The following is a 72,089-nucleotide window of genomic DNA, read 5'->3' on the forward strand; positions in this document are numbered from 1 at the left end:
AAGTTTTTCTACTCCAGCACTTAAATGTGTCAATTAAATGACTGACAGTGATATCTAAAGCAATGTCATTTGAATGCTTTGTCTATAGGCTCATAAGATGACTGCTGATGACTGCTAGCAGTCATCTTATGAGTATAATACAACTGCTTTATTTTTTTTAAAGATACAAGTTCCGATCATCTTGATTGAAAGAGGTATGTTTTCATTTACAATAATAACTCTTTTTTTTTTAATAATAACTCTTTTTTTTTAATAATAGCTCTTTTTTTTAATAATAACTCTTTTTTTTTTTTTTTTTTTCGCTGCAGCTGTCATAGAAAAAGTAATGTATGCAACAGCTCATAATTGGTTCTTAAAATTCTCGGGTCTTTTTTTACAAAACTCGACTACGTCTCGTTTTGTAACTTCGACCCTTGAATTTTAAGAACCCTTATTATATCACTGTTGCATAAACTACTATTGTAGTATCGCTTGCAGACGTAACTTTATTTGACGTTCATAAGCGCATTGTAATTATGCCTACTTGAATAAACTATTTTTTATCTTTATCTTTTATCACATTTATTTCGCAATTTTTAAGTTTCTGGGGTAAGTACATAGACAGCAGGTTTATTATTAACGTTTGGATCTCACGGGAAGCAAGATCGATTGATATCTTCAAAAAAAATCATGCAAGTATTAGCTAATTCTAAATTACGAATAGGTATTTCTGTCAGTTTCATGTATACCCGACTATTGTTGTGTGTGTTCCACGCTGCTGGACATCGCAAAAAATTGTCAAAGTTCCTTTTTAGGGTCGTACCTCAGAAGAAAAACGGAACCCTTATAGGATCACTCGTGCGTCTGTCTGTCTGTCCGACCATTCCCCCCCCCCCCCTTATCTCCGAATCTACTGGGTCTAAAACTATGAAAAAAAAAACCACAAAATAGTTCTTTACTGATGACAGGAAAACCTATTAGAGTGCAGTCAAGCGTGAGTCGGACTTAATTACTTAGTTTTTGATCCGACCCCTACGAGTTTTTTAAAGACATTTTATTCACGTTCCACATAAAAAATACTTTATAAAAAATTGGGTAATGTACGGAACCCTTGGAACGCGAGCCCAACTCGCACTTGACCGGTTTTTAAACGTTAGGACGCATTTTTTACGCCGATATCGGTCCTTCAAAAGCTGAAAATTTATGGGAGCCTTTCGTAATGGGAAAAAATATTAAGCATCTGACTGAGTCACTGTACTCAGACTTTTAAGAGCTCATAAATTATAATTTGAACCAAACAAATCTAAACGAAAATAAAACAAAACGTATTATGACCAGTGTTGTGAACAACGCTTATTTTTAGGCTTAAAGACTCGAGCCCTCAAGGCTCGTAAGTCTTCAAGACTCGACTATATTTGAGAATTGTATTTATTTATTTTACGCGTATGGATGTAAGAAATCGGTCTTGCCGCCTTTGAGGCGTTAAGCCTCGAGAGTCTTAAGGGTTCGAGTCTATAAAGCCTCGAAATGAGCGTTATTCACAACACTAATTATGACGACCGATCTGGCCTAGTGGGTAGTGGCACTAGTGCCCTGCCTGTGAAGCCGATGGTCCTGGGTTCAAATCCCGGTAAGGGCATTTATTTGTGTGATGAGTATTTGTATATATATCGCTGTCTGAGCTGGGTAGGTACCCCAATACAAGCCTTCTTGATCTTACCGGGAGACTTCGTTAATTTGTGTAAGAATGTCTCTATAATACATATTAATATGTACTTATATTTATAATATGAATATTATCTCCTTTATTATTAACGAGCTACCCGCCCCGGCTTCGCACGGGTGAACAAATTAAAATTATACACTTAAACCTTCCTCAAGAATCACTCTAATGATATGTGAAACCCGCATGACAATCCGTTCAGTCGTTTTTGAGTTTATTTATTTATTTATTTATTTATTTAAACCTTTGGGAAACAAACAGGCAAAAACAACACACATAGTAAATCAGATAACACATTCACAAGCCACACAGTTTCCACTAATGAATAATAACAGTTATGCTATTTATCTCGAACATACAGATAGACAGACGCGACGGGGGACTTTGTTTTATAATATGTATAGATATAGATACACAAACGCCAAAGTTTGTTAAAATGATCAACAATATGTCAACATATGTGACATTTTCAACTAAAAGGTACCACATTGACGGTTATCAATAGGGTCGATTTAAAATTGAAGTTATATGGAAAGAGCGCCGTATTAACAAGCGACAATAAGTACCCTTTTGGTTGAAACTGGCACATATTTTTGTCTCACCATGTGAAAGGGAACAAAATACTTCTAAGAAGCTAATAAATTATAATTTTACGACTCACAACAAAACAAGTTTGCGGCCTACCGCGAACCACGTTCGACGTGTTACCTCCCTGTCACACTTACGTACGAATTTACAATGTGCGACAGAGAGGCAACACGTCGAACGTGGTTCGCGGTAGGCGCTCTGACCCCGATTTGTATCGCTACAGGATTCAGAAACCTAGAATACTAGAGCCTCTGACGTCTAAATATTATGATATGGCATAAGATTTGCACCTGCCAAATGCTATACTGAGCCACAGGGCGGACACGCCATACATCAAAAATGATTTGCGTTTATGTGTGTGCGCGACACGTCTGTACACGCGTCATTGAGTTTCTGACGGAATCCTGACATGCTCTCAGTAGAGCGACTTACGCACACATTCAATTCATGTCGTTGTCGCGGGCGAGGTAATCCGAATCGGGGCGGGGCGGTGCGTGTCCGTTCTGTATGATAATACTATTACTTATTCTGTGACTGAGCTAATACATAATTAAGTATTTCACGATTCAAAACAAAACAAGTTTGAACCAAATTTGAATCGCTACAGAATTTATAAACGATTGAAATACCTATCGCGTATGGTAAAATAAGTACCTACTTAGCTAAAGCCCTATAGCTAGGGTTGCAATACGTCCCTTCCCGTATATACGGGACTGTCACCGTATTTAAGTACCCCATTGTCCCGAATAATTATGCCAACCCTACCTAATATGGTATGTAGTGTAGTAGTGACGTTTATATTATGTATTAGAAAGGCCGTGCCAGGATAAGCTAAGTAATTCTGCCCCCACCGAGTTTTGGCTTGTAATTTTTATGGGTGGTGTGGTTTTACATTAGTAATTCAAGTAGTTTTATAAAAAACACCCTGTATGGCTTAGACCAGCGGTCGGCAACCTTTTAGCAGCCAAGGGCCACATAGTAGTTAACGAAGTTGACGCGGGCCGCACTTTGTTAATACCTATTTATGACTAGACTAGACATTGTCGTTTGTCAATATTACATACAAAATAGCTAGGGAGGCTCTCGGGCCGCAAGTGACAGGTTCACGGGCCGCATGCGGCCCGCAGGCCGCGGGTTGCCGACCGCTGGCTTAGACGAACTCTAGTCAACAACCACTGTTTTCTTTTTCCAGGAAAGCTCTACCATGGTCACGGCGGAAGACGACGATGACAGCGACAATGATTGTCTATACATAGACGAGACTCCAACTGCCAACCAAGGCTCCACAAGCCACCCACAAGATACTGCCAACCAAGGTTCCACAAGGCAGCCACAAGATACTGCCAACACCAGTACTAGCAACGAATTGCCAAATACAGAAGTTCCAATCGACTACTTACCCCTTATGAGGAATGTGGAGATTTTAAAAAACATTCCATATTTTCCAGATGTTTCGAAAAAGCGAACATCAAAACAAGCAACCGCTATAATTGCTTGCAGAGACTTCTCTAGAAAACCTTTTGGTACAATTGAAATGTTAAATTCTGCTTTGTACCATCATCTGACTACAGACAATACAATGCCTCCTAATCAGCATACGGGTACCCCAAATGGTTTAGCAGCTGGCAATCAGAATCTCAAGCATTTATTAGACGCACCAAGCCGACCACCGACTAATCCTTATGCACCTTTACCAAGAGTGCATCCCCAAACCGAAACTTTCATGACACCCCAAGCCCAAAATGATCCTAGAACTACTCATATGAATGAGTACGTCCAAAATATTCCTACCACTCAACCTAATATGAATGTATATGTCCAAAATTACCATATAACTCCACCAAATACGAATGTGTACGTCCAAATTGATCCAAGAAACCAACCAAACACGAATGTGTATGCCCAAAATGGCCATCAAATGTATGGAAACCAGATGCCCTCACCGAACCTACCAAATCAGACGAGTGTGATCGTCCCTCACCCAGGAAATTCTGCAGGAGGAACCGTGACCTACGGACAAACAACTGACCAGAGACCAGCCAACATACCAATAACAATAAATGGTTATCCAGTCCAGAATGGTTCAGCTCCAGCGAACCAAGAAGCGCAAATAAATGTCTACAAACACGATAGGCGCATGGAATGCTATGGACAAACAACGATGAATTATCAAGGAACTATCAAAACTTGTGCGTTGACATGTCCTTGCAGAAGATTGAGAGTAAAGTCACATTCCCCGTTAAACCCGGTGCCTGACAGATGTGCAGTGGCTTCGAATCCTGGATATGAGTATATGAATCCTTCATTAACTCCGCAGCAGCAATCGATAAATCCAACTTTCAACCCTCATGTCACTAGCCAGGCAGTAACATCTTTGAATCCTGATCTAGAATGGCATTCCTCGTTAAGTCCGCGGCATCAAACAATGAATCAAGTGACCAGTAGAGGAGCTCTAGCTAACCCTCAACATCAAGCAATGAATTCTTTAAATTCTAAACCACACCTGTCTTCAATGCATCAACATCGAATGAATCTTTCTATGACTTCTCACCATCAATCAATGACTTCCCAAATGATTATTCAACCCACTACGAGCAGGGGAGGAGACCCAATCAACATGTCGCCATTAACTCTTCAACATCAAACAATGAATCCTTTGGATCCTCAGCCTCATAATGCTAGTCCATCTCCATGCTACTCCTGTGCTATGCTAGGCAAGCCATGTGTCACAAACCCAGCGCCGTCGTACCTTAACGTTCAACCTGCAGTTCCGATGCAAAATTCTCAAACAGGCACTTGTAATGGCTATAGGCAGAACTATAACAGAAACGGTTCTATGCCACAAAATCCTGGGTATAATAGTGACCAGATCAGCAAGGCGGCCTATTTAGCTGCATTGAGGTCCGAGGAATATTTACAGAATGCAACTAGGGATATACTGTGCCCACCTGTACCTGTAAACAAGAAGCCAAGAGCCCCTCCGAAACAAAGAGCTAAATCCGTAAAAAAAACAAAGAACGTTAACGCTAATTTAGCAGCAAGCCCGATCTGTAATGTACCAGTTAACAACGGTGCCTCTACCTCTACCCTGCCCTGCTGCACCCCTACTCAATCATATCCTTTACCGAACTGGGCGGCTTTCGGAATTGAAAACACTGCGCCTCGAAAACCAACCCCAAAGGCTAAAACAGCAAAAGTATCAAATGTAAAAACTCAAGATAACAATATTGAGATACCACAAATTGAGTTAACAACGGACGTTACCCAGAAATCAAATACGGACATGACTCCGAAAATAATGCCAGCTCCGTTAAGTATAGAAACTTATAACCATACAGTTAATGAAAGAATTTACACGACACAAACTAATGTAACAACGACAGCGTATAATATGAATGCAATCAACCTAATACAAGATCCTTCCAACGTAGAAGGACAATCAAAACCTATGACTATGAATATTAATAACAATGGAACTCCAACTCATTTAATTGAAGCCTCTACTCAACAGGATACATCCAGCAATGGTATCAATCACTCGCAAATAAACACAGAGCTACCATGGATAGATATAAAAAGCGACGGGGCTACGATTCCGCTGATCATGGATCAGCAAGACGTGAGCATGGAAAACAATGAATTACAAACAACAACGAAGACGGTTACAAAAAATGTGCAGGGTGAATCCTTTCTAGAACAAGCAAGTGACAACATAGACATTGAGACTGCAATGGCTTTGTTACATGCGGATATTGATGAAGCTCCTACTAATTCCACACAAAATTCTACTAATGCTTATGAACTTGTGTCTACGACTTCTGTCACAACGGAATCAACATCACATAATATAGAGAGCAATGATATTATAATGAGAACTGACATATCTAATTCTGAAGTACATACTAACCGAGAATTCAATATCAACCAAATAATAGAAAACACAGTAACAGTTTCAATTGTGGAGAAAATTATCACTACTCAGAACATTTCGTTCAAAACAGAAACCCTCTTAGACATCTTAAACAAGGTGCATAGCAAAGAGGAAGCTAAAATAGGGGAAAATATGGAACAAACAAGAACAGAAGATGCAAACAAAATTAAAACCACACATACAGCTGTAGACGATGGCTCCACAAAAGGTATTGAGGAGGATGATGACCAAACCAAGGATGTGCCTGATAGTAAAGACGATGACAGATTTCAAACTGCACGACAAAAATTAGCACGGTGGTCTGCGATAGAGCAGGATAACAAAAATAAACGTGCTGACTATAATACTCAAACAGTAACTGATAATATATACCGTATCGAAGTAATACCTGGCCCTCATGGAGAATATATAGCACAGGTTAAAATACCATCATCTGATGGTTCTTCGGTTCAACAGGAAGAATTCAATACCAAATGCCCTATCGGCAAAACGACACAAATTAACAGTGCGGATACTAGCGAATACAATATACTGCCTAAATTAGAAACAAAAATAGAAAACCACCAAGATATAAACGAAGTTGCCGAGTTACAAGAAATTGAAAATATAAATAATGAGGAATCAAGGCCGGCCATAGATGAGTTGATATTTTTCAAATTTCAGATAAATTTCTTTAGACTTGTGCAAGAACGGCTAAGCGAAAACAATCAGGAAGTATATGCCCAAAAGCTTCATAATGCCATTCATGCCCTTATCATTTTAAGCGACTGTGAGGATGCAACGGCCGATGTGAAGTATGAGTGTCATGAATGCCATAATGTTACTATTTATTCACCCCACCAACTTTATTATAATGGAAAAAAATATGTAAAGTGCCTTATTAATAGTGCATATAATTGTCAACTTTGTCTTACATTCAAAATAAAATACATTGAAGTTTTAATAAAATACATCAAGCTAGAGGCATCAGGCGCTAATCTAAATACTTCTAGGAAACAAATCGCTGAAGATACGGAAAGTAACGATCAGAAACCTGACACAACAACAGATTTAATTAACGAGCGCCAAACGCATTCTAAACCGGCACTTCTCAATCATGAAAGCGATAGCACTAACAAAAAGAAGGATTATAATGTTAAAGAACAACAGGGTGTACTAACAGCTGATGCGCCATCAAGTTCTAAACAGGTTGAAATAAAGAACCAAAAGATGCATGATAATAAAAATACACCAGACAGCCAAAACCAAACTAACTTTGTAGTGAAATTGCCACGACACATGATAAAAGAATCAATTTTGGAGGCGCTTATACAATGTAAAAGTTCAAAGTCCAATGATAACAAATCAGATGGAGGTAAGAATTTGAACATTGTTTTACATGATATCTATGGTAAAGGCAATAACAATTTAAACAATCTTGAAGGAAAACCAGCCAAAGAAACGGTAAAAACTGTAAATACTACCGCAACAGTTCATAGTAACAGAATTATAAATACTCCTCTAGCCAACGACAACAACAAGGAAAATCACTATTCAATGAGACCAACTATTGATATGAATAAACAAAAAACTACGAATACGAATAACTGTTCCACTAACATCCAGGATAACAATAATCAAGAACGGTGCGCCAACAAAACAAAAAGCAGTAGCGCCGAAAACGCGTCCAGTTCGAACTCTGGCCAACAAAATATAAATTCAAATCCTTCATCAAATAATAATGACTCAAACCTAGAAAATCACTCTAAAAAGAAGAAAAGCATTAGTGACGACACAATCCCAGAACTACATAAAATAAATGCAACTGTTGTGTCAAAAATCATGGACGATAGTGACAAAGCCCATAAAAGACAATCCAAAAAGCGGAAAAGCCTTAGTGCTGAAATTGCACCCACAACAACTCCAGGCACAAACAATACGTCAGATAACATCGACGATCACAACAAAAACCAAGACCAGCACTCAAAGAGAAGGAAAAGTATTTGCAGTAAAACTGCAACGATTACAAGCCGAGGTGCACACAATTCTAAGTCTACATCGAAAAACAATGATGATAATGATAAGAACCACGAGAGACCCTCCAAAAAACGGAAAAGTACTAGTGGTGAAGTTGCACCCAGTAAAAATCAAAATAGAAACAGTAATGTGTCAGAAAACAACGACAAGGACAACGAAGGGCACTCAAAGAGGAGAAAAACTATCAGTGCTGAATCTGAAACCAGAGCAAACCAAAATGACTGCCACAACAACTGTAAGAACAGAGAAAGGGATTGTGAAGCAAGGAAGAATACATGTGACCAGTTAACTACCCCAAAAGACAAAGACACTGCAACCAAAAACAACGAAGAACACGAAACAAGGCAACCAAATGCAAGCAAAAATATTAGTGATGAAACTGCCACCAGTAAAAAAACAATTACACCATCTACTACCGACAGTAGCAATAGCAACAAAGAACCATGCAGCCCAGACATAAATCACGCTGCAAATAAGAAAAAGGACAATAACGAAGTAAGGAAAAGCATTGATTCTGAAACTACTGCTAAGAAAGATACAGGACGACTCAATGTTCAAGATAATGCGTCAAATAAGAACAAAGATAACGAGAACAACATAACTAGGACTTGTGAAGCAACGAAAAGTACAAGTACAGACATTTTAAGCAAGAAACAGACTACGACAGGGAGTAACGCTACAAGTACAGAAACTGCAACCAATAATCATATTGAAAACCAAAAATTACCACCTATCATACTAAAAATCTTTAGAGATCGTGTAGAGAGTATAATAAGGAATAAGAATAATGGTGAAAAACGGCATAACAGTGTTAATGATGAAAAAGCGTCTGACAAAAGTGCCAAAACACTAAACGCCAATGAAAAAGATGAGTTACCCAGAGTGGAGATTCCTGGTAAAAAGGAGAATAAAGACAAACATGAGAGAAAAATTATAAAGGCACCTTACAAATACAAATACATCTGCACTCATTGTTCCGTCCCATATAGTTATTTTCCACCTTTCGAAAAACATTTAGGTAGCAATCACAAAATAGTAAAAATAGAACCGAAAGACTATACTAAAATGATCACATGTCCATTTTGTCCTGATGAGATGATAGAAAAGGCTTTCAAAAAGCATGTAAAAGATCGCCATTCGGACAAGCATTCACGAGCAATTAATTAGTATAGGTACTAATAAAACAACTTGTAACAAGTATTTAGTAAATATGTCCCTTCTCACCCGCTTATTCATAAAACGTTACAAGCCTCAATTTATTTTACAGTACATATGATGCTACTTTCCCGAACGAATGTGGAAATGAGCACATTCCGAGCGTATGTCGAAAGTTTAAAGGGTAAAGCTTTGGATTCCTCCGAAAACGGTGCCGTCATATGACGGCCGTCATATAGCGGCCGCAAAAAACGGCCGTCTTTACGGTGACGACATGTGGAAAGTACCACGGCATCATAACACACCGTCAGCCACCAAGGTCAAAGCGGCAAATTTGAAAAATGTAGGCGCGAAGGGATATAGTCCCATAGAAAATTTGAATTTCGGGCCTTTTTCTACTGACAAGATTTCCTTGACCATCTATAATTTACTTGGAGGATGAAATATCATCAGAAGAGGAAAATAATCGTAGTACGGAATCATTTATTCAAATCTCGTGTCATTTATTCAAAATGGCGTCACCGCTATCTAATAAAACGGTCACGAAACTATCGACACCGTAATGACGGCCGTCTTCTTCTTTTTTACGCTACGTTGACAATCAACGCCGTCTAGGAAACCGCGCCATCTTGTTTACATAGACAACGTTCTAGTGACGTCATTCAACGCTATATAGCGGCCGTCATATTACGGCACCGTTTTCGGAGGAATCCAGTGGCGTAACTAGGGGGGTGCTGGGGGGGGCACGTGCCCCGGGCGCCGTCCAAGGGGGGGCGCCAAAATGGGCCAAATACCTCCCATAGAAAATGGACCAGCCAAAATGTAGGAAACAGTCATATTTTTTTTTCGCGACTTAGGGGTTGGTCTCAAAGTAAAAATTGGTCAGTGATTATACTGACCAAAACCTCCCTGGCAACGGAAATGCAGTTATTTTTTAGCCACCCTGTATACAGGGTGGTCCAAACCTTGACGTGAAAAAATTTTTTTTAGAATCCTAGCTCGTCGTTGGTTATCAGAATATACCCCATGTATGTTAGCCGATTTTTAGTAGTTTTCGAGTTTAACTTTGAACTTTTGTTAAGAAATTCCGGGGTGAAGCTTTGCGTTGCTTTTATGCCTTCTAATAATTGTTCGTGGTATTTGCACTGATAACATGAAATAGCGATGGGGAAGTGACCCCATAAAATAATAGTAGAAATAACAAAAGAGGATTTTTGTAATGAATTACTAATTTGGAAGCTTTCCACCTCAGTTCCTTTGGCCGGCGACTCTGACAAATTATGACTATTAAGTATCAGTTAATAAATAATTGCTGCACCCCGGAATTTCTCAACAAAAGTTAAAAGTAATAACAATAAAAATCATAATTCCGAAAACTACGAAAAGTCGGCTAACATACATATTCTGATAGCCCACAGCATGAGGAATCTAAAAAAAAATTTTGGACGGCAAGGTTTGGACCAACCTGTATAACACATGCCGTGCCAACGTCTCGTTCTGTGATACTAGAATGCCGTGAAAAACCTGTGTCAGGTATTGAGGTATCCAGAGTTTCGGTGTGGGATCGGGAGAATTTAGTCCAATTCAATCCCACCAAAGCTCAATTTTGCGCGTTTACCGCTAAGAAAACCTCATTTTTCAAGGCACAACCCATCCCATGTCAGGGAGTATTGGGAGCCTCGGTGTTGACATCTCCATCAGTGAGATCCAATAATTTCGTAGCCGCCTTGCTGGGTAGGCTGCGCTCGTATCCAAAAAACTCGGTGTGCTCAATAAAGGGAGGCGATACTTTACTCTGGGGCAGACAGATCCATAGACGTATCCACGGTGGGGCAAGGTGGGGCAGTTGTCCCACCCTGGTCTCTGACCATAAGCTAAGAATCTCTGTTTCAACCGTACTCTGTTACAACGTCCCCAGCCTCCCCTACTTCTGCCCCACCCCTTAAAAAATGCTGCGTACGACCATGGACAGATCCCATATAAAGAGTACTGCTGTCACCTTTGGGCAGGAGCACCTAGATGCCACCTTGGTCCCTTCAAATCAGTCCAAAGGCGCGCTATGAATAGTCTACGATCCCAAACTTACAAGCGATCATAAAGTAAGTATGTAGTCTGTGAAGCGATATTGAATCTTCAAGTCTAAGGAGATCTCCAAAAAGAAGTGTATAAGTTTTAAAATGGTCGGCAACGCACATTACCCGCCCCTGGAGTGTAGACGTCCATAGGATGCGGTGACCGCTTACCATCAGGTGAGTCGTAAGCTTGTTAGCCACCGATGGACTAAATAAACACTTATTTGTCTAAATCAAAAGTAAACTTTAATAAGTAAAAAGTAACCAAATTTGGTGCCTGCCCCGGGCGCCATATCCTCTAGCTACGCCACTGGAGGAATCCAAAGCTTAAAACTGTAAAACGTTGTACAATACACGTGCGAATAGGTAATTCGCAACTTGTGTCGTAATTTAACGCCACTCGTTGCGAACTTCCTACTTTTCGCACTTGTATCGGAATGTACTATCATCTCTCTCTTATGTCATAATTAATTACAGATAAAGACACGCGAACAATAGCTAATTGAGGCTTGGAGCGCGTTTATGAATAACACCATTAGAGTATAATACCTAAAGTTTTCGCTTTTCAAAAAAAAAACATACATTATTATTAGCAGTGATCGTTAATTTTCCAGCAATTTTGGAGCAGCATAGTTGGTTAAAAGCATCTGTATGCCCTACTCTAGGTGGAATAGATAATTAGGATTAATAACAGTAATATTAACCTTAACCAATCCTCTCCCTAGAAAAAAAATTAACAAAATCCTTTATTTTTACTATACGGCACCAAAATTGCTGGAAAATTAACGATCACTACCTACCTATACCTACCTATTCATAGTGTGTATTCTTTCGATATGGTCACATACCTACCTCGTAAAATCTTAAGTTTTCTATGTTACTAGTTTTATGGTGCGTGTGTTGCCTGTTTTTTTTAATAGTATTTTACTGTTTTTAAGGCTAATTTTAACGTAATTATAGCAGGTACAATTATTGGGTTATAATAAAAACTCGTTGAGTTTTTAACCGGTTCTTCTCACTATAAGGTAACCGTACTAGTGTTCGACATGCTAATGCCCAATAGATGTCACCTCTACTGACAATGACTTAAGTTTCAAGATGACATTTACTGGGACCGCGTCGAGCACCAGTACGTTTACCTTAGTCTATTTCATAAAGATCTCCAAAGAATATTAACAAAAAAGTCAGTCACACCATTCGGCCAATAAGATAAATTTTGTATCTATGGAATTATATCATTGGTCGAATGACCGAGTCCCATTGGTTTTGTGTAAGGTCAATGTGGATAAGACCGTCTATCTGGTAAGACCGTATACAAGCTCTTTCGTCGCTTCTAACAAGCGAAGTACGTATATGAATCCGAGAGTTCTTGTCTTATGGGGCACGGCACACTGCGTCCGATTCGCACGTCACTCCGAAGTTAGAGCGAGGCAACGCTATGCGCGAATTATAGCGACATCCCGCTCGCACGTCGGAGCGACGTGCAAATCGGAAGTGCCCGTACCCTACGACAGTTTTCCTAACCAATTTTTTTATGCCGATCTTCACCACGTTGACCTTCCGTTCCTTTTTTAATTTTGGAATAGACTATGGAAATACATATGTTAAGTTATTAAGAGGTTAATACATTTATCCGGTCGCTGTTATTGACATATATATCTCAGGACTTGGCCTTACGTGCACTTAAAATGGAACTAGTTCAGCGGTGTCACTCACGAATTCGAGCCAATCGTGTAGTCTAACGCAACTAGTTACGACCAATCGCGGCCGCGTGCGCGTGATGCGAACTCATCAACCAATCGCGTTGCAGCGTTTTCACACCGCTGTACTGGCCCCATTCATGCTCCATTCTTATTGCCTGTAAGGCTAGTTCTGAGATATATATGTCAATGGTCGCTGGACACTTTCTGTTGAGAGGGACAGATAAAGGTATATCTTATTTTTCTTTCGCTCTTAGCAGCAAGGAAGCAGAAAGTATCCGGAGACCCGATAGATGATGTAACCTCTTGAATATTAATATAATTTTAAAAAAATAGTTTAGTTTTCATGTAAGTAACAACTTTTTGAAGTGAAAACTTCTTTAGCGGCGCTGTGCACTTTTTGAGGTGGGGAAAAAATGTTAAACTCGAGACAGCGTAAGACGATCACGTGACCGTAAGATTTAGATGGCCAGAGTATTTAGATGGCATTTAAACTAATTACATGTAACATTCTAGTGTAGTATGTAAGTACAATTAACCTAGTTATAAGTAGCTGAGTAACAAATGTGGACTGTATATTGTCTGAATAAAGAAAATTATTATTATTATTATATTAAATACCATGTAGTGAATTTCGCTCTAACTGGTATTAATATAACTCGAGTACTAACAGTGATGTGCTTAGGGGTTTCAAGTAATTAACGCTAACGCTAGATGGCGTTAACCTCAATTATACATAGTGCATTTTGCACTAGTCATTGAGTTTTCACTTCTGCCGGCACTCCCTGAGTGCAACCCGATGTTTTTTTGGTAATGAAGCTGGCAGCTTTCTCGCGTAACGTTAAAGGCAATATCGCAATTCAGCGACGAAAAGCTGTCAGCATCCTCGGCACCATACTGAGGGGTTCAATTTCTTAGATGTACGTTTGTTTTTTTAGTATTAGTTTTAGATAAGTAAGTTTATCGTCATTTAAGTTGATTTATGTAATTTTTATACCAGTCTAAAAATAAATAAAAATAAACAAATAGCTTTTGTAAAGTAATTAAGGACTAAGTCTAAGCATAGAGAAATATAGTAAGACAAGAGTGCTCACTCCATACATCAGTTAGACTATTAATTTCAGTGTCTACATCTAGCATCGAGTAGCGGAACTATCAGTACTGCTACTTGACAATAGATGTAGCAGTACTGATAGCTCCGCTACTCAATGCTAGATGCTAATAGTCTTTTTGGTATCAAAACTGATGTATGGAGTGAGCACTCTTGTCTTACTATATTTCTCTATGGTCTAAGTTAGACATAACATAAGTATTAATTAAAACTTGTCATTGAGTTTTTTGTCATTCTGTGAAAATAATTTAATATTAGATTTAAACTATTTTAGGTAGGTTAGTCATTTTTCTATTCTCCGGCCGGAAAGCGTCAACTTTCGGCCCGCTGCGCTAAACAATGTTGCCACTTTCCGGCTCCGTCGAACCATAGAGAAATATAAGTAAAGGAAAAGTGGTGAAAATGAAAAAAAATGAAAGTACTGCTACTTGGCAATAGATGTAGCACCGACCGGAAAGTCTTATCTCAACAGCATAAGACTTTCCGGTCGGTGCTACATCTATTGTCAAGTAGCAGTACTGATAGTTCCGCTACTCGATGCTAGATGCTAATAGTCTTTTTGGTACTTAAACTGATGTATGGGGTGAGCACTCTATGTATTTTTTTCTCTATGGTTTTGGTAAGAAAGCTGATGTATGGAGTTACCACTCTTTGTTTACTTATATTTCTCTATGGGTTAGTTTAGGTTAAGATTAGGGTTGCCAGATGGTCGGGATTTGGCGGGATTCTCCCGATTTTTAGCATGTGTTCCCGATTCCCGACAAAGTAAAAATTGTCCCGAAAAACAGCTTCACGTTATAAAACAATAATTTTAAGTTCCTACCTCTCGTCCAGCGAGCGAGCGACCCGCGTCGAGCGCGTCTATGGTGCGCGTGGCGAGAGACTGTGCGGTGGGGGTGTGATTTTTCCCGACTTAAGTCCCAAAATCCCGAAAAATTTATATTTTTTCCCGATAATAGCGCCTTTCGATCTGGCAACCCTAGTTAAGATAGTCAAACTGGTGAGTTTGTTCCGGCGTTTCTTCTCACCAGCTATAATGTTGGAAGCGCTAGTAGATACAGACATGTACACAAACACACACACAGCTACAGGGAACTGTACTATTCAGGAGTTATATTACATTTACCTTTACATCAGACACTTTCTGGTAAGAGACAGAGAATATATGTTATGACTTTGTCGCTCTTAGCAAGAGCATAGAAAAAATATAGTGAGCATAGAGCGCTCACTCCATACATCAGTTTTGGTACCAAAACGCCTATTTTTGCAGTTGACATCTAGCATCGAGTAGCAGAAGTATCAGTACCGCTACTTGACAATAGATGTCGCGACGAACGACTACCAGTGAAAGAACAAGTATCAAAGTCAAATGGCGTTCTAAAAGTTTTAATCCTATGTCGAAAGATGGCAGTAAATTTAAAACTACAAAATTTACTTTGAGAATACGCCTCTATACTAAATTCTCTTTGGCGCGACGAGAAGGTAGATGTAATAAACCCTGTTTTTATATCCAACATACTTAAATGACGATTCGATTGGTCAATCAGCTGTCCAATCTTGCATTTGTGCTAAAATAGGGAGTATTACTGCAATGTTTTACCGCCAGAGTGCAGCACTAGTGCCTTTCGTAAACCATAGAGTAACTTATACATACTCTGCCTTAAACTGTTTTTTGACAAGTTTTCACAGACAATCAAATATGACATTGATACATCAAGGCGGTTTGTTTACAAAGCGCCTACCGGGAAACGCGAAATCGTAACTCAGCTATCTGCCTCTTTATCGCTCGAATATGCAAGAGTGATAGAGAGGTTAGATAACAACATTTCGACTCTCTCGTTTGCGGTAGACCCTTAGATTGCGACTGATTATGGGAGTGGCGCCCCCTACGCAGAGTTTCGCATAATATATACTCCCTATTCAGACAGCACGAAATGTCATTTTAGTATCTAGGATAGGTATTACAACATGTTTGAATATGTTCAATAAAGAAATTACAATGTAATGTATAAAACCATCCATTGAACTGTTGTAATAAAATATTAATAAAATTTATTTGTTTATTTTATTTATTTATTTCTAGGCATCGTAGTTTTCATCGCACGGTAAGATTATAGTGAGCTATAGAGACGATATTAACATTCAAAATAAAGGCAGAAGATATTTTCTGATAAACAGGGAGTATTGCTGCAATGTTCTGCCGCCAGAGTGCAGCACTAGTGCCCATCCTAAGCCATAGAGTAACTTATACATACTATGCCTTACACAGTTTTTTGACAAGTGTTCACTACTCTGACAATCCAACCTCTAGACTGAGCTTAGGCCAATTCTTTCATGAAACCGATGCTGCCAAAAATACGGGGGTGCGGGGGGACGAGGTGAGCGAATCCCGTGCCGTGATTGGTCCGTTCATTACACGGACCAATCACGGCACGGGATTGACTCGAAGATATGGAATAACGCTACCGTATGTGTGGCAGAGGGGGTAGCGCGACTATGCTATGTCTAGAAGTTGGATTGGCTGTGGTTCACTATGACATTGATCCATCAAGGCGGTTTGTTTACAGAGAGCCTACCGCGAAACGCGAATATTGAAATTTCGTTATCTGCCTCTGTATCGATCGAATATGCAAGAGTGATAGAGACTATAGAGAGACAGAAACCGAACTTTCGACTTTCGTGTTTCACGGTACGCCCTGTGATTGTGCTAGTGACGCCCTCTACGCAGAGTTTTGCGTAATATTCCCTATTGTGTAGTGTTCTTTAAACTGACAGACTGAAATATCAGAAAATCAAAAGGGAAAACTGGAACCTGTTAAAGTTACTTAGAATTTACAATAAAAGTATTATTTGGGTCAATCAACTATTTCTTGTTTTTATTCTGTCCCATCAGCGAGGAGACGATAGTAGCATAGATTGTTAGAAGAACTGCTGTACCATGTTCTACTAACATGCTCAGTAGATGTCCCAGTATGGAAAGGTCTTATAACTATCATAAAATGCCAGTTTGGTTCATTTAAACACGAAAACCTAGACTTTAAGAGTGACTCAGGAGACCGTAACCATAGCAACGTGTGACAAGAAAAAGTTGATTAACCCATTTTTAATTAAAAGCGGGTAATATTCAATAATAAAAAACATTACTGTACAAAAATATTTTCCTTTATTTTTACACAAACCTAATTATTGTTCTTATATTTTAGCTTGTAAAAATATTGCTATAAATAATAAATAATAAGATATTTTATTAAAATAATTAAGGTCAAAATATACTTGATATTGTCCAGGCCGTCAGGTAAAGGCCTTACTGATATTGGGCCAATGAAGGCCAATCTAAGGGACGCAGTTATTTTATTTATTTTAAACTTTATTGCACAATATATAACAAATAAAGTACAAATGGCGGACTTAATGCCTAAAGGCATTCTCTACCAGTTATGTTAGAGCAGGGGTCACCAAATCGAACCGCCGTCCTACATTATTTTATTGCTTATTTAATAAACACAAGGATAAATGGACCGCGTTGGTCATTTTATTTTAAGAACCGGACCCCAGAAGAAACTAATTGGTGACCCCTGTGTTAGAGGAAGCAAGCGATATTGCCATCTCGTTCCACCGCATAGGTGGACCCTTGCGTTGCTCAAATATTACTGTTTAGAGAGAGCGATGATACGAATGATGATTGGCTATACGTATATGGGTGGATCAACTATTTCTTGTTGTTATTCTGTCCGGTCAGCCAAGAGACAATAGCAGCATAGTTTGTTAGAAGACATTGTACACAACCTTCTTCTGACACGCTTGGTAGACGACCCTCAATGGAAAGGGTTCATAAGTTTCACAAAAAAGCGTGCCTGGTGAATTTAAATGCCTAAAAATCAGGTTTTAAAGAGTGACCCAGGAGAACGTAACCATGGCAACGAGTGACAAGATAAAGTTGATTCACCCTTATGTATAAAATGGAATAATTAAAATAAGGAGATTAAAACTCTAAACGTAAATGCCGTGACGTCGCGTCAAAAAAAATAAAAAACATGCGTTCGTACAGGACAGCTTGTAAATGGTCTAATGCTCATGATCGCCAGGCGGCGCCAACTTTATGCACATAGCCAGAGTGCAATGGGTACAATTGTAGTACTAACAGAAATGCGTAGCTATGTGACGTTCGCTCCCACTGCCCAGTCGGCCCGCCGTCTTACCTGCAAACAAATACACAACAATTAATCACATTATTATTTACCACCCGCCCCGGCTTCGCACGGGTTAACAAATTATACATAAACCTTTCTCTTGAATTACTCTATCTATTAAAAACATCAAAATCCGTTGCGTAGTTTTAAAGATCTAAGCATACATACAGACCGACAGACAGCGGGAAACGACTTTGTTTTATACTATGTAGTGATGATGTATCAAATATGTTAGACCTAGACCTTGAGATATTGAAACATAGCTGACCTTGCACGTGAGATACACTAGTTTGTTGTGGTTGTGTAAGGCCGCCTCGCAATAAAATTGGACGAGTAAAGACCACAGTTGAAGAACTCTAACATATTTGACCATGACCTTGACTATTCGAATATAACTGACCTTGCCCATGAGGTGCACCAGTTTGTTGTGGTTGTACAAGGCCGCCTCGTAGGAAAGTGTGGAAGAATAAAGACCACAGTTGAAGAACTCCAACATATTTGACCATGACCTTGACTATTCGAATATAACTGACCTTGCCCTTGAGGTGCACCAGTTTGTTGTGGTTGTACAAGGCCGCCTCGTACGAAAGTGTGGACCAATAAAGACCACAGTTGAAGAACTCTAACGTATTTGACCATGACCTTGACTATTCGGATATAACTGACCTTGCCCTTGAGATCCACTAGTGTATTTTGATTATACAAGGCCGCCTCGTAGGAAAGTGTGGACGAATAAAGACCACAGTTGAAGAACTCTAACGTATTTGACCATGACCTTGAGTATTCGAGTATAACTGACCTTGCCCTTGAGGTGCACCAGTTTGTTGTGGTTGTACAAGGCCGCCTCGTACGAAAATGTAGACGTGCAGAGTTCGCAGTGGAAGGGTCTTTCCCCGGTGTGACTTCGCATGTGACCTTCTAGAGTCTTCTTCGTCTGAAAACAAATGAATAATGTTAAAAACCTGCCAAGTGCGAGTCGGACTCGCGTTCCAAGGGTTCCGTACATTAAGTCCGACTCGCGCTTGACTGCACATTTCTAATAGGTTTTCCTGTCATCTATAGGTGAACAACTATTTTGAGTATTTTTTTTTTTCAAAATTTTAGACCCAGTAGTTTTGGAGATAAAGGGGGGGGGGTCGGACAAACAGACAGACAGACGCAGGATTGATCCTATAAGGGTTCCGTTTTTTGAGTGGAAGTGGAAAAATGAGTGAAAATATATCTTAATAACGTATTGAAGTATATTATAATTTCTACGTCAATTTTCTGTCAGAAAACTACAATTACAGTTCTTCAAGTCACTCGAAATATTAATGCCGTTATTCAAACTGATTACAAGCCTGAATTAGCTATGAATCGTTTGTCTTTATCTGTCACTTTGACTTATGTGTTTGTAAGAAAGGGATAAAGCATAATTTAGCTAATTCAGGCCCGTAAAGTTTTATGAATAAGGTAACTTTTAAACACGCCTTCGTGCGCGGCGCGTCATCGTGAATCTTGTCGGAATGCACTAAGGTTGATATTGGGTTGTAGCCGCGTGCCAGTTGACGTCTTTGGCGGCCATATGATATGTGTCAAACTAAATCGGTTTAAGCGTGAAGAGGTAACATACAGACACACTTTCGCATTTATATATAATATTATTTTTTACTAGAAATAGGTAAGCATTTGACCACAATCTCACCTGATGGTAAGTGCCGATGCAGTCTAGGATGGAACATGCTTACCTAAAAGATGTCTATTCACTCCCGATTTAAAAATATCCAAGTTATACTGGGAATAGATTTGCAGGAAGTGAATTCCATTCATTAGTATGGATTTATTTGATAATGATTTTTCTCAATATTTGAAATAACCGACATCGTACCGTGTAGGCCTTGCCGCAGGTGTCGCACACGTGGTTACGCACGAAGCGCAGGTTGCGATGCACCATGCGTATGTGCGTGCGCAGAACTGGTTTAGACGAGCACGCCTGCAAAGGATACAACTATTGATATGTGTGTATACGTGGGCCATACTGAAAGTTTCTGGATTCTGATATATGAGACGACTTATATTTTCTAAGTGGCCAGTCCAGGAATTTCAAGTAGATTATCTAACATCAGGCTTAACCCCTCGAACGCCCTTGTCAAAAATTTGCTACTGAATTAATAACTTTTCAACTGTTAATAGGCTAGATCAGCGGTCGGCAACCTTTTAGCAGCCAAGGGCCACACAATAGTTAACGAAGGTGACGCGGGCCGCACTTTGTTAATATTTATGACTTTATCAGACATTGTCGTTTGTCAATATTACATACAAAATAGCCAGGGAGGCTCGCGGGCCGCAAGTGAGAGGTTTGCGGGCCGCATGTTGCCGACCTCTGGGCTAGATGACACATTTTCATTTATGGTATCAATCAATCAGGTTTGTTTTTAGGATCAAATGTCTATGTGGGACCCATTGCATCAAAGCAATACAAAAGTCAGAAATGATAGTCAAAGTCCGACAGTCCTTCACTCGCGAAACGCCCCGAACAAAACGACATGTGACCGTGACTTCAAGGTCACAGAGAGTCCATCTTGAAGTATGAACAAAACAAGAAAATTGCGATTTTGTCGGTGAAATATTGCGTTTATGTATATAGTTGCCATACAATTTTTTTTTTTTATAAAATGTGAGGAATCGAATGGTATCCTTACTTATTTCGTACATATTTGGAAACTAAAAAAAAACTTAAATTTTGAAACTTTCAAGTGCTGTATTTTTTTTTATTGCCATATATTTTTTTACTATTCACAATACTGTGATAAATTTTACTAGATTTTGTTATAAAATTCAACATGTGTCATCATCCCTATTACAGTCCAAAATGTCTGGGACGTATACGGGACAAGGCAGTTGAGGGGTTAACCCTTAAATGCATAGTGTTGCCAAATGTCTAGAAAGCATTCGACAGCTCACAGATTAAGGGTTAAACAAATTCTATTTGTTCCTATATATTATTTCAATAGTATAACTAATAAATTTTCCGAATCATTACATAAATTTACGCTGTATTTTAATTTATAAAAATTACATTTGTTTAAAGACTAAATGTCGGAAAACTTGGAAAAACCTGGAAGTTGATGATTTTTAGTATGTCATTTTGGGCAGATTTTTCGGGGTTTGTAATTATTTTATATTTAAAAACTTTATCATAGGTATATCACAAATAGTGTACCTTTCTAATGGTAGTAAAAAATTTCATATATCTATTACTGAAAATTACATATTTACATAAATATGATTTATCCAATTCAACTTCTAACACTGATTTCGCAGTAAAAATCGAAGTTATTTTTTTTTACTATTTTTCCTAGAATCGGCAAACAATTATGTGAAACATAATATATTAATTTCGGGCAAAAAAAAAGTCATGCATTTAAGGGTTAAGACACTTTTCTATGCGGATATAGCGGATATGCGGATATACAGGGTGGTCCAAACCTTGACGTCCAAAAATTTTTTTTAGATTCCTCACGTCGTGGGCTATCAGAATATACCCCATGTATGTTAGCCGATTTTTCGTAGTTTTCGAGTTATGATTTTTTTAACTTTTAATTTTTGTTATGAAATTCCGGGGTTTCCATACAGGGTGGCTAAAAAATAACTGCATTCCCGTTGCCAGGGAGGTTTTGGGATTATACTGAGCAAATTCTACTATGGGACCAATCCCGAAATCGCGAAAAAAAAATTTGGCTTTCATACATTTTGGCTGTGGTCCATTTTCTATTTTCGGAACTTATGTATGAAATCCAGTCGCTTTTCGGTGAAGGAAAACATCGTGAGGAAACCGGACTAATCCCAATACGGGCCTAGTTTACCCTCTGGGTTGCAAGGTCAGATGGCAGTCGCTTTCGTAAAAACTAGTGCCCACGCCAATTACTGGGATTAGTTGCCAAGCGGACCCCAGGCTCCCACGAGCCGTGGCAAAATGCCGGGACAACGCGAGGAAGATGACACTTTTCTATGCGGAACGATATTATAAATTTGGAAATTTTCAAGGTGAAATTATCGGTAATAACTAATAATATAATAACTCACAAAGTCACAGTCGGGTATCGTACACCGTATAGGCGTCACTTTCAGGTGTACAGCCATGTTGTGCTCCTCAAGTCGCGCCGCTTTCAGGAATTTCTTGTCACACAAGGGACATTTGTACCTGAAAGTTGACAAAAATCATACATTATAAGTACATATAAGGCCCGATTTTAATTATGTTTTCAATTTTTATTCCGCCGATTAGGTGGAAAGATTGAGTTTCCTATACTCGTAGAGTAATATAAGTAAAGAAAGAGTGGTAACTCCATACATCAGTTTTCTTACTAAAACGCGAGTTTATTTCGTAGTCGACATCTAGGTATCGTCTTGGGTCGTCCCATTAGTTTTTCGTCAAGTTCTTAAATTAGTCCTATTCCGCTTTCGTCACGCATTCTACATTGAAAGCCACCGACGATTGTGACGAATGTAGAATGGGTGACGAAAGCAGAATAGGACTAATTTAAGAACTTGACGAAACTTCTCTCCCTTCGGACTCCCTTCGGTCATAGAGAAATATAGTAAGACAAGAGTGCTCACTCCATACATCAGTTCAGACTATTAATTTCAGTGTCTACATCTAGCATCGAGTAGCGGAACTATCAGTACTGCTACTTAACAATAGATGTAGCACCGACCGGAAAGTCTTATGCTGTTGAGATAAGACTTTCCGGTCGGTGCTACATCTATTGTCAAGTAGCAGTACTGATAGTTCCGCTACTCGATGCTAGATGCTAATAGTCTTTTTGGTACTAAAACTGATGTATGGAGTGAGCACTCTATGTATTTTTTTCTCTATGGTACTGTAATTTATTTATTTATCTGGACTTACTTCAGTTTTTCGGGGTCGATATGCTTCAAGTTGTACTTCTTATGCTGGTAATACGACATGCGGTTCTTAAACGTCATATCACACTGGAACATAACAAACAACTGTCAAATTTTAATCACAAACTACGTTTTTAGGGTTCCGTACCCAAAGGGTAAAAACGGGACCCTATTACTAAGACTTCACTGTCAGTCCGTCTGTCCGTCTGTCACCAGGCTGTATCTCAGGAACCGTGATAGCTAGACAGTTGAAATTTTCACAGATGATGTATTTATTTTGCCGCTATAACAATAAAAACAGAATAAAATAAATATTTAAGTGGGGCTCCCATACAACAAACGTGATTTTTTCCCCGTTTTTTACCTAATGGTACGGAAACCCTTCGGGCGCGAGTCCGACTTGCACTTGGCCGGTTCTATTATTTTCTTTTTTACAATAATCAATTAAATTAGTTTGTTATTTATTTATAAGATTGCTGCGCCCTTGAAGGGTCCAAATTGTGTACTTAATATTATGTAAATAGCGACCCGCCCCGGCTTCGCTTGGGTTAACAAACATTGATATAGTATAAAGAACTGGATACCCAATCAGCCGCCAAAAATGGCCCCACAAAAGTGATGTCAAAACAGATCATGCATTACTTTTTCGTTTAGTCTTGTTTGAAACGCTCAAATGTGAAGTTGTCAACAATTACGAAATGTGCCGTTAAAATATGTAAAAATAACAATGATAAAACAAGGAAAAAGGATGGAATGTATTTCTTTCGGTTAGTTCTTTGGATAGCATTACATAATTTATCTGGTGGTAATTTTATGGCTTTGAATAAATTAATTTGTTAGTACCAAAGAAGGGATGTCAAGGAACAAAAATCTAATGAGTCGATGTGAGGTCAATATTTTTTTATATTTTTATATGGAATTCATAAGAAATAATATTATGTTTAAATTCAAGATTTCCAAGAAAACCTATGCGACGTGCAAAGTGGACTGCTATTTAATTATAGCAAGAGATATAGAGGTGATGAAGTTTTAAACAAGACAAAACGGCACTTGTGTGTTCGGCCCATTTCCCTGTTTCTGACATATACACCACCAATAAGGGCTTATATCGACTAACTGTAAATGCTAAACCTGTCTGAACACAGTGACAACCACAGGATTTTTTTTATAAAGTATAGGTAGACTTTATAAAAAAAATCCAATCAGTACCTAAATGTCCCCATGCACCCGTGCTATGAGTAAATGTAGATCTTAAATACACAGTTATTTAATAAGTAGAATTTATTTCAAGGAAATTAGTATTTAAAGACGTATACTTACGAATTAAAAATTTAATTTGTTTGAATTTGAACCACGAATTAATTTTATTTGAGCTCCCGTTTAAATTAAATTTGTTTTATTTATTACTTCAATTGGTTTTTCTGTACAGTAATACATATTAAAGTGTACCAAAGTGACTCTATTCGTTCATTATTCTCGTTTGACGTTGTTTGACGTAAATACGTTACGTTTAGTGCCATCGGACTAAATTTTTTAACAGTGTTGGTACTTATGTTTGCAAATTTGACACTTATTGCTTACGACATTAAGCTCTTTTCTGTACGAAACTTTTATCTTGACTCAAAATTTACGTAAGCGTTTTTATCATCAATGCAAATGGTGCGAAACGTCATTGGGATCCACATTTCTTGACGTTTTTGTTCTGCTTTGTGTGTCTATTTCTTTTATATTAAGTCAGTGTTAACAAATTATACATAAACCTTCCTCTTGAATCACTCTATCTATTTAAAAAAACCGCATCAAAATCCGTTGCGTAGTTTTCTAGATCTAAGCATACATAGCGACAGACAGACAGCGGGAAGCGACTTTGTTTTATACTATGTAGTGATATACTATGAGTATTGTAGTGATTATATATTTTGACTTTTGAAAGTTAGGCGTGGCGTTAAAAGAGGAATTACCTCCAGACAGTAGAGACGCGCGGGCGCGGCTACAGACCAATATCAACCTTCGTGCATTCCGACAAGGTTCAGAATGACCCGCTGCACACAAGCGTGGCGTTCAAAGGGGTATTCACAGACAAGACATCCTCCAGACTGAGCATAGTAGCGCTACCCGCTCTGCCACAAATATACGGTAGTATTACTCCATCTTCGAGTCAGTGTCTTTGTGTGACGTCCGTGTCTTTGAACGGACCAATCACGGCACGGGACTCGCTCACCTCGTCCCCCGCACCCCAGTATTGTTGGCAGCATCGGTTTCATGAAATAATTGCTCTAAACTCCGTCTAGAGGATTCCTAGTCTACGGGGGTATTACCTCGAGGCAGTAGAGACGAGCGGGCGCGGCGTGCGTCACCAAATGGACCTCCATGGCCTTCTTGAACAGGAACCGCTTGTCACAATGTGGACACGAGTACTCTTTCTCACCACTATGGATGCTGCGGACAAACGAACTTGTATCAGGCGTGGCTCACTCCGCGATTTCGTCGCTTTGCTACAGGTAGCTAAAAGTACATCCGTTCCACACCAATTTTGGGGAAAGCCATAAGCCGCGCGTGGCGCTGTCGCCACCTAGCGGCCATATCTGTGCTGATCGTAACAGACGCGTTTTGTTAGAGAGTGAGTCTTCTGTACCTAGTACTATTATTTATTCTGTGCTTGTATTCAGATCCCATGAACGTACTCACTAGCGCCACTGGTAAATAATTGTGATTATTTAAATTTAACGATGGATGGAGATTTAAAAAATGGGGCCGTTATGCCATCTAGCGTCAAGTAGCGGAATTTATCAGTACTGCTACTTGACAATAGATGTCGCGACGAAAGAATACTCCAATCATCAATTTTCAGCTAAAGCCTCGTCTCCATATTGCGCGGCAAGCTATCGAACATTGGCTCGCGAGGCAGCCGCGCGCAATCGATACCGGACTGGCTCGCGAGCCAACTCGATCATTCGCTCGCTCGAACGCGGCTCGCGACGAACCATTCATTGTCGGTGTTTCGGCGCGCGGCAAAGGAATGTTCGCGCGCAGTCGTACTTTAATTAAATTATACGGAACTAAACAGTTTCTATGGAATAGTAAATGTGGTGATTATCGCAACAGATCATTAAGAAGTGATGCATGGAATGAATGCTTTTAAAAGTTCGTAATCTTCTGATGTCATTCTTGTGAAATTTTGTAATGTAACATCAACTTCATATCTCATGTCTTCCATAAGTCTCACACCACCATGTAGTATTCTATTCATAAACATCTTTTTCATCCACCATCGAACTTTCCGTTTAGGTTTCTTGTGAATAATATGATAAATAATTATAAAAGCGGCAGCTGCACGACGACGTACGTCCATGGTTCCCGAGTTCAAACTGGTCGATCGTCGGATCGCCTGCCGCGCGAGGCCGCCGCGCTGTAGTTCAAGATGGCGCCGAACTTGGCTCGCGAGCCAAAATACAGGTTTGCCGCGGTCGAACATTGCTCGCGCGGCCGCCGCGCGATATCGAGACGCGGCTTAATATTATAACCGGATTAACCGGAACTCCATTTGCAACTCCTTCTGCTGTTAATATTAGTTGTAAATTATTTGAGTAGAGTTTTTTCATCAGAAGCGATACTTGTGACATCTGGTGTCAAGTAGCGGTACTGATAGTTCCACTACTTGACGTTAGATGTCGACTACGAAATAACTCGCGTTTTGGTAAGAAAACTGATGTATGGAGTTACCACTCTTTCTTTACTTATATTTCTCTATGATCGTAATGTACTATTTTTATTGTATCTATTTTGTACTGAAATTTAAAAAAAGCGCTGGTGGCCTAGCGGTAAGAGCGTGCGACTTGCAATCCGGAGGTCGCGGGTTCGAACCCCGGCTCGTACCAATGAGATTTTCGGAACTTATGTACGAAGTATCATTTGATATTTACCAGTCGCTTTTCGGTGAAGGAAAACGGACTAATCCCAATACGGACCTAGGTTTATCCTCTGGGTTGGAAGGTCAGATGGCAGTCGCTTTCGTAAAAACTAGTGCCCACGCCAATTACTGGGATTAGTTGCCAAGCGGACCCCAGGCTCCCATGAGCCGTGGCAAAATGCCGGGACAACGCGAGGAAGATGATGATTTTGTACTGAAATCAAACTTACAACAAGTGTGTTCTGAGTGACGACCGGTCTCTGAACGTTTTCCCGCACAGCTCGCATTTCTGTCGTTCTGCGTGATTTTTCATGTGGTTCCGGAGTTTTGCGAGCGATCTGTCAACGCACACAATAGTTATCTAGGGATCATCAATTAATTACATCACGCAAAATTACGATTTTGTAGACGCCCCCTTTCTCCCCTCGTTGTAACACTTTTTCATAGGAAGAAGAAGAAGATGTACCTATTTATTGCCACAACAAAACATACAATATTAAAAAAAGAAGTCCCTTAACCTATAAACATTAGGTATACCTATTATCTAAAATCTTAACCAGACTATTGTAACTTAATAACTAAACATTTGCTGTGACGAATGGTTTGGGCGTCAGCATAATGCTGCCAGCATCAACTCAGCATGAGTGACACTGCAGCGCTGTTTTTCAGCCCAGACCAATTTAGGAAAGAGATAGGTATTTAATACGTAATATCACACTTGGTTATGTCATAAAGTAAGTATAGTATAGAGTAATCGGCCCATACAAGCCTCGCTTAGTTCCACAAAAATCCAAGAGATGTCACTCAGAGCACCATTGGGCCTAAATATATATTTGTGTTATTTCAAATCTTGCCAATTTTTAAATTAACATGTATAGTTCTAATTTATTTAGCATATTACAACAAAAACCTTTTAAAACATCCATTTACACATAGTAAATCGACGCAGAAAAAAATAAATAAATAATGGCATGAACTATTCTAAGCGCCATCTATCGCATTACTAGACAGTTAGTTTCTTGCCGTTGTAACACACTAAATAGCTCGATTGTTTGAGAAAGACTATCAATAGATGTCACTGTAGTAAATCCTCATACTTTATGATCATATCACAGACAACATATCAACATTATTAAGTAATAAATAATATAATTTTTCTCAAAAATGGACGGCAAAGTCGACGTTGCCGGTTAAAAAATAGGTCGCGAAGTGTGTAGTTTATGGTCATTCTAAAAATTAAAAAGTTAAAAACATTGCTGTCTCGATTTCGGGACTGCAATGTTGCATACAAATTCCATTATTAAACGAGTTCCAAACTTTTTAAAACTTTAAATGGCCATATCAAATGAAGGCATAGGTCCATTAAACAGCCGAACAGATGATCAGCACTTATTATTAATATAATGTTGGTACCGCGACTATTTAGGTGTCTCAAATACGTTGGCGTATTTTCAGCAGAAAAATACACTTCTATTTTTTTTAAAGGCGGCAAGCAAATCTTTTTAATGGTTTTACTTTTCTCTGTGAAAATTAGAACGTTGCTTCTGTAAAATATCTCTTGCACCATTTTTGAGAAAAGCACTATATATGACTCGGCTGGAAGGCTACTTGCTGGCTTCGGATTCAATTAAACGGACTCCCAAGGTCGTCCGTTTAAAACGAATCCTCAGCTTGCAAGTAGCTACTTCCGAACCTCGACAATAATGTACTATTGTTCTTAGAAACGTGATAATAATTAAAATATATTAAACCTACATGGTATCATCAGCCACACTGTTAAGTGTTAACTGTACCGATGTACAGTTAGGAGTGTTGCTGTTTGTATATTAATTTACTTAACCTTACGCATTACAAAATTGTCCTCATATAGCTATACATATATTTTAGGACAGTCTTACACTAATCGACCTACTTGGTAACAAAACATTGTAAATTCTTGAGTAGTTTGAATAGCAGGGCAGGTGACAAAAACTTGCTCAAAAGCATAGAAGGTAGCATCCTATAGAAGTGGTGTACGCGTGCCTCCGTGAGGGACAAAACATGTAAATTCGACCAATCATAGCGTCGCATTGCGCCGCTATGATTGGTCGAATTTATTTGTTATGGTGGGCAACAAATGAATTCGACCAATCACGGTGGTCAATTTACGGTGGGGAATAAAACAAGATGTGAGACTGTGACAAGGACAAACAATAATAGCGCTTTCGCTGCTACTCCTACTGAAAGATACATAAGACTATCCCGTTCTGTCAGTTATCCCCTGCTTCTATTCATGCTCAAAAGAGAAGAGACATCCGACATTTAAAAAAATATCCCTATATGTATGAGAGCAATAATACAATGTGTAAATGTAAATACATACATATCTTATATTTTATGATCATATCAAAGCTGGAAGTCCTAGGTTCGGATCCCCCTAAAAGTGTATTAATATGGTGTCCCATGGTGGTGGCCCATTTGTCCCCGCCGCCATACAAGAGGTGTGGACAGATGGGAATAGATATAGACCATTAATATATACACACACAATTAAAAAACAAATAAATGTCCTATGAGGATTTGAACCCAGGACCTCCTACTTCATAGCACATAGCAGAGCAGGGTCACTGTCACTACTGACTAGCTAGGAGGCCGTAGAAATAATATACAATTTATATATATTTAAATTAAGTACAGTCAGCGTCGTATAGTAGGTCGCATCCAAAGTATTCAAATAGTTCAGTACGCCATACAAATAATATGGTGTACCGAACTATTTGAATACTTTGGATGCTACCTACTATATGACGCTGACTGTACTTATATAACAATTAACAAATCAGACTGGCAGCCACAGTTTAATGGCTAATCTAGGATTAAAACTTTTTAGTGGCTTGCCATTATGTTCAAAACATTTAGCTTCATACCACATCAAATATTTAAGTTTACCGCCATTGCCCGCCAGCATTGAACAAATTGGTTGTTAGTGGGTAGACAAAATAAAGTCACTATCATGTTAAACATTGAATTTATTAATTGTATTTTATTATTTTTAAGAGAATCTTCATAGCATGTGTCTGTCCGTTGAAACAGGAATCAATCTCAACCATCTTCCACTCAAAATATTTTACTTGTGGTACAGTCGCCATCATATATATCGGAGCGGCCAAGGCGCTCACAAATATCTGAACACGCCTCTATTGTCAGGGCGTTAGAGTGCGTGTTCAGATATTGTGAACACCTTGGCCGTTCCGATATATCTGATGGCGACTGTACAGAGATGCATCGACTATTTCATCTTCACTCTCTTGTTGCATACATTGTAACTTCTAGTGGCTAGAGGCTGGGTCCTGAAATCAGAAACATATTTTTTATATATAAAATGTAATAATATCACAATAAAGTTTAATACACATTGCCTTCACATTGGAGTCTGTTTGCAAACACTAACCATTGTATAGATTTAGACCAAGAAAAGTATGCAGCGATATTGATCGCCTGCGCAGTACATGTGTTATTTTAAATGTCAAACATCTTTGAAATTATGACGTACCTTTCTTCTTTCTTGCTCTAACTCTAAATACTTTGGAATCTTTTGCTTGCTCGGGTATCAATATTAGCATGGGGGGTTAAAATAAAACTTGACAATAGTTATTAGTGGGCAAGGGGGCAAAGCAGTTGTTTAACCGCTCATGCTAATGTTGATTCCAGGGCAAGCAGAAGATTTGAACTATGAGCGTAGTGAGTGGTTCGAGAAGTGGAATCTTGAGCGTTGTGAGAATTCAAGGCACGAGGGTTAAACAAACATTGCCACCTAATGAAACACAGAATTTATCACCATGCCAATGCAGGGAAAATACCAACTATAAAATACCAAAAAAATCAAATCCACATGAACATTATAAAGAATTTATAATTCAAAATCATCATTTAAAAGTAAATTCTACCAGCTAACATAAGGAAACTCAAAATTTAGATCTGATTACTTTGCCCCACATGTGGGATAAATCATAAATGCAATTTTCTCATTAGTATTTGAACAATCAAGGGGGCCTTTACCAGTTGGTGTGGTGATAAATTATTTAATTAACCTTTGTATTCAAAACAAACTTACCTGAAGTGTTAATTTTTTATCAATTTTATCATTTATTGGCAAACAGTAGACACTGTCAGATTAATATGTAGGTTTTACCATTAGTAGTGTTCCGTTACTACATCGGCAATTCACGTCATCATCACAGGTCTTTTCGTCTATTGCAGACGATTTATGCATTGCTGTTTAGACAACGGGTTTGGTGATTGTGGAGGCCGATGCGTGAGCGGCACGACCTCCCACATTTTGGGCACATGTCACGCTTAGCACAGTCTTTAAAGCGCCACATCGGTCTTCCAACTTTCCTTTTAGCATACCTACGCAACTGCACCAAGCAAGACACGTCTAGGTATTCTATTCACGTACTTGTACTATAGTTCAAATGAAGCTATAATATGAAATTAATAAGTTTGTATAAACAGAAACAAAGCAAAGGCAACCAACAAACGCGGTGCCGCTTTGTGGCGACTTGACTATTTGACAGTTTATTTTTAGTGTTGCCGTTGAAAGTTCTTTCTTGTCCCTAAATAGAGCTTTTATGATTTATTATTATACAATATTATTAGTTCAAATAAAATATGATATTCCAAAAGACTACAAATAATATTATATAGTACTTAAATTCCAAAATAATGATAATTATGCCTCAGTGTCCATTTCTGAGGGCCTACCGCGAACCACGTTCGACGTGTTGCCTCTCTGTCGCACTTGTAAATTCGGACGTAAGTGTGACAGGGAGGCAACACGTCGAACGTGGTTCGCGGTAGGCCCTCAGCTTTTTTAAGGAACAGGCGTATAACATTACCCTGAAGTAGGGGACTAATTTTAAAATAGCAATAATCATTACTTGATGCCGTTTTTGACGTTTCTGTGCACGCTGTTGTCTGTCTATACTTATAGGTCACATAATTAGTGATACAAACACCTGCCTGGTCAATATACGCAAAATTAGATATATTTATTCTAATTATAACAGAAAAAGTTTATTAAAACAAACATTAAATGCTTTTGTATAATAATTTCAGGTTTGATAGGTACGGGTTTTGCCATGGGAGAAGTTGAAAAGGAACGTTATGAAAACATATCTTTGTATGTATAGGTACTAAGATGGTACAAATCATGTACAAATCTGTTGCTTAAAAATAAAAGCACGACGCGACGTTGCCAAACTGCTATGAGTTACTGCGAAGCGAGTCCAGTTTAACTCGACAACGTCGCATCGTATTGTTACAATAGGGTATTTTCGTACTAGTCAAATCAGTTACTTTTTTATAGTTATTGCAATGCAACTTGTATCGTAAATTTTTAGAAGGCACGATAAGAGTGAATTGAGCATGAATTGAGGTATTTTATCTCATTAGGATCGAAAGAGCTCGTGAATTTGAGTACAAATAACACAAAAGTGGCAAAAAAGATCACAATATAAAAAATGGCAAAAAATAGTAGTTTTCGATATAAGTGCGAGAAGTATGTCATTTTGCACGAGTACCGAGCTTTCGATTTTTCCGGAAATATACTGAGGGGCTACCGCCAAAACCGAAATTCGCAAATTGCGGGGATCTTTCTCTTTTACTCCAATGCAGGCGTAATTAGAGTGACAGAGAAAAATGCCCGCAATTTGCAAAATTCGATTTTCGCGGTTATAGCCCTGTCACTTACAACGGATGCCTTTGCTTTGATATCTGGTGGCGTTAAATTAACTCCAAAATCGTCTGAATCACTCATTTTTATTTAATAACTTATGCTTTCTTGGCAATTACTTACAAACATAAATCACTTTAAATGTTGAATAAAAAAGGCGGGAAGGGAATAAAAAAAGTTTTACTTTTAATTGCCATTTTTTTCAATGTGGATTCTGTTGTCACTGTTGTCAGCATTATGCCAATTGAAGAGAAATTGTATTATTAAAATTAATAAAATTAATTTTCAGAACATATAATTATACATGGTCAACCAGATCTTGACAGTAGAAAAAGGCGGCAAATTTGAAAAATGTAGGCGCGAAAGGATATCGTCCCATAGAAAATTTGAATTTCGCGCCTTTATTTTACTGACAAGATTTGGTTGACCAGCTATATGTAAAAAAACATGAATCTTTTGTTATTTCATTATATTGATATATATCTAATTAATTACATTTATATTAAGTGTATAAAGTGTATTGTACGAACGTCAGCTTCATTCTGTCGCGCGTTGTTCAAGTAATACTATTGGGTCTCGAATAATACTCCTTTATGCCCAATCGCGCGTTGTTCAGGTGGGTCATTTATAAGCGGGTCTCGCATAATACTCATTTATTTAAAATGTATCAATCAGATTACTTTTTAGCACTAGTGTAAAAAAATCAAACTTTACGCACGATTTGCAGCTACAAAAACTAAACTTTTTGAGCAATTGGATTAAAAAAATATAAAGAAACGCTCAAGTACCAGTGGCATGGTGGCATATAGACGGACTTACGCCAGTAGTAATGTCTAATCCTTTTGCCATGCACCAAAATGACTTATGTAGCATTCTTATAATATATAAATATTATCATCACCACAGTATCGTTTTCCGAAATTACTTTATGGTTATACCGTTTGGCTACGCTATTTCTCTGTACCCTGCCTCTCCCTTCCCTCCCTGTACTCCTTAAGTGCCCGAACTCTCTTTACTCATACTGAAAGATACATAAGACTATCCTGTTCGGTCATTTCCTTCCACCCCTCATGCTTGATCCAGTTTTAAACTAGATTCATGATTTATTCAATACGCTATAAAGCGACATCTGTTGATTACTTCTAATCGTTGGCAACGACATATGTCTACTAACTTCCAATGAAGACGTATAGATGTCGTTAGGAATTCTATGATTTGGATGTGACACAGCGCCATCTTGTATCCATGATAGGCAACAGTGCTTTTTCAGTGACGCCATCTGGTAATGGTGCGCTTTTAGGCGGTCACATTTGAATGTATGGGATAGCAGCGTCTGTATATATGTAGTCTGTGGTTATGTAGAAAAAAATGGAACAGATATTATGAAAAAAAAATGAAAGTGTGATCTCCCATAAAAAAAATCGCGTTTTTTGTACTGACAAAGAGAGCTTGCCAAGTTTGAATGAAAATTAAATGAAAAATGATTTATTTGGGCATCAAAAATGCAGCTTATTACATAGTAGAAGGGTATTACATTTTTAGGAGTACGTATTCTATTGTTAGACAGCCTAGGAATAGTGTCCTGAGCCCTAAACTAGGTAAACCTGTCTTATAGGGTTCAGGGAATAAACCACCGCTACTTCTAGCAATGCAGGTTGGTTGTGAAGTATACACAAGTTAAAAATATTATACCGAAGGTCTGATCGCTTACAAATACAAATACAAATAATTATTGATAACACCAATGTTACATGTCAGAAGAATTAGGTATACATTGTATAACTATAACTTATGTTGTTACATAATATAAAATTAATCATTCATTAATTACATTATCAGAAGAAAAGTCAATTGTTAATAGCAATTTCTTGCATCATTTATGTGCATGGCAACTCAAAAAAGTCCCCACGCTGTACAAAGTTAAATCAAGCAGCCACTTGCGTAGTCTACCTCTAAATGCTGCGGTGGAAGTTGCATCCCGGATATACTGAGGTAGCCTATTGTACACCAGTGGGCCCATTATGTAGACAGACCGTATGGACTTGGATAGTTTGTGATTCGGCGTTATGAGGCGGTAATGGTACTTGTCTTTACGGAGAGGACGGTTAGCATTTCGGCCCTGACGCTTAAAAAAATTAATATTCAAGTGTGTGAATAATGCCACTTGGTATATGAGCTCACTAGGCAATGTTAGGATTCCTAGCTTACATATGTAGTATACGTACCTATACAATGCAACATTTATGGCAACAATTTTTATAGTTTAGCGTTATAGTTATACCGTAAGTATGGATATGTAGGTAAATAGTTACTGTAGAGTGAGTCCGCAGCGGCGACACGTGTGCGTGGGCGCGGCGCCGTGCGCGCGCGCCGCGTGGTCCGCCGCCACGGCCGCGCGCGAGCACAGCTCCCCGCACGACACGCAGCGCCATCTATGCATACAATATTAAAGTAAACACGGATTTATATACAACCTGGATATACTTCGTTTTTTTTAGCATTAGAAATAAGGTAAACAATCTTGATGTGTCTTTTAATTGAAAAACACATTTAAAAAATAAGTTACGGTAAATATGTAACAATTATGAATCTAATACGATCTTTTATAGTCTTCTGCTTTCATAAGTAATAGTTATTGATTTTAAAAAAGTGTTTTTCAATTAAAAGACATGTCAATATCGCTTACCTTCTTTCAAGTTCTTTCTAATGCTAAAAAAAAAACGAACTATAGTAGCAAAGAGAATCGAGTAGATAGAGCATAGACTAGGAATCCTCTAGAGCAGCGGTCGGCAACCTTTTAGCAGCCAAGGGCTACATAGTAGGTAACGAAGTTGACGCGGGCCGCACTTTGTTAATATTTATGACTAAGACTAGACATTGACGTTTGTCAATATTACATACAAAATAGCCAGGGAGGCTCGCGGGCCGCAAGTGACAGGTCAGGCCGCGGGTTGCCGACCGCTGCTCTAGAGTCTAGACGGAGTTTAGAGCAATTATTTCATGAAATCGATGCTGCCAAAAATGGGTGCGGGGGACGAGGTGAGCGAGTCCCGTGCCGTGATTGGTCCGTTCAAAGACACGGACGTCACACAAAGACACTTTGACTCGAAGATGGAGTAAAACTACCGTATATTTGTGGCAGAGGGGGTAGCGCTACTAGGCTCAGTCTGGAGGATGTCTTGTCTGTGAGATAGAGGCTTTAGTTAGTTTTACTGAGCATTTTCCGCGTCGACAATCAATGTACCTATTTTGCGTGAAAAACGAGGTAGCGCTACTCTAGTCACCCCAGCTCCTCCATGAAACCTAGCAGTGTCTTCAGGTTGCTAACTGCCTCCATCAATGTGCACGGAGTCCTTAGGTATTGGTTCCTGTGTACTTCTACCATAGAGAAAAAAATACATAGAGTGCTCACTCCATACATCAGTTTTAGTACCAAAAAGACTATTAGCATCTAGCATCGAGTAGCGGACCTATCAGTACTGCTACTTGACAATAGATGTAGCACATGGTAGCACCGACCGGAAAGTCTTATCTCAACAGCATAAGACTTTCCGGTCGGTGCTACATCTATTATCAAGTAGCAGTACTGATAGTTCCGCTACTCGATTCTAGATGTAGACACTGAAATTAATAGTCTGAACTGATGTATGGAGTGAGCACTCTTGTCTTACTTATTTCTCTATGCTTCTACCTAGATAGAGGCTTATTGTCATAGTAAATTCTGTAATCACAGTAAATTAACTGCAAACTTTCGACACAGGATTATAACTTTTAAAACGCGAAATGACTTTGACCCATTTATATTCGCTGATATGTGTTAAAATTGCTAAATATCAAACGGTGACGCCATCTACACGATTACAGGCCAAAGGTATGGCGCCATCTTTTCGAGCATACATTTTTGTTGATTTTCTGGGTCACGTTTTTTTCTTAGATTTTATTTATTTATACACTTCATAGATTTTTTATATTAGGTACTGTTATTTATATCAAAATTGACCCTTATCACCAAGCAAGCACCCGTCTAGCATCAACCGTCTTAGAAAACTAGATGAAACCATATGCCTGTAAATAATGTCAAATCAATGAGTTTAGCGTGTTTCTCAAGACTCGGCCCGCACACAAACAGACACACACAGATAAACGGACGGACAAAGTAAGCTCAGAGCTACGGTTGCGATTGTCACCCGTCAGGTACACTCTTAACTGTCCCCCGGTGGACCTTATGCCTTTTGTAATAAGCCTTTAAAAAAAATTGACAGACAGATGGACGGACGGACAACAAAGTGATCCTATAATGGTTCCGTTTTTTCCTTTTGATGTACGGAACTAGGGTTTGCAATGAGATGTATGAAATTATCCGGATCTGGATCCGCGCCTATTCCCATACATTTCGGATCCATCGTGCAAACCCTATACGGAACCCTAAAACATTTTTCTTAACTAACCTCACCCGATGCCGTCGCTTGTGGGCGACTAGGGCGTGGTCGTCTCGGCAACGGACGCGACACACTGGGCACTCCGCGGGACCTGATGACTGTTGAACCAAAAATAATCAAATATAATAGGATAATTCGCTAATTACACTGGCCACGCTAAACTAAAAGCATAGAGAAATATAGTAAGACAAGAGTGCTCACTCCATACATCAGTTCAGACTATTAATTTCAGTGTCTACATCTAGCATCGACTCGCGGAACTATCAGTATTGCTACTTGACAATAGATGTAGCACCGACCGGAAAGTCTTATCTCAACAGCATAAGACTTTCCGGTCGGTGCTACATCTATTGTCAAGTAGCAGTACTGATAGTTCCGCTACTCGATGCTAGATGCTAATAGTCTTTTTGGTACTAAAACTAATGTATGGAGTGAGCACTCTATGTATTTTTTTCTCTATGCTAAAACTGAATTCTATTCACCTATAAACAGAATTCATTTTAGTATAAGGTTTCAATAACTGGCCAGCCTTCAATAACTAGCCGCCTTATACTAAAATGAATTCTGTTTATAGGTGAATAGAATTCATTTTTAGTTTAGGGTGGCCAGTTACTGGCGAATTACCCTACAAGCAAAACGTTAATATCTTTCAATCGACTAAGTACGTTTTTTGGTAAGTATTTTTTTTTTGATCTTAAGGTATAGTGAAGGCATTAAATGAATAAACTACTAATGATAACGTAATTTTGTTTACCTTGACTGTACCCGTACAAATAAATTCAACTACAGCTCAGATCTTTTTGGTTGACGTATTTATAAATGTAAATAAATTAGCTATCGTATCTTTAATTAAAGAAACTGTAGGTTTAATTTTATATCATCATATATTCTGTGCAACTGTAAATGTATAGTAACCATGGCAATCAATGATAGTAAAAAGTTAGTCCCACATGAAGCGCGATTAGCCATTCGGTTGTCCAGTTTGAACCGGTGGTTGAACCCGAGTATGCAGTCACAATGACTCGCGAGTAAATACTAGGTCTTGGCTGTGACATACTTACATCGGCGTGCTTAGTCATGTGGTTGTCCAGTTTGAACCGATGGTTGAACCCGAATATGCAGTCACAATGACTCGCGAGTAAATACTAGGTCTTGCCTGTGACATACTTACATCGGCGTGCTTAGTCATGTGGTTGTCCAGTTTGAACCGGTGGTTGAACCCGAGTATGCAGTCACAATGACTCGCGAGTAAATACTAGGTCTTGGCTGTGACATACTTACATCGGCGTGCTTAGTCATGTGGTTGTCCAGTTTGAACCGGTGGTTGAACCCGAGTATGCAGTCACAATGACTCGCGAGTAAATACTAGGTCTTACCTATGACATACTTACATCGGCATGCCTAGTCATGTGGTTGTCCAGTTTGAACCGGTGGTTGAACCCGAGTATGCAGTCACAATGACTCACGAGTAAATACTAGGTCTTGCCTGTGACATGCTTACATCGGCATGCCTAGTCATGTGGTTGTCCAGTTTGAACCGGTGGTTGAACCCGAGTATGCAGTCACAATGACTCGCGAGTAAATACTAGGTCTTGGCTGTGACATACTTACATCGGCGTGCTTAGTCATGTGGTTGTCCAGTTTGAACCGGTGGTTGAACCCGAGTATGCAGTCACAATGACTCGCGAGTAAATACTAGGTCTTACCTATGACATACTTACATCGGCATGCCTAGTCATGTGGTTGTCCAGTTTGAACCGGTGGTTGAACCCGAGTATGCAGTCACAATGACTCACGAGTAAATACTAGGTCTTGCCTGTGACATGCTTACATCGGCATGCCTAGTCATGTGGTTGTCCAGTTTGAACCGGTGGTTGAACCCGAGTATGCAGTCACAATGACTCGCGAGTAAATACTAGGTCATGCCTGTGACATACTTACAGGGGCGTGTTTAGTCATGTGGTTGTCCAGTTTGAACCGGTGGTTGAACCCGAGTATGCAGTCACAATGACTCGCGAGTAAATACTAGGTCTTACCTATGACATACATCGGCATGCTTAGTTATGTGGTTGTCCATTTTGAACCGGTGGTTGAACCCGAGTATGCAGTCACAATGACTCGCGAGTAAATACTAGGTCTTACCTATGACATACTTACATCGGCATGCCTAGTCATGTGGTTGTCCAGTTTGAACCGGTGGTTGAACCCGAGTATGCAGTCACAATGACTAGCGAGTAAATACTAGGTCTTACCTATGACATACTTACATCGGCATGCTTAGTTATGTGGTTGTCCATTTTGAACCGGTGGTTGAACCCGAGTATGCAGTCACAATGACTCGCGAGTAAATACTAGGTCTTGGCTGTGACATACTTACATCGTCGTGTTTAGTCATGTGGTTGTCCAGTTTGAACCGGTGGTTGAACCCGAGTATGCAGTCACAATGACTCGCGAGTAAATACTAGGTCATGCCTGTGACATACTTACAGGGGCGTGTTTAGTCATGTGGTTGTCCAGTTTGAACTGGTGGTTGAACCCGAGTATGCAGTCACAATGACTCGCGAGTAAATACTAGGTCTTACCTATGACATACTTACATCGGCATGCCTAGTCATGTGGTTGTCCAGTTTGAACCGGTGGTTGAACCCGAGTATGCAGTCACAATGACTAGCGAGTAAATACTAGGTCTTACCTATGACATACTTACATCGGCATGCTTAGTTATGTGGTTGTCCAGTTTGAACCGGTGGTTGAACCCGAGTATGCAGTCACAATGACTCGCGAATAAATACTAGGCCTTGCCTGTGACATACTTAGATCGGCGTGTTTAGTCATGTGGTTGTCCAGTTTGAACCGATGGTTGAACCCGAGTATGCAGTCACAATGACTCGCGAGTAAATACTAGGTCTTGGCTGTGACATACTTACAGGGGTGTGCTTAGTCATGTGGTTGTCCAGTTTGAACCGGTGGTTGAACCCGAGTATGCAGTCACAATGACTCGCGAGTAAATACTAGGTCTTGGCTGTGACATACTTACATCGGCGTGCTTAGTTATGTGGTTGTCCAGTTTGAACCGGTGGTTGAACCCGAGTATGCAGTCACAATGACTCGCGAGTAAATACTAGGTCATACAAAATTACCTTGACACGCTCTTATTCTCTTAATAATAAAGTCGCTACAAGATCATTTTGAACACCCAGCCCGCTTAGCAACTTCTGCTGCTGACTGTACCTGTGACATACTTACATCGGCGTGCTTAGTCATGTGGTTGTCCAGTTTGAACCGGTGGTTGAACCCGAGTATGCAGTCACAATGACTCGCGAGTAAATACTAGGTCTTACCTATGACATACATCGGCATGCTTAGTTATGTGGTTGTCCATTTTGAACCGGTGGTTGAACCCGAGTATGCAGTCACAATGACTCGCGAGTAAATACTAGGTCTTACCTATGACATACTTACATCGGCATGCCTAGTCATGTGGTTGTCCAGTTTGAACCGGTGGTTGAACCCGAGTATGCAGTCACAATGACTCACGAGTAAATACTAGGTCTTGCCTGTGACATGCTTACATCGGCATGCCTAGTCATGTGGTTGTCCAGTTTGAACCGGTGGTTGAACCCGAGTATGCAGTCACAATGACTCGCGAGTAAATACTAGGTCATGCCTGTGACATACTTACAGGGGCGTGTTTAGTCATGTGGTTGTCCAGTTTGAACCGGTGGTTGAACCCGAGTATGCAGTCACAATGACTCGCGAGTAAATACTAGGTCTTACCTATGACATACATCGGCATGCTTAGTTATGTGGTTGTCCATTTTGAACCGGTGGTTGAACCCGAGTATGCAGTCACAATGACTCGCGAGTAAATACTAGGTCTTACCTATGACATACTTACATCGGCATGCCTAGTCATGTGGTTGTCCAGTTTGAACCGGTGGTTGAACCCGAGTATGCAGTCACAATGACTAGCGAGTAAATACTAGGTCTTACCTATGACATACTTACATCGGCATGCTTAGTTATGTGGTTGTCCATTTTGAACCGGTGGTTGAACCCGAGTATGCAGTCACAATGACTCGCGAGTAAATACTAGGTCTTGGCTGTGACATACTTACATCGTCGTGTTTAGTCATGTGGTTGTCCAGTTTGAACCGGTGGTTGAACCCGAGTATGCAGTCACAATGACTAGCGAGTAAATACTAGGTCTTACCTATGACATACTTACATCGGCATGCTTAGTTATGTGGTTGTCCAGTTTGAACCGGTGGTTGAACCCGAGTATGCAGTCACAATGACTCGCGAGTAAATACTAGGTCTTGGCTGTGACATACTTACATCGTCGTGTTTAGTCATGTGGTTGTCCAGTTTGAACCGGTGGTTGAACCCAAGTACGCAGTCACAATGACTCGCGAGTAAATACTAGGTCTTGGCTGTGACATACTTACATCGGCGTGCTTAGTCATGTGGTTGTCCAGTTTGAACCGGTGGTTGAACCCGAGTATGCAGTCACAATGACTCACGAGTAAATACTAGGTCTTGGCTGTGACATACTTACATCGGCGTGCTTAGTCATGTGGTTGTCCAGTTGGAACCGGTGGTTGAACCCGAGTATGCAGTCACAATGACTCGCGAGTAAATACTAGGTCTTGGCTGTGACATACTTACAGGGGTGTGCTTAGTCATGTGGTTGTCCAGTTTGAACCGGTGGTTGAACCCGAGTACGCAGTCACAATGACTCGCGAGTAAATACTAGGTCTTGGCTGTGACATACTTACATCGGCGTGCTTAGTCATGTGGTTGTCCAGTTTGAACCGGTGGTTGAACCCGAGTATGCAGTCACAATGACTAGCGAGTAAATACTAGGTCTTACCTATGACATACTTACATCGGCATGCTTAGTTATGTGGTTGTCCAGTTTGAACCGGTGGTTGAACCCGAGTATGCAGTCACAATGACTCGCGAGTAAATACTAGGTCATACAAAATTACCTTGACACGCTCTTATTCTCTTAATAATAAAGTCGCTACAAGATCATTTTGAACACCCAGCCCGCTTAGCAACTTCTGCTGCTGACTGTACCTGTGACATACTTACATCGGCGTGCTTAGTCATGTGGTTGTCCAGTTTGAACCGGTGGTTGAACCCGAGTATGCAGTCGTCACAGCGGTACTCGTGTCGGGTGAACACTATGCTCTCTCGGGCGCGTTGGCGTTCTGCCTCTACCTGGAACAACATTAGAGTTATACCAAGATAACTATGCAGCGATTTAGCACAGACTGTTAACAAGTGTTATTTATACGTCATAATCTCATAGAATATACTAGTATATATTACGGGCGGTCACCAATAGGGAATATTACGCAGAACTGCGTAGGGGGCGCCACTATCACAAACCGCCATGATGCATCAATGTCATATTTATTCGTAACAAATAATCTGTGAAAAATTGTCTAAAAAACTGTTTACGTCATAGTATATATATACATTACTGTATGATTTTCAGTTTGTGCTAGTGCTGCGCTCTAGCGGCAGATCATTGCAGTAATACTAACATTACACTGCAACTAATAATATACTGTGGATCCTAGTTATCTAAATAAACAAATGTATTATTATTAACTAGCGACCCGCCCCGGCTTCGCACGGGTTAACAAATTATACATAAACCATCCTCTTAAATCACTCTATCTATTTAAAAAAAACCCGCATCAAAATCCGTTGCGTAGTTTTAAAGATCTAAGCATACATAGGGACAGACAGACAGCGGGAAGCGACTTTGTTTTATACTATGTAGTGATACTCCCTATACCAAGGTCGCCAAGGGTAAGATGGGGGGTAAAAAAACAACGGGTTGCACTCCGGGAGTGCCGACAGAAGTGAAAACTCAATGACATCTTACGTCTTACGCTCTCGCGAGTTTAACATTTTTTCCCCATCACAAAAAGTGCACAGCGCCGCTAAAGTAGTTTTCACTTCAAAAATGGGTCACGTAGGTATGTTCCTAAAGGCACTCCCACACTTTGATATCTCACCTCCTCCCAGCTAAGTACTACCATCTCGATCTGTCCATCCTGCACGTTGAGCTGCGCGAGGTTTCTGTCGACCCGGGGGTTGTTTACCACCCCCGCCGCCTTCTCCCGCTTGCGACGCTTTTTCACCGTTCTGTCCTCTGAAAAAAATATATTTTACAGTACATATACTATATACACTTATACTATATACTGTATATACTTTCCCAAACCAGTGCGGGAAATAGCACTTTCCGTGCGTATGTCGAAAGTTTAAAGTGCCATATCTATCTAATACCTTTAAACAGTTTAAACGAGCAATTCATTTATATGTATATATATTTCGGGGATCTCGGAAACGGCTCTTAACGATTTCGATGAAATTTACTATATAGGGGTTTTTGGGGGCGAAAAATCGATCTAACTAGGTCTTATCTCTGGGAAAACGCGCATTTTTGAGTTTTTATATAGGTATTATGTTTTCCGTCTTCCAGATATTGTACTGTAAAACGTTGTACGATACACGTGCGAATAGGTAATTCGCAACTCGTGTCGGTTTAAAACACTCCCTTCGGTCGTGTTTTAATTTATCGCCACTCATTTCGAATTTCCTCTTTTCCGCACTTGTATCGTAAATAACTATTTTTATACCACATCGGTGGTAAACAGGCATGCGGCCCGCCTGATGGTAAGCAGTTTCCGCAGCCACCTGCTACTCCAGAGGTGTTACATTTTCTTTTATTTTGCGAATGGCACTATTTAAATTACATTACAGCGCTGGTGGCCTAGCGGTAAGAGCGTGCGACTTGCAATCCGGAGGTCGCGGGTTCAAACCCCGGCTCGTACCAATGAGTTTTTCCGAACTTATGTACGAAGTATCATTTGATATTTACCGGCCGCTTTTCGGTGAAGGAAAACATCGTGAGGAAACCGGACTAATCCCAATAAGGCCTAGTGTACCCTCTTGGAAGGTCAAATGGCAGTCGCTTTCGTAAAAACTAGTGCCTTCGCCAATTATTGGGATTAGTTGCCAAGCGGACCCCAGGCTCCCATGAGCCGTGGCAAAATGCCGGGACAACGCGAGAAAGATGAAGATGATGACTATTTAAATGACATATACCCGTATCTTCCTTCTCCATTGACTTATCTTTCATCTCTTTCTCTCTTTTGTTACTAGGTTTCAGTGGTTCATCATCAGAGGCGTTAAACTCCTCTTTTTTACGTTTCCTCTTTTTTTTCCTCTTCTTTTTAGGGGGAGAAGATTCTTGTGTGATCAGTACATCATCAGTCTTAGTTTCAATCTGTAAACCAGTATTTTTTACACAATAGAGTAATATAAGTAAAGAAAGAGTGGTAACTCCATACTCCATACATCAGTTTTCTTACCAAAACGCGAGTTATTTCGTAGTCGACATCTAACGTCAAGTAGTGGAACTATCAGTACCGCTACTTGACACCAGATGGCATAAGTTTCGCTACTGACGAAAAATGTACTACTAAAACAATTTACAACTAATATTATAAGCAGGAGTTGAAAATATAGTTCCGGTTAATCCGGTTATAATATTAGCTAAAAATTGTCGAGCATTAGAGTTTTTGTTTGCCGCTACATCTATTGTCAACTAGCAGAACTGGTAATGTCCACTACTTGACGTTATATGTAGACTACGAAATAACTCGCGTTTTGGTAAGAAAACTGATGTATGGAGTTACCATTCTTTCGTTATATTTCTCTATGGTGCATACCAGGGATGTTGCGAACATCCGCTTCCGCATCCGCAACCGCGGAACTTCCGCATTATTTTCAACATCCGCATCTGCATCCGCATCCGCATAAAATCGATGCGGAGCTTATGCGGATGCGGATGTCGAACAAGTCGGTACAGGAACGTCTTAGCGGCGGCGTAAGTGCTAGGTAATTTCGTCATTACCTATAACGAAATCGTCTAGATCCAGAAAAGTCGGCCAAGTTACTGTTTATTAAATATAACGCACCTATATTCTTGCTCAAATACTAAACGTTTCGTTTTTTTTAAATAACAAAATACTAAAAATGTAATATTTGACGTTTTCTAAGTACCTAATCTTGACACGGATCTGAGACCGCATCCGCGGATGCCAAAAATTCTGCATCCGCAACATCCCTGGTGCATACACAACCAAAAACATGCTAAAAAAAGTAATACATAAATACTCACAACACTCTCTTTGCCATCTATTAAACTATTGTTTTCATCTGCATCAAATCTTTCATTCTCAAAATCATTATCTTCAATTTTTATAGTAAATGAACACTGACTAATATTCTCATTTGTACTATCTCTTATCTCAGAAACAGTATCAGTTTCAGTAAATTGATTATCCATGCTTGTAGCTACTTTACTATTAGGGTCATTTATATTAATAAAATTTCTATTTGAGTCAGAGTCAAAATTAGTTGTGGAAATGTCATTTCCCGATGAAATTAAGGTTTTGTGTTCTTCATCTTGATAATAGTAGTCTTGAGCTGTGTTTATGACTGTTTTCAAATTGGACAGTGATGCTATAGGTGTAGTTTGGTAAACCTGTAAATTTGAATACAAACACATTTTCAATCATGCAGGGTTCAAAAGGATAATTATCATGATAATTATCGAGATAATTATTGTGATTTTTATGCCTAATAATTATCGATTTGATAATTACCTAAAATTTAAAAATCATTATTATTTTTTACTATCAAAGAATTTAAAGAAAATAAATATAACACCATCCATGCCATCCATCCATAATTATCGGATAATTATCGCGATAATTATCAAGACTATAATTGTCTGGATAATTTCGAACCCTGACAAGATACATAGCCTATAAAATTGAAATGAAATGAAAATTAAATGAAATTATTTATTTATTTATGTTCAACACATTTAGCTCTTTAACACATTCACTGAAGGAGAAGTTGAAATATCCCATACAAAGTATGTTTAATTACTTGTTCCACTAATTACAGCACCAAAGATATTAACCCTTTACCGCATACATAGCCATATATGGTAGATAAAATATTCAACTCAGTTGACAGCTATTAAAGTTCAAATTTAAACAAATATTTTTTAGTAAATGCATTAAGGGGTTAAATTATCTCTGGATTGTGACTAGCGCACCCACTTACCACTAATATCTGAACTTAAACCAAATCAAGGACATTGAAAAATATTTACCATATACCGGAGGAGTTGATCACGAGCAGTGCGGACTCTATTCTTGAAGTGTATCACAGACCGTATTTTAGCGGTGCATTCCCAACATAACAGCCACTCTTGATTCATCTGGTCCTAAATAGATAGTTTGTAATTAAGTTTTTCAGTACAGGATCTGGATATATATCTATATATGTATGGGAACATAACACATTACAAACTAGTTCTCTAGGCTTATTTTATAAGGACCTGTTTACCTTTTACCGACCTTATTCCCAATAATAGCCACAATTTAACTAGTAATGACTGAAAAAGTTTGGAAACAATTCAATACATGAAAGCCCTCATATGGTTAATTATGTTCAGGATAATTCCCTGTATATAAAATTTAATAATTGTTATAATATTTAGGTATTTCAACTTCATGATTATACTAAAATTTAACATCAACAAATAATCAAAACGTACCTACAGTAACAAATAGCAGTTATTACCAAATAAATACAACTTTTAAAGTACGACCTAGAATAAGAATTTTATATATACGTTTCATTGAAAAACTCACCATGAAATCCAGCATTCCCATAAATACTTTTTTATATTCTTCATCGTAAATTGTAGTGAGCTTGCGATCCACACACAGGCATCCTTCGCAAATATAATTTTTCTACTCCAGCACTTAAATGTGTCAATTAAATGACTGACAGTGATATCTAAAGCAATGTCATTTGAATGCTTTGTCTATAGGCTCATAAGATGACTGCTAGCAGTCATCTTATGAGTATAATACAACTGCTTTATTTTTTTTAAAGATACAAGTTCCGATCATATTGATTGAAAGAGGTATGTTTTCATTTACAATAATAACTCTTTTTTTTTTTTAAATAAGAACTCTTTTTTTTTAAATAATAACTCTTTTTTTTTTAAATAATAACTCAATTTTTTTTAAATAACAACTCTTTTTTTTTTAATAATCTCTTTTTTTTTTTTTTTTTTTTTTTTTTTTTTTTTTTTTTTTTTTTTTTTTGTTGCTGCAGCTGTCATAGAAAAAGTAATGTATGCAACAGCTCATAATTGGTTCTTAAAATTCTCGGGTCTTTTTTTACAAAACTCGACTACGTCTCGTTTTGTAACTTCGACCCTTGAATTTTAAGAACCCTTATTATATCACTGTTGCATAAACTACTATAAGAGGTACACTATTTATACTAGTAGGGTTCATTTTACATGCTAGACAGTTTAATTAAAGAATAGATTTAGCTGGCCATTGTATCAGATTTATTAACTTTCTTATGAGTTATAAACTTAATTATATCAAAAAAATTGTAAGTACGAAACGACCCAAACGAATCCCAAACATTGGTTGACACTTGACATTTAACAATGACATAAGCCACAATGTTACCAGCTGAAAAAAATGTTCTCATTCCCGTTTTCTTCGTATCATTGGTGTAGTGTTCCAAAACGCATTGAGACAAAATACGAAAGTGTTGCACACGGCGCATAAGGCCTACAGTCGCATCCGCGAAGTCACATCTGCGCGAGACCCCTTCGGGCACAGTGAAAGAAAAGGGCCTCGCGCGAGGCGCCGCTTAGGGCGCGAGGCTGTGGGAGAGGGCCTACTTCGGCCCACGCCTCGCTACGCCACTGGCGGCGGCTAGATTCGTGTGACTATTAAAGTACAGTCAGATGCATAGATAGTTAACCCCCCTGCGAACAAAATTCTATGCAGGGGTAGACATTTATACCTGCAGCTGACTGTACAATGTGCGAGCGCATCGACAATAATATTTTTGAAAATGTCGACAACATGTTTTTACCCTTGACTATACAAATAAACCATTTAAACAGATGCTCTTATTATCTAATGGTGGCCTTAATGCGGAATAAATACAATTCTATATTTAACATGACGTAGCTACTATTAGTATTTGCTAACATCGGAATTGATGTCATGTTCTTAAAAAAAATGTTAGGGCGTAGCCCAGGGAGCCCCACTTAAATATTTATTTTATGTATTTTGATTTTAGTATTTGTGGTTATAGCGACAACAGAAATAGGTACATCATCTGTGAAAATTTCAACTGTCTAGCTATCAGGTTCATGAGTTACAGCCTGGTGACAGACAGACGGACAGCGGAGTCTTAGTCGTTTTTATCCCTTGGGTGGAAAAATATATTACATAATATATACCTATGTCCATGATTGTTAACGGTTCCCTTTCGACATTGTAGAGTCAGACAACAAAATGCTACTGTTTAGTAAAATCAGCTCTGTTTTTACTAAAGACAATTTCACATGACGAAATGAGGAATCTGTAAGTACCTACCTAGTTTAATTTTGTATTAAGCAGAAACGTCTGCGGACGATGCTATTAAGCTTCGAAATAAATTAAAAGTGGAAAAATTCACTGTCTTGGGTGGAACTTGAACCCACGACCACTGGATCAAGAGTACAGTGCTCTGCCATCTGAGCTACCAAAACCGTACCCAATTCAGCGCTCCCTCCCCTCCTCAGCCTCCCTAGGGCTCATATATGGTGGAAATATTCGCTGAATTGGGTACGGTCTTGGTAGCTCAGATGGCAGAGCACTGTACTAGTGATCCAGTGGTCGTGGGTTCAAGTCCCACCCAAGGCAGTGAATATTTCCACTTTTAATTTACCTACCTAGTTGTTTTTAAAGTTTTGGCAATGATCTAATTCTAATCCATTGACGTGTAACCGGAACACCTGTGTTGACGGACCTTGGCGTCCTTTGGGCCACGGGGTATAAATACCGGTCTTAGCCCGCTGAAGACATACTAGAAGTAAAGTCCATCATGGTCGCTATCAAGATCGTCACTCTTCTCTCTTTGGTAAGTTTTTTGCTTTTTTTAGGGTTCCGTACCTCAAAAGGAAAAAACGGAACCCTCCTAAAATATTCCATATCCCTCGGCCTCGTGCGTATGTCTGTCTGTCCGACCATTTTCCCTTTATCTCCGAAACTACTGGGTCTAAAATTTTGAAGAAAATACACAAAATAGGTCTTTACCTATAGATGAAAGAAAAACCTATTTGAAATGTGCAGTCAAGCGTGAGTTTGACTTAATGTATGGAACGCGAGTTCGACTCGCACTTGGCCTTTTTTTTCAATATTATGATACAGACCAAAACCAAAGGTTCGGTTTATAGGTAGTAACATGATTTTTATACTCTAACCAAAACTTCGATCGGACGCAAAAAAGTTTAACTCCAGTTTATGCTATGTAAAGGTACATTGTATCTAATTCTATAGTGTGTCAAAGGACTGTCTCATTTCAAACATAGACAGAGAGAATCATACTCTTCTTCATTTGTCTTACACTAGTCTAGTACTAGGGCGTTTTTTTTTGTTGTCCCCTACACTTTTTTTTCAAATTTGGGATTTTTTTATGTTATTTCTACTCAGAATCACGAGCTCTTATTATCCTAATAGGAGAAAAAAAGTGTCCTAAGGTTTTTATTTCCATTACGTCACCATTTTTCATAGACTTTGTATGGCGGTCGCGCAATGGAAAGATCGAAAAATGTATGGAACTTTTGGGACACTTTTTTTCTCCTATTATGATAGACAGAGCTCGTGATTCTGAGTAGAAATAACATAAAAAATTCCAAATTTGAAAAAAAAGTGCCCCTACACAACAAAAAAAAACGCCCACTAGCACCCAAAAGAAAAGGATGAGTAGGTGCCTATAGCTTTTTTTGTTCCTATTTACTGACAAATTGGTTTGACCAACTATACTTACTAAGTTTTTTCTTCATTTACAGGTTGCTTTGGCAGCATCGAAGCCACACTTCGTGAGTCTTACTCTTATGATAAATTATTTCTTATTCCGTCCGTCCGTCCATCCATCCATTCATCCGACGACATTTGAAAGACTGCGGCTCACTTCTGGATGAGATTGGCTTCGAACCGGGATAAGTGGCGTACTCGAAGAGCGCATTTTCCGGGCGGGGCGTAAACGGGGCGTGCCGCTTTTACATATAACACGCTCACGCCCCGCCCGGAAAACGCGCCTTTGTGACGGAACCTTAATGCTCAGCTCAGCAGTGGGCGATTAAGGCTGATATACCTATATAATGGATGATGATGATTTCTTATTCCATGAGAACTCATCTAACTGCACAAATATTCGATGTACATTCATAAATCATAAATCATAAATCATAAATCATATATTTATTTGTAAACATAGGTTTTCATAGATCACACAATTGTATATATAAGGTATCACTATGTTTAGCCATAGGGCATACAAATATTTACCAGATGGTGCATGCATATTTACAAACTTAATCTATAAAAAAAATATATATATATAATTTAATAATTTACATTGTCACATATATCTACTTAACTAATATTCTGAATCAGACAGGTATTCTCCGATCGAGTAGTACGCTTTCCTAACTAAAAATTTAAACAGATTCTTCTTGAATAGTCTTATGTCATCTAATTTAGTAATATCGTCTGGCAGTTTGTTATAAAGTTTAGGGGCCATTCCGAAAATACTTTTGGCCATAAAAACAGTTTTTATTGATTTTGTATAAATTTTGTTACAACGACGAGCACTATTGGTAATAGAAAATTGGCTAATATTATTTTTAACATATACCGCTGCTTCATAAATATACAGGCAGGGTAATGTCAGTATGCTGAGCCTAATGAAAATCGGTTTGCAGGTTTCGATTTGTGGAACTCGACAAACTGAACGTAAACATTTTTTCTGTGCCTTAAAGGCCATTTCTCGGTCTGTAGAGTTTCCCCAGAATATTAAGCCGTATCTCAAAGTTGAGGTAACATAGGCCTGGTAGGCGGTTAGTACTGCTGTTTCATTGACAGTTTTAGCCAGGTTATATAAAGCATACGAAAATTTATTAAGTTTTGTACATATAATGTCAATCTGATCTTTCCAAGTCAATTTACTATCTAAACTTAACCCTAAAAATTTCGTCAAATCTGTCTCGTCAATAAGATGCTCTTTATATTTTACAGTGAGCTTTGGTAATTTATCAACTCTTTGTTTGAAGCTCATAATTTTGGTTTTGTTTAGGTTTATGCGCAAATTATTCTTATTCAGCCAGTCAATTACGTTCTCTAAAGTTTTGTTTATGGTAGCTTCTAAAGCTAGAGGGTCATTTCCAGTAAATATAATCGTGCTATCGTCAGCGAAAAGTATCATAGAATGTTGTGTAATCTGTGGTAAATCATTTATATATATTAGAAAAAGTAGTGGGCCTAGCACACTACCTTGAGGCACTCCGTATTTAATTTCTTTGTGCTTCGACGAAACACATATTTCAGTTTTCGATTTAGTACAGATTTTGTTGATTCTGACTATTTGCTTTCTTCCAATTAAGTAAGATTTTATGAGATCGTGAACGTTCCCGCGTATGCCATAATCGTATAATTTATTTAATAAAATATTATGATCCACAAAGTCAAATGCTTTGGACATATCCATGTATAAAGCACAGACAGGTCTCTTTTCATCCATTTCACTCATAATTTTATGTAAAAGATCGAATATTGCCATGTTAATGGATTTACCTTTTCTAAAGCCTTTTTGCTCTTCTGCAAACAAGTTATGAGCTTCAAAGTATTGATACAGACCGTTATAAATTGCCTTTTCTATGATTTTAGAAAATACAGAAAGGAGGGCTATCGGTCTATAATTGTCCATATTATCCCTATCTCCTTTTTTATGAAGAGGCTGTACTATGGCCACTTTTAGCGATTCCGGGAATTGACCTTTCTCAATACAAAGATTTATAATGTAACTAAGAGGTTGTGATATTATGTGTGCTACTTTTTTAACAATTTTGCATGATATGCCATCGTAGCCAGTGCTGTTTGTGTTTTTTAAAGAATTAATAATAGTAAGAGTGTCATGGTGGTATATAGGTTTCATAAAAATTGAATTAGACGATTTAAATGTCATGGTATAATTATTTCTAGGAATTAAATTAAGATTACTACAACTAGGGATATCAGATAAATTATTAACATTAATATTGGATGTCGAATTATTAACAAAATGTTCATTAAATATATGTGCAATTTCCTCCGTGTCATTTATTCGTCTACCTTCATGAGTTATGTGGGTTATACCATCCCTTACATGTGCGGTTTTAGATTTGTTAATGACATTCCATGTCGCTTTGCATTTATTTGCCGAGTTCTTAATGTAATAATCATTTTGAGATTTTTGAGTTAGTGCTATAATTTTTTTAAGTCTATAAGAATAAGCTTTCAGGTAGTTTTTGTCTTGGTCATTAGGGTTTAGTCTATATTTCCAAAGTAGGGCTCTTTTTTTCCTACAACATTTACGAATACCATTCGTTATCCATTTTGGTTTATTGTAAAAAGTTAATTTTGTTCTGACAATTGGAAAACATAGCTCATAAAATAATTGGAAATGTTCCATGAAGTATTCGAATGCCTCGTTTGGGTGACTGGCCATATACACACCATTGAAATTAAGACTTTGTAAGCACTCAACAAATTTTTTTATATTATCAGCACTGTAATCTCGTTTCTTTTTAAACCAGAATGGCAGAAGACAAGTTTTTTTAACTGGGCATTTCAATATTTGCGCTGTATGATCGGAAATAGCTAAGTCAATCACTTCAGTTTTCCCCCCGCGTATATTATGCAAAATGTTGTCAATACATGTATTGCTTTGTAATCTGGTTGGCTCCGTTACTCCTAATCTAAGGTTAAAACTATGAATTAAATTTTGAAATTCGATAGAGTGTTTAGTTCGTTTTAGCATGTCGATATTAAAGTCACCACAAATAATGATTTTCTTATTACTATAACATGAATTGGATAGAATGAAGTTCAATTTACTTAAAAATATTTCTATGGTACAGCTATCATGTTTAGGAGGTCTATATACACATAAAACAATAATATTATGTTCTACTAATTCAATTGCCGAACATTCAAATAAATTAGAAATTGAAGTAGAGATAAAATTCGGAATATCTACATATTTAAGGGTATTTTTCACAAGAATACAGGAGCCCCCATTTCTATTTTGTCTATAAAAGGAAGCAGCTAAATTATAATTTGCAATAGACAGTCGTTCTTCATCACCTGGCTTCATATTGTGTTCCGTAATGCACATTACGTCGATCTGTTTGTTCAGTTTTCGCAACTCTTCTACGTGAACACTAAGGACATCAGCTTTGTGCACTAATCCGTTTATATTTTGATGCAATATAGAAATATTATTGTACACGAAAAAGATCATTAGGCGTATTACTCATATTTTTACTCTGATTATTTATCTCAGTCTGTGACTTTTCTAAGTCATGACTATCCTTTGACTCTAAGGAACAAACATTTGCGGGGTCTGGGGTTGAGGGGATGAATTCCGATCCATTAACATATAAACGATTATTTCGTATAACAGCGAAATGTCCTTTACGACGTGCAGCTTGTAGATGTTCTCGTAGAAGTTTCCTTTTGTTCAAAGCTTCGTTGTCTAGCAGTTCAGAGATACCATAACCAGTATTTTTAAAACAAATTTTGTTTTGTAATACATAGTTTGTCATGCGCTTGCTAATAAGTTCCACTTCAAGTGGGCGACGATTGCCTTTCTTTCCCATCCGTTTGACTGATTCGATGAATCCGTTAATATTTATATTTAATAAGTCACCAAACATGTTGTCGATGCGACGGAATAAGGTTGATTCAGTTTCTCCGTAATGTTCATCTAACCCATATAAGACAAATTTTTTCTCATTTTCCTTATTTAGTAGAGTATATTTCTGGGTGTCCTTACTTGAAAAACACGATTGTAATTTTTGTAAGTCGTTTTTAATTTTTTGATTTTCACTTTCTAAAAAAACAATTTTAGACAAAGTATCTTCCAGTTTTATTGTTAAACTTTGTTGATTAGTGTGTAAACTGTTGTACTCTAGAAGAATGTCATGCCGTAGGTTGGTAATTGCTGTGTTTATTTCCGATTGTATGAGTTGTTTCATGTTTTCCGTAATGGTGTTATTAAATTTTTGTAGTTTGGAATCTAGAAGTGAACCAATTTGCTCTAGTGTGATAGGCAAGTTAGGCAACTGGGGAGGCTCAGAGAGTAGTTGGGATTGGGAGCCGACGGTGTCACCAAACACGGTTTTTTGGGTCAAATCTTGGCCTACTATATTGTCAATTGACATGTTCATCGAGACGTTGGTGTCGTCTAATATTGTAGTATCAACTCGCTTACGAACTGGCGTGTCATCATTTTTCCTGCGCGTTGTAACATTAATACATGATGGACAACGCCATGAGCATTCGAGCTCCTTTATTTTGTCATTATAAATTAAAGTAGTCATTCCAAGACACTTGTAGTGGTAGGTATCTGTGCAGAAAGTGCATCTCAGCATTTCAGATTTGCTATTAATTTGATTCGGGCACGCTGAACAATTCATTTTAATATATATATTGTACAAAATCACAACTTAGTAATTCTAGGCCTATTCTTTTGTTCGATGCCCGTTAACAATGGTAGTGGGCGGGGCGGCGTAGGTATGACGAACGTCTATTTATCTCGCTTGCGCCTGCGCACTAAGATCAACGCACGAAGAAGACGACAACTTAAACTGTCCGCAGTGGCTCTAGCCGTTATTCACAACACTGATTTAATTATTGAAAACTATTGATAAAGGCACTTTTTAAGAGTTAGTTTTGTAAAGTTTGTAAACACCTAAATAGCTCAACATATAAAATCCATTCCTTCTTGACAGGTTAACGTAAGTTCAAATGGTTCAAAATGTTCACAGAGTTAACGGCACGAAACTTTGGTTCAGTCATTTTCGATGATAAACATGTTGGATGGTTAATAATTCACTGTCACAGTTAAATCGTACTTATATCTCACTGTTTATGTATTTTTTTTTTTATCAAAAAGCACTAATTTGTATATTTAAAAATTAAATAGCGGAGTAGATGTTGACATAGCTAGCAGCGCCATCTCGCCATCTCGTCCGCTTAGCATCTTCAATGCATATTTTAACAAAAATACCATTTCGAACCACTAACTTAAAGTGTCATCCAATAGAACTTTGCTAACTATAGTGTCTATAGTAAACAAACCGTCATACTAAAATTGACACTGAATGTCAATTTACTAGTAACTTTTGTTTAGGTACATAGTTAGCAAGTTCTATTGAATGACACTTTAATGACGAGGTATTTGGTCCTCGTAAACCCGAGTGATCTGCCTTTCTTTTGTGGCACTTATTTTTGATCTACAATTGGGGATTAATAAAAATAATACTAACAGTTAGTAACGTATTATTTTTGAAGCCAGTTGTAGGTGCAGTACCTACAGTAGGTACCCAAGTGCAGTCGCCATCACATATCTGACTAGTGAGCACGCACTCTAAAGTAGGGCTCGCGGTCGAGTCCGTGTTTCGTTTACACGTTTCGAATACCCGTTTTCGAATAACACGTACACGGTTTTCTGGCCCGTTCCGCACGTGTAATTAAGAAACGTGTAATTAAGATCCGTTCCCACGGATAAACGGGTATTCGAAGAAACGGATCTTATTTACCCGTGGCTCCGGAGACGTCCTTGACGAGTAGCGAAGGAACGAACCAGCGTAGGTACTTAAGAGCTACAAATGATTAGACAAAAGATTCATGAGGAGTTTCTGTCATATTTAACCTTATTTCGTGGTTCATAGAGTCGAAATTCAATAAACGGTTTACAAAACCCTTTTCTGAGCAGGTAGTTTTTGCTTGCAATGTTGCAATACGAGTAGAAAATTAGAAATACAGTAGGTATACCTACATGCTACTATCAAAATAGTATTTTGTATAAGACTTCAAATACTAATACTTTATGGTTTATTATATAATTTGAAAGCAATAAATATAAAGTGCTAGTAATAAAAAATAAAAGCAATAAAGAGTATAAAGAGAAGACTGTACGATAAAAACTGGCCATGCATGATCTGGTAGGTATACATACAATATTCTTACCAATTGCACATTATTAAACAGCTCTTATATTTTTAATAATCTGTAGATATAAGTCCTATAAGTATAATTATAATTAAAATTCAATCAATTGTCAATCATATTACTGATATTACCTACAATGTATGTGTGAGTTTTCTCGAATAGGTATATTTTATCGAATAAATATTCTGTCAATAAGAAATGTATATTTTTTAATCGTATTATTTTTTAACTTACGAAAGCCAGGCATCTAGGTATTAAGTATTATAGTAAACCATGTAAAAATTGATAAATAATCATGCGAACCTGCCGCTGTATTTGTTACAATTTCTTATGTAGACGTGTTCACCTTATTACACCGACATAAAGCTTATAATTGGTTGTGGCAGTTCTGATAATGGTTTGGGAACCAACTTGTTTTCGGCGATATCAGACAAAAGGGTATTGGAAAACAACACGTTCTAATGAATGGAACACCAGCGGCCGGCATTTATTACCTGAACACTCGTGTGAAAGTGACCCAAGTGAACATGAATGATTACCAATTTTGAGATCTATCTTAATGTTCTTAACAATATAATCGCTAGGTAACCAAAGTAGCATGGGCTTTTATTTTTTTAAGGTTCTCGCGTGAAATCCTTCGTTTCGAATGCCGCTTGTGTGTACTTTTTTTTGCGTCGTTGGCAGATTTGCTGTTTTCGCTCAGCAGTAAATTGATAATAATAAGAAATAACCACGAAGTAATTCATACTTATTACCTGTTATTATCTGTTATTTTTAACTAATATAGGTAGTTTTTGTCTGCACATAATATCTATTCTTCACGAAACTATATTACTTACTTACACAATTATACATGTATAAAATGTATTTCTTTGATTGAAATATAATTATATTAATTATGTAATTAATGATGAATATGTTAGCTTAAAAGTAGAGATGCCCCGAATAGTGGTTTTGGCCGAATACCGAATACCAAATATTCGGCCACCCTCTCGGCCGAATACCGAATATTCGGCATGAGATGCGAACATTGTGAGTCACAATTATTATGAAAACTGTTCGCCAACAAAGCACAACGTTTGCTAAGATATATTTTTTGTAAAACAGAACTAATAAATAGAGTCAATCAAATCAGACCCATGATAAAATGAAAATAGTGTTTCTATTCCATATTGAATGGTATATTGTCCGAATGCGTCCCATTAAAAAGCCCCCAAAAAAATAAAGCTCGTCAAAACTATCCTGAATGGTTTACACCCGATATAATACAGTTAAACAAAGTAAAAAACTCGTACCACAAACTATTTAAACAAACGGGACATCAATTATACTACGCTTTATTTACGTACTATCGAAGAATGATAAACATCCAATCAGAATCTGCCATGCTAGCTTTTATTAACAAATTACAAATTAATATTGCAACGGACCCATCCTCTTTCTGGGCATATGTTAAAAGCCGCCGTGGTTCTAACCAACCTGCTACGTTCGGCGACATGTCTCCACAAGAAGTCGTAGACTCATTTGCCAAATTTTTCAAAAGTGTTTTCCTCCAGAATCCCCCCGCACTGGATGTAACGGCAGCATGCACTTCTGCTACGGCAGAGTCACAAGATAAAATTGGTCGGATCGTTAGCATTGACCATATTAATGATGCGGATATTCGCACGGCTATCAATCGTCTACGACCCAAGTCTACTCAGGGCCCCGATGGCATACCTCAATTCGTAGTGAAGGACTGCCGTGAAGCATTTGTCAAGCCACTCAATTATTTGTTCAATCTGGCATTAAAAAATAAAGCATACCCGTCGGTTTGGAAAACATCAAAAGTCCTACCAATACACAAATCCGGATCCAAATCTGATACACATAATTACAGACCGATTGCAATATTATCGATATTCGGAAAAGTATTTGAGTCCATTATATATGCCCTAGCGAGAAAGCAGCTGAATGGTTGGTTTTGTGACGAGCAACACGGTTTTTTGCAAAAGCGATCAACTACGTCAAACCTGATTAATACTGTCACGTTAATAGCTAATAACTTAGATCAAAGAAGGCAAGTAGATGTTGCCTACTTTGACTTCCAAAAAGCATTCGACAGAGTGGATTGCGATATTTTACTTAAAAAACTGTCTATGGCCGGATTTACTGCACACCTACTTCAGTTTTTAGCCAGTTACCTCTCAGATAGGCACCAGTACGTCCAGTTTAATGGCTATAGATCTTCCCCATTCTTGGTCACTTCTGGTATTGGGCAGGGAAGTAATCTGGGACCCTTAATGTTCCTCATTCTCATAAACGACTTACCAGCAGAAATTAAGTTCTCGACCTGTCTGTTATTTGCTGATGATTTAAAATTAGCTCTCCCGATTAGTGATCCCAGTGATACCACGTTACTTCAGCTTGATATAGAGGCCACTTGTAATTGGGCATCAAAAAATAGCCTCACCCTAAACAAAGACAAATGCTCGGTAATGACATATGCCCGAGTTCGCCAGCCTATAACCTACCAATATACTCTGCAGAGCGAATCCATGAAGCGAACCAATGAAATTAAAGACCTTGGTGTCTCGTTTGATTCCCAACTAACATTTAATCCACACATAGTCAACATAATAATATATAACCTCAGTAACCTCCTCCTTTTTTGAAGTCGGTTAAAAATGAGTGACCTATTTTATGATATAGTTCGACATGAAACAGTTGATAGAATTGTATACATAGAGATTAATATGTTGTAATCACAGAGAGATTAATATGTTGAATTGTATAATATTAGAATGTATACAATAATATAATATAATAAATAATACTAACAACACTATTAGCACGTAAGGTTTATCTGTAAGTGCTAGTATGTATAAAATAAACAATAAACAACAATAAACAATATTCCGTAATCAACAAATGCTTAAAAAAGTAACAACTTTCTAATAATACTTTTTAAATATTAAATATACTACATACCTAATTTTTGGTATTTTTTTTGTGTAATTTTTCTTTTTAGTTAGGGGCAACAGATATTCGGTATTCGGCCGAATAGTAGGCAACATTCGGCCGAATACCGAATATTCGGCAAAGTGGCCGAATAGGCCGAATACCGAATAGTTGCCGAATATTCGTGCCATCTCTACTTAAAAGCAATAATAGTAAAAAAATTAAGGTTTTAATTTCAACTAGGGACGAGTAGGTTTAAAATTAAAAATAGTAGACAATATAGACAGGATAGGACAATATAGATAGGGACACCTACTTCGATTAATATATTGTATAGTTGGCTAAATATGTTATATCAACACAGTCATAAATAATTAAAAAAAAAATCGTACGCCAAACGAGTTCATCTGAAGTCAACATTCAATATTAGACCTTACATACCCAGACTAGAGCATTGATTGGGTCAACCTGTTTCGGATCCGTTCGGGCCGGTGTTAAGTACCCGTGTAAACGGAGATACGTATCTGAGAAACGTGTCTTGGGAACGTTTATTGGAGACGTATCCGGATCCCGGCGGTTCCGTGTAAACCGTGTTCTTAGCACCGCCGGGCTTAAGAACACGGGTATTCGTTTCGGCGTGTAACACGGATACCGGGAGCCCTACTCTAAAGCGGTATCCAGCCAGACGAGACAATTTTTCGCCAATCTGATGAAATTCTCCGATCGAATCAGGCCGTGAGGACGCAAATACCAATTTGATTCCCCTGATTCCCCGATCAAATCATCAGGTGACACAAAAATGCCAATTTTCATAGTAATTATCTATGGAATGCAAATTGGTGATTTAATTTGTGTACGTGTGGACGCTAGATGAGATTGGCCAATTATTTTCCTGAACAAATCGACTGATTTGATCAGTCCCGTCTGGTACAACCACTTTACGCTCTGACAATAGAGGCGTATTCAGATATTTGTGAGCGCCTTAGCCTCTCCGATATATCTGATCTGGTGGTGACTGTACCTCCCTAGACTTGGCTCACGAGATAACCGCCATGTGGGCATTTTTATCCTTGGAGGATATAATCAAACGGAGACGCCATGTCTGTAATTTTCTGTACAAAACAGTCTGCCGATTTTTGCGGGGGAGGGGAACGTCAAATGTATGCGTAACGTAAAAATAGCCATGTCAGATAAACGTCAGTCCATACATTGTGTATGACCGTTGGCCGCCTATTTTCGACAGAGGGGAAAGCCATGTCAATGGCTACTCCGTTTAGTTGTATCCTCCAAGTTTTTATCGTATTTTTAATACCCAATCTGCATGTGACATTTCTAAATAAATTAATGTGTGAAAATTAAAAAAAAAATTACTACAAACATTTTATGTGACAGTGGCTGATTGGACTTAATCCATCCTAAGCCATACGATCAAATAATAAATATGTGACAGTTACTCCATATATTTAATAAATGAACTGTCATGTCTTCATGTGTGTCATAGGGACCACATTCGGCGCGAGATGTACGAATATGTGGGTCGAGCGGTATGTAATATAACTAATATGGGGCATTATCTATGAAAAGGGACCTTATTGTCGATGGCGCTTACGCCGCACAGCGTCGCGCGGCATTGTATTTATATCAGAGCATCATTAATAATGGCGTAAGCGCCATCGACAATAAAGTCCCTTTTCATAGATAACGTCGCATATATGACATTAACTGTCCTCAGGGATGTGCAGAAGGCGCTCTCGAAGCCGGACATAATGCCGGGGCTTCTCTAGGCGGGTCATCAGGAAGCGCTATCGGCGGGCCAGGAAGCGCTATCGGCGGGCCAGGAGGCGCTGCCGGCGGACCAGGAAGCTATGTCGGCGGGCCAGGAAGCGATGTCGGCGGACCAGGAAGCTATGTCGGCGGGCCAGTAAGCGATGTCGGCGGGCCAGGAAGCGATGTCGGCGGACCAGGAAGCTATGTCGGCGGACCAGGAAGCGATGTCGGCGGGCCAGGAAGCGCTATCGGTGGGCCAGGAAGCGCTGCCGGCGGGCCAGGAGGCGCTGCCGGTAATGTAGCACAACAAGGACTTGATTCTGCCGCGTCTGGTGATTCTGCTGACGGACCATGTGGCGCTGCCGATAATATTGCAAGCGGACCCGGACTTAGCGCTGGACATGGCGCAGACGGACAAGCTCAAGGTGCTATTGGAACCGGACTTAGCGCAGGAGCTGGCGTCGCTGGACAAGCTCAAGGTGCCGGTGGATCCGGACTTGGCGCCGGACATGGACTTACAAGTCACAGTGGAAGCAACGGGATAGGCTCAGACTGCTGAACCAGCCTATAAAGATCTGTTAACAATAAACCTTGTCAATTTTATTTCCCCTTTTTAGGGGTCCGTACCAAAAGGTTAGAAACGGATTACTTAAGACTCCACTGTCTGTCTGTCACCAGACTGTATTTCATGAACCGTGATAGCTAGACAGCAATTTTCACAGATGATGTATTTCTGTTGCCGGTAGAACAACAAATCCTAAAAACAATAAAATAATTATTTCAGTGGGGCTCCCATACAACAAACGTGATTTTTTTCGCGATATTACGGAATGGTACGGAATTCTTCGTGCGCGAGTCCGACTCGCATTTGTTTAAATAAAGACAAGTTTTATTATACTACAATTGTGTTTTTCTATGATTTTTCTTATTCCCTAGTGCGGAAAATAGCACATTACGTTCATAATGTCGAAAAGTCAAAGGGCTTGCCTTGTACTGTAAAACGTTGTACAATACACGTGCGAAAAGGTAATTCATAACTCGTGTCGATTTAAAACACTCCCTTCGGTCGTGTTTCAATGTATCGCCACTTTTCGCACTTGTATCGTAGTATACTATCTATCTATATATATAAATGCAAGTGTCCTGACTGACTGACTGACTGACTGACTGACTGACTGATTCATCAACGCAGAGCCGAAACTACAAAAGCTAGAAAGTTGAAATTTGCACACTAGGTTGCATTTATAAAGTGTACAAGAGATAAGACGCGATTTTGAAAAATTCAACCCCTAAGGGGGTTAAAAAGGGGATGAAAGGTTGTATGGGGTTCAAGTTTTATTTTAAGCTAGGAATTTGAAACTTTGTAAAAATGTATTATATGAAAAAACAAGAAAACTAATTTTAGCGTTTTTGAAAATTCATCCCCCAAGATGGTGAAAAAGGGGTTGAAAGTTTGTATGGAGATCAAATATTTTTGTGAGTGTGGGACTTGAAACTTTGTATATGGGTATATCATTATAAGACAGGAAAAGTAATTTCAGCGTTTTTGAAAATTCATCCCCTAACAGGGTTAAAAAGGGGTTGAAAGTTTGAATCCATTACAAATGCTTTGAAACTTCTTAGAAAGGCATAATAGCCGATTACAAAATAAAGTAATTGCAACGTTTTTGGAAATTGAACCCCTAAGGGGGTTAAAAAGGGGATGAAAATTCGTCTTGGGGTGCAAATTTTATTTTAAGCTAGGTCCTTGAAACTTTGCAAAAAGGTATTAAATTTAAATACATAAAAACTAATTTCAGCGTTTTTGAAAATTCATCCCCCAAGGTGGTGAAAAAAGGGTTGAAAGTTTGTATGGATATCAAACATTTTTTCGAGCGCGGGACTTGAATCTTTGTATTTGGGGATATTATTAGAAGACAATATAAGTAATTTCAGCGTTTTGTAAAATTCATCCCCGAACAGGGTTAAAAAGGGGTTGAAAGTTTGTATGGGGTTCAAATTTTATTTTAAGCAGGGTACTTGAAACTTCGTCAAAAGATATATTATTAAAACACAAGAAAACAAATTTCAGCGTTTTTGTAAATTCATCCCGTAAGGTGGTGAAAAAGGGGTTGAAAGTTTGTATGGATATCAAACATTTTTTCGAACGCGGGACTTGAATCTTTGTATTTGGGGTTACTATTAAAAGATAGGAAAAGTAATTTCAGCGTTTTGTAAAATTCATCCCGTAACAGGGTTAAAAAGGGGTTGAAAGTTTGTATGCACATCAAATATTTTTTTGAGTGCGGGACTTGAATCTTTGTACAAGGGCATATTATAAGAATACAAGAAAAGTAATTTCAGTGTTTTTGAAAATTCATCCCCCATGATGGTGAAAAAGGGGTTGAAAGTTTGTATGCACATCAAATATTTTTTTGAGTGCGGGGCTTGAATCTTTGTATAAGGGCATATTATAAAAATACAAGAAAAGTAATTTCAGCGTTTTTGAAAATTCATTCCCCAAGGTGGTGAAAAAGGTGTTGAAAGTTTGTATGGAGATCAAACATTTTTTTGAGTGCGGGACTTGAATCGTTGTATAAAGGCATATTATTAGAATACATGAAAAGTAATTTCAGCTTTTTTTAAAATTCATCCCCTAAAAGGTTTAAGAAGGGGTTGAAAGTTGGTAGAGCCGCTCTACTAGAGCTAGGTAGTAGGTTTTATTAAATAGTGGACTTGAAAATATGCTGGGGGTTGAGAGGGATTATATCGAGAACAATTTTATTCAGTTAGAGGCTTGAAACTTCGTAGCCAGGTTGTGTATAATAATTAACAAATGATTAATAGTCCCTACTGCTATCTTTTGCTGCATAATGTTCTAAGCTAATGTAGAATATATAACCACCAATATACAAATCCACGCGTACGAAGTCGCGGGCAACAGCTAGTTACTTATATGTCAGTGAACAAAAATGTATCTATGTGTGCATCACATTATAGTCTGTCAAGAAATTGTAGAAATTTATTGAGGGCTTCCTACGTAACTGTCACATTTTCGACGTAAAATGCTTAAACATGGCAACAATTTAGTATGTAAATTTGTTACCATTTTATTTAATTTCTACTATTTTATGACGCACTATAACGAATAAAATGGTGGCTATTAGCCAGTCCGGACTCTCCGGATTAGCGAGGTTCTACTTTACATCTAGAATTCTAGCAAACCCAGGGAGCCCAAATCCACCATTATAAAAAAACGGATATAACAAAAAACATTAATTTAATTATCGAACCTGCTAACTATAGTTGGTCAAGCAGATCTTGTCAATAGAAAAAGGCGGCAAATTTGAAAAATTTATACGCGGAGGGATATCATCCCATAGAAAATGTGAATTTCGCGCCTTTTTTTACTGACAAGATTTCCTTGACCAGCAATAAATTTCACGGGAATCGGTTGTGAAATGCAACCAGTAGAAGATCACATCCAAAAGGGACTTAATAAAATAAATAAATAAATATTATAGGACATTATTACACAAATTGACTAAGCCCCACGGTAAGCTCAAGAAAGCTTGTGTTGTCAGACAACGATATATATAATATACAAATACTTAAATACATAAAAAACAACCATGACTCAGGAACAAATATCTGTGCTCATCACACAAATAAATGCCCTTACTGGGATTCGAACCCAGGACCGCGGCTTCACAGGCAGGGTCACTACCTACTAGGCCAGACCGGTCGACAAAAACATACTAAAGCATATTTGCCCAATGTCCATGCTGAATCGTCAAATGTTAAGTTTTAAATCCGACCTGTCGCATAATGAACGAGGTATGCGCAGACGCTATTGTATATTGCAGATCCACTATTGTAGTTCGTTTTTTTTTGCATTAGAAATAACTTGAAAGAAGGTAAGCGATCTTGACATGTCTTTTAATTGAAAAACGCTTTTTAAAAATCAGTAACTATTACTTATGAAAGCAGAAGAATATAAATGATCGTATTAGATTAATTAGATTCATAATTGTTACATATTTGCCGTAACTTATTTTTAAAATGTGTTTTTCAATTAAAAGACACATCAAGATCGTTTACCTTATTTCTAATGCTAAAAAAACGAACTATAATAACTAAATTAAATAGTCAAGTATACAGTATACGCATTACTTTTATTTACTTTTTCTACTCCAGCACTTAAATGTGTCAATTAAATGACTGACAGTGATATCTAAAGCAATGTCATTTGAATGCTTTGTCTATAGGCTCATAAGATGACTGCTAGCAGTCATCTTATGAGTATAATACAACTGCTTTATTTTTTTTAAAGATACAAGTTCCGATCATCTTGATTGAAAGAGGTATGTTTTCATTTACAATAATAACTCTTTTTTTTTTTAAATAATAACTCTTTTTTTTTAAATAATAACTCTTTTTTTTTAATAATAACTCTTTTTTTTTTTTAATAATATTTTTTTTGCTGCAGCTGTCATAGAAAAAGTTATGTATGCAACAGCTCATAATTGGTTCTTAAAATTCTCGGGTCTTTTTTTACAAAACTCGACTACGTCTCGTTTTGTAACTTCGACCCTTGAATTTTAAGAACCCTTATTATATCACTGTTGCATAAACTACTATTAAAATACATGACATACAAAGAGTCTTACTTGACTTATGATTTATGGTGTACAGTCTGTGTTATTTACTTGTCTATGACACTAATTTTAAGCTACTTTCTCTTTATCCTTATTTTTCTTTTGTTTCTTCTTTTTCTTCTTATTCGGATCTTTTTGCTTATTAATGTCATTAGATTTCAAAAGTCTCTTATACATTTTCAGCAGTTGTTTGGCGTCTTTTTTCATTTCTTTTGTAACGTTTTCACTTTCATCTTCTTTGTTCAAATCTTTGTTTTCAGAATCTTCTTTGTTTTGTGTATCTTTAGCTTCTGTCGTGTCTACTTCTTTAACTGGATCTACATATTTGGTAGAACCTACAAGAGTTTCATACTGCTCAATAGTACCATCTTCAACTGTCGGTTTATCATCTTCTTTTTCTTCCTGTGCTTCTTTTTCTGCTAACTCTGCTTTCTTAGCTTCTTCTAACTTATTTTTCAACTCTTTGTTCTTCTTTCTAATAGCATTTAGAATATTAGATGTAGTCAATACTCGTTTTACTTTCTTACTTCCGAGGTATCTATCTTTCCATGATACGTTTTCAAGGTCCTCTGTATCTTTTTCCATTTCCATGTTTTCGTTTGGTATTGGTATCACTGTTTCTTCTTTTTCTAAGTCAATTTCATCCATCCGAGCCGAAAATGCTTCTATTTCTTCTGCAGTAGGTTCTTTAGATAGAACTGACACGCCTTCCACCTCGTAGCAAGATGAATCATCAGAAATTTCTAAATATTCATACACGTCATCATCGTCATCATCTATTGTTTCTATCACAGTGGTAGGTACCTCTTTATCTTTGACATCTTTGTCTTTATAAAAGTTTTCATCAGTTTGCTCCCGAAAACCCGATTTCTTTTTTTCTTTCTTGGACTTCTTGTCCTTTTTCTTTTTCTTCTTCTTCTTGTGCTCGTCGTCGGATATACATACTACTTCCGGTTGCACATCCGAGGCTTCAACTTCAGAACTGTCTCTGTCAGATATTTCACCGTCCGATTTTGTTTCTAGACAAGGTGAGTTTTCCGCTTTATCGTCACTTTTCGCAATATTCGCACATTCATCTGTTTCTTCTATCTTGTCATTATTTTGTTCATTATGAGCATCATCTGTTTTTTCTTTACTTAAATCCTGAGCTCCCTTGTTGTCATCACAATTTTCAACAATTTGTTTATCAACTTGTGAATCATTGGATTCTATTTCTTTATTATCGTTTGATGTCGTACTATCATCGCTTATTACTGGCAAATCATTAATTTCTACTGTCTCTTCATTGTTATTAGGTCCTCTTATCTCTTCATCTTTTTTCCCATCTCCTTTTTCTTCTGGCTCGGCTGCAATGTCCCTTTCAGTGTCATCATTTTCGAAATCGCCATCTTTATTTTGTATCTCAACGGCTTTTTTCTCAGTATCATTTGGTTTTTCATCATCGTTATCGGTTTCACTGTCATCCGAACTATCAGAATCGCTGGAGCTAACAGTATCCAAGTTCTTTGCATCTAAATCCTCAAGCAGATCCATTTTCTCTGTATCCGATAACTGTATAGTTATTTCATCTTCGTCACTGCCTTCTTTTTCTTTTACCTTCTTCTTTTTCTTCTTACTCTTCTTACTTTTGTTCTTAGCTTCATTGCTAGCTTTATTAGGTTCTGTCTCAGTGTTTTTGACATTAGTTGTAGCAGTATTATTGACAGTATTGCTAGTTTCAACTTTTTCTTTTTCAGCTACTTTATTAGATGTTGTTTCTTTAATAACAGTTTCTGTTGGCTTTTGCCTCTTCAGTTTAATTCTCCGCGTCGGCTTGGACTGTGGAACTGTTATTACCAGATCGTTTATTCTTTTAGTCACTGATTTTGAGTCACCATTCTTATTTGTCTCAGTTTCATTAGACTGTGATGTGCTCGTTCCTGGAATCAATAAATAAGTAAAATGCATTTACAGTACATATGGCCCTATCTTCACGCACTAGTGCGTAAAATAGCACTTTTCGTGCGATGTCGAAAGTTTAAAGGGCCATATGTACTGTAAAACGTTGTTAGATACACGTGCGAATAGGTAATTCGCAACTCGTGTCGATTTAAAACACTCCCTTCGGTCGTGTTTTAATTTATCGCTACTCGTTTCGAATTTCCTCTTTTTCGCACTTGTATCGAAAATAACTATTATTTCAGGCGAATCAGTGTCCATGATTTGTTAGTAATAATAAAATACTTAAATAAGTATATTAGTACCTAAAGTTTACTGTTGAAAAATTGATAATGATATTAATGATTTAAATTTAATATAACTATTTATAATTAACAATACTTAGATAATTTAGTTCAGTAATTTGACATTGATACACATTGACTTGTTTTTTTTTTCTCTTCAACATTATTCTGTACTGCTTATTTAATATTTGTAATTTAATTTTGTAATAAATATTTGAATGCTGAAATTCCAGCCAGACATGTAAAGAACTGAATTTGTATATATTGACATCTTATGTATAACTCGTGTTTTATCAAATAAACGATTATCTTATCTTATCTTAAACCTAAGTGAAGCGAGGACCAGTGCCCGATTAGGCGACTGTCCCACCTCCCCGCTACTACGCTCAGGAGGCTCTGGCGGCTGTCGCGTACTCTGCGGAGCCAGGCGTGGCTAAAAGTACATCCGTTCCGCCCCAATTTTGGGGAAAGCCATAAGCCGCGCGTGGCGCTGTCGCCACCTAGCGGCCATATCTGTGCTGATCGTAACAGACGCGTTTTGTTAGAGAGTGAGTCTTCTGTACTATTATTTATTCTGTGGCGGAGCGTCGCGGCGCAGCGTCGCATGAAAAACCGTCAACGTGCGCGTCCTCACTATCCGGTATCCGGCCGCATATTAAAATAAAGGCAGGATATGCCGGATAGTCACCGAATATCCGGTGAATCTCTACTAAATATAGTTTCTCACCAATCTGCTGGTCGAGCCTCTTCACATCCGGTTTCTCGTCATCGCTGCTGATCTCCACCACTTCCGCCGGCTCTTCTTTGATCAGGACCTCGTCGTTATCGGAGCTCGCGGGCTCCGCTGCCGGCTCGGCGGCTTCTGAAAAAAAAAGCGGCCAAGTGCGAGTCGGACTCGCCCATGAAGGGTTCCGTATTTAGGCGATTTATGACGTATTAAAAAAAAACTACTTACTAGATCTCGTTCAAACCAATTTTCGGTGGAAGTTTACATGGTAATGTACATCATATATTTTTTTTAGTTTTATCATTCTCTTATTTTAGAAGTTACAGGGGGGGGACACATTTTACCACTTTGGAAGTGTCTCTCGTGCAAACTATTCAGTTTAGAAAAAAATGATATTAGAAACCTCAATATCATTTTTGTAGACCTATCCATAGATACCCCACACGTATGGGTTTGATGAAAAATAAATTTTTGAGTTTCAGTTCGAAATATGGGGAACCCCAAAAATTTATTGTTTTTTTTCTATTTTTGTGTGAAAATCTTAATGCGGTTCACAGAATACATCTACTTACCAAGTTTCAACAGTATAGTTCTTATAGTTTCGGAGAAAAGTGGCTGAAAGTGACAGACATGATGAATCTATAAGGGTTCCGTTTTTTGCCATTTGGCTACGGAACCCTAAAAAGCAATATAATATTTAAAACTTTCGCGTTTTGAACACATATTAACTCACATTTACAGACCAGTAATACAGAAGTTAAAGACAAAGGATCTATCTTCGGACGTGTGCGTGGATATTGTGAGTGTTGCGTGTCGGACTATTGACAATAATTAACATTATGTGTAGTGGGTGGTTTGAAAATGTGATGTCTACCCCAAACTTTTTCATACACTTTTCGTCGGGTAGTTGCACAAATCTCTGTTTTGACATTTTGCTGGGACATCAGTTAGCCGCGACCATGACCAGTGAAACCTGTGTCGAAACGTCGGTAAATAAAGGTATGTGAATAAAATTCGCGCTAGACCCGTCTATAAATGTGAGTTAAAAAAAAAACAATTTACTATTCGTCTAAGTATATTAATCTATGAATAGGGAATATTACGCGAAACTCTGCGTAGGGGGCGCCACTCCTACAATGTCACAATCTACAAGCAAACGAGAAAGTCGATTTTTTTATCTAACCTCTCTATCACTCTTGCATATTCGTATTTGAGCAATATAAAGAGGCAGATAGCGGAGTGCGGAGTTTCGATATCGCGTTTCCCGGTAGGCCCTTTGTAAACAAACCGCCTTGATGTATCAATGTCATATTTGATTGTCTGTGAAAACTTGTCGCAACTCGAGCACGGTCAGGCCGGCGCGAGAGGCTCGACTTTCACCCTCATCGCCCGACTTTGTAAACTAAAACATGTAAACCAAAACTAACTGGTCGGCTCCTTGTGTAGCTGCGCGCGGATGGCTCGAGCTCGGGCCTGCAGCTCGAGCAACTCGAGCACGGTCAGGCCAGCGCGAGAGGCTCGAGTTTCACCCTCGTCGCCCGACTTTGACTTCTTGCGGCGTTTCTTCTTCGAATGTCTGTGCTTGTGCTGAAACAAGTACAATTTAAAATAAGAACAAATATAATCAGTTTAAAATTATAGCCTTGATTTTTTTAGTTTCCAACTTTCCAACCGCAAATTCTTGAAATCATTGAAAACCTTTCAACTTTATTTTTGTTACTTAGCGGTTGATTTTGAACAAAATGCTTAGAAGAACTCTACAATTTATAGAATACTGGGTAACTGTTACGTCTGTTACCGTGAACAAGATGCATGTAACTGCGTCGAAATATCGGGAGCTCGAAAACAATACAAAAGGTATTCACGTTCCATATCCCGGCTGATATAAGTCTTTTTTTTTAATGAAACTAACCGTGAATCATTCAAAACTGTTATTAATGATGACGTCGCAACACTTTATTATTGCAAATGGCATGCAGAGTTACCTTAGTCCAATTCTATCACACATGTGAAAAGTTGAAAACACACTCAATAGACACAGACAGTCGCCAAAGTGATGCCATAACTTTCCGTAGCACCAATTTGTTACATAAAAAAAGCCACAAACCTTTTTCTTCTTGCTAGCCTGGCTCAGTATCTCATCGTCGGAAGATATGCTGTCAAGAGAGATGGTCTCCAACTGTTCGGCTGACTGGCTGGAGGAGTCCGTGTCTGACGGGGGCTCTGCACCGTCCAGGATAGCGCATAGCCGCTTCGAACTTATTCCAAGAAGCTGAAACAGAAGTTAACTATCTATCTATCTATTAAGCCCTTTTGTTCTGAGTTAGAGTATGACTCTAAGCTCAGTGTGCCGCTTGGCAGAGGCCTACTCTAGCTCTTTTCATTGCGGTCTGTCGTGGGCCACTTTTCTCCATTTCGGGCCCGCTGTGAGATTGAGTTCATCATACAGAAGTTAACATTAAACTCTAATAGAGCCATGACTGGAATTGAACCAGTTTGTCCTGCATTTGCAGCAGACACCATAACCGCTGGACCAGGAGTCAGCAAGCCGCATGTAGGACATTCTTACACAGATTAACTAAGTTGCACAGTAAGCGCAAGAAGGCTTGTGTCGTAGGTACTCAGACAACGATATATATAATATACAAATACATAATAAACACCCAAGAATCAGGAACAAATATCTGTACTCATCACACAAATAAATGCCTTTACCGAGATTCAAACCCGGCTTCACAGGAAGGGTATGATTGTCACTCTTCATGAGACCAAAAACATCACATTTAGAGTTCTAAGAACACTGAAAACAACAATTGTGGCTCTTTTGAGATTTATAAAACTGGTGATTTCTAATAGGTTTAGTTTTTTGTGCAGTTGGTGAGATCTAGAAAACTAATTAAGGATTACCGGCACAATTTACCCTGAAAATACCGTCATCGGGCAAAAACTCTGGTATTTGTATAGTATGTCGCTCAGACACAGTCAGAAGAGAGAGAGAAATTTTATTTAACAAAAAGGAAGAGCTTCACTCCTACTCTCCTACTGCACTACCGACCTTCTGCGACTGGAGTATGTGTACAAACGCAAGAATTAAAAGCGACAAAATAGTCTTGACCCACAAAGACCTTACCAATTTGCTAGAAAGGCGCCAGAAAACCAGATTTAAATTTTATTTTACGTTTAACGGCAAGAAACACG

The 72,089-nt window shown here is 38.4% G+C and overlaps 3 protein-coding genes and 1 non-coding gene across 4 annotated transcripts in view; 1 reads left to right on the plus strand and 3 right to left on the minus strand.

Annotated features, from left to right (window-relative positions):
- The first annotated feature begins 4,907 nt into the window (after positions 1-4,907).
- On the plus strand, positions 4,908-15,177 carry LOC134660058 (putative uncharacterized protein DDB_G0286901). Its single transcript, XM_063515758.1, has 3 exons — positions 4,908-6,575; positions 7,827-9,132; positions 15,110-15,177. Exons 1-3 carry the CDS (start codon positions 4,908-4,910, stop codon positions 15,175-15,177), a joined length of 3,042 nt encoding a protein of 1,013 aa, XP_063371828.1.
- Positions 15,178-19,162: 3,985 nt separating this feature from the next.
- On the minus strand, positions 19,163-47,265 carry LOC134660059 (zinc finger protein 880-like). The gene is made up of 14 exons (XM_063515759.1): positions 47,173-47,265; positions 46,629-46,742; positions 45,624-45,989; positions 44,546-44,726; positions 43,450-43,586; positions 42,512-42,640; positions 37,424-37,512; positions 35,288-35,407; positions 27,493-27,600; positions 25,671-25,791; positions 23,357-23,439; positions 22,531-22,648; positions 20,333-20,437; positions 19,163-19,399 (listed from the first exon to the last, which is right to left on the minus strand). Exons 1-14 carry the CDS (start codon positions 47,191-47,193, stop codon positions 19,163-19,165), a joined length of 1,929 nt encoding a protein of 642 aa, XP_063371829.1. The 5' UTR covers positions 47,194-47,265.
- A 1,753-nt stretch (positions 47,266-49,018) lies between these two features.
- Trnak-cuu (transfer RNA lysine (anticodon CUU)) lies at positions 49,019-49,091 on the minus strand. The gene has a single exon. It is a non-coding gene; the product is annotated as a tRNA-Lys (tRNA).
- A 16,875-nt stretch (positions 49,092-65,966) lies between these two features.
- The window catches only part of LOC134660060 (clumping factor A-like), a 6,433-nt gene continuing 310 nt past the window's right edge, over positions 65,967-72,089 (minus strand). The window contains exons 2-5 of the mRNA XM_063515760.1: positions 70,999-71,163; positions 70,319-70,478; positions 68,892-69,026; positions 65,967-67,861 (exon numbers count right to left, since the gene is read on the minus strand). Of these exons, the coding sequence (XP_063371830.1) occupies positions 66,012-67,861; positions 68,892-69,026; positions 70,319-70,478; positions 70,999-71,163 (2,310 nt within the window). The 3' untranslated portion in view covers positions 65,967-66,011. The remainder of the gene's footprint in view (positions 67,862-68,891; positions 69,027-70,318; positions 70,479-70,998; positions 71,164-72,089) is intronic.

Source organism: Cydia amplana, chromosome 26 (assembly GCF_948474715.1).
Source record: "Cydia amplana chromosome 26, ilCydAmpl1.1, whole genome shotgun sequence".
NCBI classification, from domain to species: domain Eukaryota; kingdom Metazoa; phylum Arthropoda; class Insecta; order Lepidoptera; family Tortricidae; genus Cydia; species Cydia amplana.

What these genes read in the sequence shown, in the direction of transcription:
- LOC134660058 (XM_063515758.1), top strand. Translation starts at nt 4,908, where the DNA reads ATGTCGCCATTAACTCTTCAACATCAAACAATGAATCCTTTGGATCCT. An exon ending in CTGACTATAATACTCAAACA is followed by an intron (nt 6,576 to 7,826) that starts GTAACTGATAAT and finishes ACTAACATCCAG; the next exon opens with GATAACAATAATCAAGAACG. An exon ending in ACCCAGAGTGGAGATTCCTG is followed by an intron (nt 9,133 to 15,109) that starts GTAAAAAGGAGA and finishes CCTCTCGTCCAG; the next exon opens with CGAGCGAGCGACCCGCGTCG.
- LOC134660059 (XM_063515759.1), bottom strand. Translation starts at nt 47,193, where the DNA reads ATGGGAATGCTGGATTTCATG. An exon ending in ACATGACTAAGCACGCCGAT is followed by an intron (nt 37,513 to 42,511) that starts GTAAGTATGTCA and finishes TTGGTTCAACAG; the next exon opens with TCATCAGGTCCCGCGGAGTG. An exon ending in ATCGACCCCGAAAAACTGAA is followed by an intron (nt 22,649 to 23,356) that starts GTAAGTCCAGAT and finishes GTCAACTTTCAG; the next exon opens with GTACAAATGTCCCTTGTGTG.